A 59544-nucleotide genomic window follows, 5' to 3' on the forward strand; every position below is an offset into this window, starting at 1 on the left:
TGGTAAGAATTAGGGCCAAAAAAGCAAAGTGAAATTTACCTTTCTGCTGCCAGTGCCAGTATTTGCCTTTCTTGTGTTTCCAGAATTCAGGTGACAAACCTGTATATAAACAACCCTGCAAACCCCAGTGTTTATATACAACTTGTATATAAACAACCCTGCAAAGCCCAGTGGGGATTCCATGGTGAGGAACCACTTCTGTGCTCTGAACACCTGCTGAGATCTGGCTCTGCAGAGGACACAGGAGCAACTTCGGACAAGTACATACACAGCACATTCACCAAAGACAGTGCAGACAGGTTGTTCAGGCTAGCAAACCTGCCACTGAAATAAAATGCATTTTGCTCAGAAAGAACACATAGGCATAAAAAAGATCTTTTATTTTAAAAAAGATCACTAAAAAAAAAGTGAAATCTCGAAAATCTCGAAATCAAAAAATCTCGAGCAGAATGTAGAAGTGTCTTTTGTAAACAGTTGCCTCAAGTACATATGCTGCAGGAGCCCAAGTCAATACTCTCTCACAAGGTAAGTTTTTTTAACAATATTTAAATCACAATAGTCAGTTCTGCCTCACGAAATGAGCTTCTCTGAAGCCTGAGTTGACAGCATGTGACACAAGCCTAATATTGTCTCATTTATTACAATAACTTATTTTCAGAAATTATCCTGGAGACTGTTGAATCCCCAGCATTACACATCTGAGCATCTCCACAACCTGAGGAGAATTAAGAACAGGGGAAAAGAGTAAGATAAAAATAACCTAAAATATGGACTTGCAAAAATGGTATATTATGGGGAAGAAAAAAGTAGTAGATACACAAGAAAGCAAGGTGTTTTTTTTTTTCTTTTCCCAAATTTATCTTTCTTCAAAGAATGGCAGTTAAGTCCTCCCTAAAGAAAGCTTCGTGGAAAAAGGAGATATATAAAACTCACAGGAACTCAATTCCCATTCCAGTCTACTTCCTTTGAAAAATACATTCTTCTTTATATTTATTTTTGCCTATTGCCCTCGGTCATCCAGTCTCTAAAATGCATTTCCATCAGGCTTCTGTCTCTCCAGTCACCAACATTGACAGTGGGGATGATTTTCTGTGGCTTCAACCACTGAACAAAACGCTTCATTTCCAGGTAACTGCTGTGTTCACTGTAAGGAATCCCTGAAATGAAAACAAATCACAGCCATCTGTCAGGCCACTGAGCTTCCTCCAAGCCTTCCAGCTAAGAAATACTTCAGATAAAAGGGTTTTTTTCAATTCCTATTTGGGATCTAAAGTTTATAGCTAAGGTAAAACACCTCCCTCCCTCCAATTTTCCCTTCTAGGAAAATTACCTAGCATTAAGTCACCAAGTCATTCATCAGTGCAAGCTAAGCAACATCAGTGACCTGGTTAAAGGGATGTTAAGGGTTTTAGCTCCACCCACCAATAAAAACAGAGAGGAAAGGACATTCTCTCAGAAACAAGTAAGACACAGAATGAAATCTTGGCTCTGGAACTACACTGCCACCAGCATCAGTCAAGCCAAGACTCCATCCCTGAAGTCTGTACCTATATCAGGTGAAAGTTTTTATTTGCATGACAAGGATAGGGACAAAATGTATGTAAAAATCTGCATTTATGGTGTTCTCGATTACTCATTTCACAGATCCCTCCTGAAGAGATCTGTTCAGTTTCTCAATGAGTTACCAGAAAAAGCAGCAGTTACAAAATCAGTAGGAGTTTCCAGAATAAAAATAGGAAAAGCATCCACACAATGCCAATGTACTGAATCTTTGCCACTCTTATACCATATATAGTGACTTTTCCTCTTGTCTGGGGCTTGATATCCTCCAGAGAAAGGCATGAATCAGAGTAGGTCCACCCCGTAGGTTTGAAAGCCAGAATTTGATCAAAATTCTCAGAAAACTTACTCAAGTGATCTTGCAAGCCCTGTGGAAAAAAAAAGCATATATTTAATCCCATTAAATAGCTAATTAGACTAAAGGTTGGCCATTTCATGATGGAGAGGATTCAGACTACATTTTATTTTCATTTGCTGGTATTTTTTAATTTCAATGATCATCTACCTTGCAATTATTAATGACAAATATTGACATTTAAAAAACAACTTGTCCCTTAGGATCTCAGTTTCTTCATCTGAATTAATTCTTCATTAACATATGAACAGCTATGCACTACAGATCAGAACACATAAGGAATAATCACATCATCTTATAGACCTTGCTCCACAAACCATTCACCTCCTCCTCTAAACCAGAGGTCAGCAGCTGAGTGGAGATAGAAGATGGTGAAATGCTGCTTCAGGGCAAAATCATCACAGAGGTTTTGACACCTGCTTATGCCCACAAGTAACCAGATTTAATTAACCTACGCCAAAAAACTTACAGCAAGCCAGTGCACAAGCTAAGTATTGCTCTGAGCACTAAACCATGTTTTACCACCTCTCCAAGACAGGAAGGAAGTCACTTCTGATCTTCTCATTCTAAAAAGGAAATTACCTTGAAAAAATTTCCAAGTATGTACAATCCTATGCCTGCATAAAGTGAAGTCAGTATCGCTTCAAGTTAAAAATAGAAAATCAATTTCATGTGTCCTGTATAAAATCTTACAGGCAAATTCCTAATCTGAAAGCCCTACAAGGTTACAGAACTCAAAATCAAACTTTATATTAGCAGGAGAGAGAGGAATACAAAATAAAGTCTGATTAAAAAGGAGGGTAGAGGGGGATAGATGGGCTGTGACAGAAAATTATCTAACCTGTCAGACACTTGAGAACTCTAAAACAGGGCAGCAGAAAGCTGCCACATTTAACAACACCTTCAGTACAATGTCCCGTAGCAACATACAAAATCCATCAAACCAGGTACAAAAAAGAATTTTTAAAAGCCGTAACACAGAAGACATTTCATTCAGCAACAAGAATTATGGCTCACTGCTGTGACTTTCAACACACTGTGAATGTTCAGTCCTCATCTGATTAAAGGTATAATTGTAGCAGCCTAATTCTCCTTCACACTTCATTTTGGGAGCATTAACATAGATTAAGGTAATTGTTCACATATTTCCTCCCCTTGCTCTAATGAAATCTAAATATAGTACTTCAAATGCAATGATTATTATATTAACAATGCTAATCCACTTTTAAGTTTTGTTATAAATCAAGTGTGCAACAGTCACATTAAGGATGCAATTTCAAGCATATAAAAAAATTATTTTTGCATTTCAATCACTTTCACTTCTGAAAGTCTCACCTCAATGCCAGTACAAGACCTTGATGAGTTAAACAACATGAAAGATTCATAGACCCACAAAAGTCAGTTCCCTGGAAAGTTTCCACCACATAGTCAAGTTAGGCAAAAGCCTCAATTTTTGAGTTACAAAAAAATTGTTTGTTGCAAAAGAACCATGCATGCATTTTGGAAAAGATGGCCTCTTTCCCCAAAACAAATGACTGCTGTGTTTGCTCATAACAAGTCCATTTTAAATACACATTCAAATTTCTTCATTTATTGCTTTAGCCAGCACTGCTCCAAACCTTCACCCTTTTGAATGGAAAATGTATTTCACTGCTACACCAACCTCCTTCAATCACCATGACAGCCTGATATTCAGAGTGTCACTAAAGTCAGCAGTGTACACAAACAGATTCCACAAGATGGGAAAAGACTCAAACATGATTAAATATTTCATTTACCACCAGCCCTAACACCACTTAAACTCATCTGGCTTATTCAAGAACAGCCATTTGTCAGTACACACAGCAATCCCTGCATTTTACTGAGGTAAAACCAAATACTGCAGTCAAGTACCACATCTCCGGGTTGGGTTTTTTTTTTAAAATATTTTCTTAATGTATCTCAAATCCAAAAGTAAGATAAATGCTCATATGACCTCATCTTTAAGCATTTAAAATTCCTTTTCAGGGTCCAGGCATGGCTTTTGTCACACTGGAGATTGGTCTAGAGCCTCCTGATGTCAGAGGTGAGACCCTGCCTGACACAACTGCCTCCCTTGGGAAGTGAAGCTGCCCTTGAGGGTTCCTCCACCCCCTGAAAGTCCAGCTGTGTGAATATCCACACGTGCTGGGACATGGAGACTTAGCAACCCAGAAATCTGCAGAAGAAACTCAAATCAATTCCTGTTTAAGACAGCACAACACACTAAAAATAAATCCATACATATTTCCATTACTCATTTTCTGCTCCACCACAGAAAACATCACAAAACAAGGTTAAAGCATTAAGATACTAAGTTCCCTCTCCTGCAGCTCCATCCAAACCATATAGCCTTTTTTACTCCTTTTTAGGTCAATTCTGACCTTGACTAGTCCTGCAGCTAAATACCATCTTGGTCTGAAGGATTTGCTTGAGATGGCACAGCAGGCTTGAAGCAAAACAGGAAAATTAATCCAAGCCTGTAAGGTATAAACAGCCACGTTTTTTTTCCTCCTTACAGGTTACTTTAATCTAGAGCCTGCTGCTTTACCTTACTGCCCTTCAGTATTTTGTCTATTTAGAATAACCTAGGAATTAGTCATCTTTCCAAATAAAAAAAATTCCCAGAAAAAATGCTCAACAACAAAACTCAGTGTCTCAAATCTCAACCAAATGTGCATTTGAAATCAACTTAGATGAAATCATGTTTTAAAATTAACCAGTTAACTTGCTTTTGTGAAAAATATTAGAGAACTGGTAGTTGGCCATGTTCATAGGCTGCCTCAAAACAGAGGCTCACAGGCAGAAAATCCTTTTAGATTTTTCCTACACTGGACCAGGTAAAAGGCTGAAAACAGGAACTCCATTTCACAATATATTAATTGCTAAGAGGACAGATCAGGCAGTCATTACATAAACCCACTTCAAAAAGGACTGCAAAGAGCAGGTCTTTGAACAAGCCTCACCTTACCTTGTACAAGCACCACACCATGTTTGGAGAAGTTATTAATGTTTAATTGCTTTTCATTTTCAATGTATTGCTACATGTCAAAGCCCCACTAAATAAATATGATCTGACAAGAGGTTAAAAAGCACCAAACACAGCACTGGTTTGGAAGAGCCAAGAGAATTTTACTAGCACGTTCATCAACAGCCCATATTCTGAACTTACCTTAAAATTAATTTGCATCATGGGAAGAACATGAAGCAAAGTGCCCTTCCAGTCCACACTGATGAGGGAATTGACAGCTGCTGACTCCAAGCACTGCAGGGTTTTGTATTTGTCACGGGACATGCTTGCCTTTGAGCCCAGAACTTCAGCAATTGCTTCAGGATTCATTAGGAAGAAATCAGATAGAGAAATTTGTAAGAGTTCTTTTTTGGCTTGTTTTGGACATAGTCCTGATTATTGTACAAGATAATTTTTACTATTAGAAAAGAAATCCACATTCAACAGGATGTAGTGTTTTGTATTCTAACATTAAGAAGAGAATCCTATAATGGGTGTTAAAAACCTTTGTCCCCTACATTTTAGCAGCAGAATTTTGTATAACAATTGGAAAAAGAAGGAAAACTACCTTGATAAATTCTAAGTTACATTTCTTTGGTAGAATGTTATTGAGGTGAACTGGTATTTATTCCAAAGATACCAGAAACGTGCAGTTTTTGGAATATGTGACAAACAGCCCACACACACTGAAGACAGACTAAATTTCAGTGAGAGTAAGTTTTGTATTGATGATTTTAAATATGCACTATGGTGCACATCTGCCTGCTCTGAGGCAGACATTTGGGCAATCATGTTGGCTCCTGGTGCTGTAACTGACTGAAGCATAGCACACAAGATCTTCTCTTGCATAGCACACAAGATCTTCTCTTAGTCAGAACAGATATATAATATAAACTGGAAGGAAAAGCTCAAAATAGAAGTCTAAAAATAACATCCTTTTGCTGTTTCTTGAAATTATAAGGAACAAAAAAGTCATAAAGACCTCATTTATTTATTTTTTAATTGCTTTTAGCAATTTTCCCACCACAATCAAAGAGGTTCATACAATTAGTATATAAACTGGCCACATGTATATTCAGTGTGGGGGGGAAGGCTGCAAACATGGTAGAACACTATTTCTTTCAGAAAGCTAAAACTTATTGATTAGAAAACCTAAAAAATAGCAGGAGGATTATTAAATACATTCAATTTCTTTACACTATATCTGAACATTCAGACTAAACAAATACACTTCTTTTACATACCTAAGAAAACTTTTTCTTTTCCAATGGAGTAAGTGCCACAGACAACTAGAGTTCGTGGGTTTAAAGTCACAGTCTCAAAGGCAATGTTGACAGCAAACTGGATAACCTCTTGTTGGGTAGGAAAAGTGTACTCAGGGCTACAGTATCTGGGGCAGGGAAACAAAATAGATCACTTTGTTACAAAAGAAAAGACGTCTAAAATTGCCATGAAGGCCCTCAAAGCTCCATGTACTCAGGAAGTGAAAAAGACAATACTCTTCTATATAATAACACTATTAGAAACACTGAGGTGCCCAGAAATTGTTGCAACAAAAATCACACTGAGCATATATCATTGTTTTCTCTACAACTATTCACTCTCTGGTAATGAATTCTGTATTTTCTTCTTCATAAATACCAAGTGCCCTTGCAAGCTTGATATTTCTGTCACGTCCTGAATATATCCTTATATCTATTTTTTGTCACACACACAAACCATAATGTAAGTCATTACTCATTCACAGAAACACATGGAACAGAAATGAAAGTCTGCAGCTGGGCATTAGTCATCATTCACACAAAACCAATTTTATATAAATGAATCGGAGGAAGGTCTAATGAAAACTCCCAAAACTGATTCAGCCTTTTGGCATTCTTTCACCTTTGAATTCCTTCTTTTTGTAATACAGTTAATCCATTGAAAACTAGTCTTCCATAAACCTGAACATTTAATGTATGCGTTTTGATACCATAAATTTAATACCACTTATAAATAATATGGTGACCTGAGCAAATACTTCAGCCTCTTCTCCACCACCCACTTTCATTCTCTAATGTAACAGCATAACCAATGAACAAGCTACACATACACATACTTTTAATAAATCTCTGCTTTTATTCAACACTAAATAGAGCTAAAAAGTGTTACCACAGCAATGTCATTTAAAAGTACATTTATTTGGTTCATATTTGGTTCAAAGCCTTACGAAACTGAAAAGACTAAGAATAAAAACAACAAAAAAATCAATTTCCAGCCAACTCACGTGGTATCCAGGTAAAGGGTGTGGATTTTCTGGCCCATCAGAGCAGGGTAGCGCTCCATGGAAGGGTCTGCTCTGAAGTCCCCTGTGTGCAGAATAACAGCCCCACTTGGCAGGTAGAAAAGGATCATTGCTGCACCTGGACAGCTGAAACAAACAAACAAGCCCCACACAAATTATGTCAGCTCTCTATACTGATAAACTACTTTAAGAGATAGACCACCCTTCAGCAGTAGAAACATGGACAGAACAGAATTTTAAATCACAGCTGCTATACAGACTAATTTAGCTAGGATTTCTGATTTCTAAAGGAATTCTGCAGCTAATCCTATGGCCACACACAAGCTTGAGTTCTCACCTGAGATGGGAAGAAAAAACACAAAATCCACATCAACAGTAAAGATATCAAATATTACCTGCCTTTTTGGGGTGCCCCAACCTTGCAGGCATGGCACAGATCCTGCCTCAGCTTCAATCATTCTATCATTTGATTCAAAGAGGAAACAGCACACCAAAGAGAAGCAGCATTCTTGCTCAAGACAAACAGAATTATATTGTTGCAGATTCATCTCTCTTCCCACAAGACTTATTGGAGCATTTTGTTCTAAATTCTATTTGCAGATTTTAAATGTTGTTTTAGATCCAGAAGCCCCTGGTTATAAATACAACTCCCTTACTGGTGACAATGAATCCATTGTGCCTTCTGCAGCTGCTTGACAAAGCTTTCTGAAGGGGAAGACTGGAAAACCTGAGTGGGACTATTTTAGATATCAGTCACCTACAAAGGGTAAATGAAATCTCAAAAAAAGAAAAACTGGCATGAAATGAAGTTAAAAGGACAGAACTGGTGAACTCATCAAGAAGCTGAACTTTGTAGCTAAGGTATGCACAGCTTTTAAATTGGAGCAAAGAATCAGAGGGACAAAGAGGAAAAATGAGATTTATACAAATTACATAAGCAACAAGGCTTCCTTTGTTCCTAGAGATGGTTCTCAGAGGACTTAATGGAGTTTTATCTCTCCAAGTATAAACAAATCCTACACTAAGCAATGTTCAAACCAGCTGTGACAGTCCTGCATTTCAATAAATGCACTGCAGGGCAGGGAGTCTTCCTCTAGCCCATGGCCAAAAAAAAGTACCAAGAGGCAGAACAAGAGCACAGGACTGGAGGTCAGGTGCTACTGAACTTTAAATCCAGCATTACCACATAGTGCCAGTCTAACAGACAAAATCTCATCCTTTATCACCAAATTCAGTAGAAATCTTGTCCATGTTTCAACAGGCTTTTCTTCAAAGTCCAATTTTCATAATGTTACCTAGGTTATGTCTTTCACAGGATCCAAAGTACCACATTTTTCTTTAGCTAAGGATTTCCCTATCATCAGTTCAAGCTACAGAAACCTAATGTATCTGATAATCAAATCTACTAGGTTCCCAACTAGACACCAAAAACCAGAAGTGTTCAGACCACTAGGAAATCATTCAACCCTCAAACAAAAATTACGGAGCTACATGCGGTTAACACAACGTACACAAAAGAAATATTTAATTAAATTCAAAAAATCCCTGTTTCATTTTTGGAGATAACTCACCTATTTCAAAAGCTAACTACCTGTAAGAAATTCTCCACAGGGAATGCAGTGATACTTACTGATTGGCATCAAGCAACAGCACTTTGATCCCATTGACCACACACTGTGTGTCCATGGGCAGCACGTGGACATACTGCTCCTGCACCCGGAGCTTGCTCTTCACCAGATTGCCAGTTATCTGCAACACAGACAGGATTTAAAACAGGAACAAAGGCTGAAAAAAGCACTGTTCATTATAGAAACAACAGCTCTCAAAGCCAGACTGGCTTAGAGAGAAACTATAAGGCCCTGGGTATAGCCAAGCCTTTCAGCAGCATTTCACATCTCATAAAGCAAACTGAGAAAAGCTGTCTTCAGATACCCCTGTCAACAGGCTGTGGATTGGAATCAGAGAGGAGGCAAACAAGGGGGAAGAAGATCTGTTGCACACTGTCAAGTTAAGAGGAAGGGGTGGGTAAAACCTTCTTTAACCAAGTGAAGAAGTTGCCAGCTAACAGGCCCCTGGACCTTATCGAGGAGGGCAGCAGTCACTCCAACTGCAAAAGCAATACAGGACACAAGTATTCCAGGAAACTGCCAGAATGAACCATAAATAGGTTTTTTTGATGCAAGCTCTGGATGTGCTGGTTAGGCAAGGTGCCCTACCATGTTACAAGTAAAGAAGAGCTGGTTGGACCTACAACAGCTAATGGCAGTCGTGTCATTCAGCAGCCCAAAGTACAGGACACAAAGCATCAGTCTGAAATAATTCCACTTGCTTAATGTGGAAAAGAGATGGCTCATACAGAATCTATTTCAGACTTCCATCACTGAAATAGTTTAGAGACAATGCAGCCAGATTCTACATGATGCACGCATACAAAAAAAAAAAAAAACAAACTACAATGGCAAGTTGCAAAACGAGAAATTTCAAATGTATTATTAGGGAAGAAAAAAAAAACAAAAAAAAAAAAAAAAAAAAAAAAACAAAAAAAAAAAAAAAAAAAACACCAAAAAAACCAGAAGAAGTAAGCACTGCAACAGGTTGCAAGGAGATATAGTAAAATCTGGCCAACGTTCAAAATTTGACTGACAAAAGAATCCCTGCAGTCTGATCTAACTTTGAAGGTTCCACTGTGCAGGAAATTGGTCTATGTGACCTCTACAGGTCCTTTTAAAAGCTGATTTTTTTTCATGGTATCTAGGGAGGGAAGTTTCACTAATCCTCTTGATCAGTCAAATCAAGGTAAGGATTTCACACAAACAAAATGCACTTTCCCCTGTACATATCCACTGACCCAGTAAAGGACCCCAACCACTTGATCTTCTATTTACTTCCATCAGTACTTCCAAAAGTGATGGATATAAAAGGACAAAAGCATATGGATATAATGGTATCTAGTAATCTTGAAAAGCCTTACCTTATTACAGTAGATTGGAAACCTGAAGTTTTTTGTTAGTCCACTGTAGTGGTCAGAGTGAAAATGAGTAAGGAAATAAGCTGTGCAGCCTTCAATTTCTCCATACTGGAAGGCATCAACTGTAAAACCAGTTCCTACAGCAAAGAGGGAAGAGAATCCAGCCAGTAAACATGCAAAGTCCAGAACCAATTTCTAATCAGATATTGCTTTTGTTTTTTCCTTTCTTCCCAGTTAAAAGGTAATAGTTATTCTGCACACAACCGAAGGAGCCATTTAAAGATTAATGTGTTTTGTGTAGCAGTCAACAGTGGCAAAAGGAGATTTTCACAAACTAAAATAAAATTTTCACAAAGTGCTCACAAACAAATACTTTCAAAGGCCTCCCAAATATGTTGTTCAGCTGCTCTCTTATACAGATGGCAACCAGTTAAGCAAATAAGACACATTTAAGAAAGCAGTTATCAGGAGTAACAATACTGACGTCTAAAATTAGGACAAAAACACAACACTCCAGCCAAAATAAATTAACCTCTAAGAAAAACCAAGTTACCTCTCACCTGGTATTTTCTTGTAGAAGGGGCAGTGTTTTTTTCTTGGCTCTTCACCTGTAGTAGGTAATTCTTTAAATTTTTTTCTCCACCTTCGTTGGCCACCAGAAGGTACATCTGCAATGGCTTCATTTTTACTGGAACTTTCTGAAACTGCTTCCACATCTCCCACAGACCCCTCAGCCTTCCTTTTTTGCTGTCTGGGCCTCTTTCCATTAGGAGATACTGAAGCTGGTATCTGCTTCTTCTCCTTCAAACACGCCTCTCCTTTGCGTTCCTCCTTTGCTTTGGGTTTTAACCCAAAGAAAACACCAATGTCCATTTGTTTCAGTTCTTTGGCAGGACTGGATTTGGTGTTCACAGTTGCTAATGAAAGAGATGGCTCTGATTTAGAAGAGGTGGGGCTGGGAAAGCATACAGCAGCTGTACTAAGATTTCCTTTTTTCTCCTCTGCTGTCTGCAAACTCTCCTGGTGAGCTGTTTTATCAATTGCACTGGCAGTCTTTTTATTTGTACCACTTAAAATGTTACTTGGCTCCCTCAAAACATTACTCTTCTGTGTCAGAAGGGAGCCAGCATCTTCTCTGTCTAGCAGTGATGATGTACCAGTAAGACTCACATATGCAGAACCCAGAGCACAAGCACCAGCATCTTCTGACTCTGTGGCTCCTGCTTTGGCAGCAGAGGAAATCAATTCTGGCTGTTCAGGCTCCCTGTAACTACAAGCAGAAGAGGATCCACTGGTTACCACCCCTTGCTGAGGATCTAGATGGTCCAGTGTATTTTCTTCCTCACAGAGGGGTTTTTTGGTTATGAAATTTTCCATTTTTGCATGCTCATACTGAGGCTTCCTCTGTGAGAGAAGTTCATCAAATGTTTTAAATGTCACAGAATCGGAGTCTTCTTCTGAGTTCTGCACTTCGAATAATTTAGTCTGTGATACTTTTACTTTTTCCTCCTCTTCCTCTTCACTTTCCTCAAATGTACTTAGTGGTGAGTATGAAATTCCATAGTCATTGAAGTCCACTCCTGACTGTAGCAGACTTGGCTGACTTGCATCTTTCTCCACACACAGATGTTCTGCTGTCTCACTTTCTTGAGAGGATGCAAAATCAAAAAATTCAAATTTACAATGATTATCTGCTGTCTCTGGAAGCTGAAGTGTCTGCTGAGGTTTTTGAACACCTGCAGAAAAGGAAGTACTTCCACTAATTGTATTTAGAGACTTCATTTGTGGTGAATTCCGTACCATTGATGCACCATTGTCATTTGGGGCGTGCTTTATTTTAATAGAGAGTTTCTCCTCCCCTGAGGTTTCCTCTGCATAACTTGGGGAGCAGCTGGGCTTTGCAGCAGTAGCACATGTCATCTTCATGTCCACAGTGGTTCCCAAAGGGTTTACAAGGTACTCCCCTGCCCTGTTTGCTGCAAGCAGAAAATGGCTGTAACGCTTGTAGTGGGATGGGATGGTGGAGGTGCACTGCAGACCATCAGGACACTCTGTGGAAAGAGCCACACAAAAGTGAAATGTTAATACCTTTGCAAGTACAGTTGGCACAGTTAAAATAGAAATCTCATGTGACACAACATTTAGGAGCTTTTATTATAAACACAGCTGCTGGAAGTCAGAAGACACAAATAAAAAGTAATTTTCAAGCCACCACTGCTATGACCTGAGTAATGAGAAGCTTCCAGTCTAAAACCAAACAGCTGCTGCTCACACAGCACTATGCCTGAATTATACAGCCCATTAACAACTTGACCCTGTTTCAATGCTGAGCTCCTTCAATCACATGGCTTCTCGTCTAGAATTGTCTCATATTCAAGCAACAAGCTCAGAGAAGTGGCACCAGAAACAGCCAGTACACTTCAAACACAAATAACAAACAAAACCACCAAACCTCAACTCTGAATTGACCTGAAATTCCATTTTAAATTAACTGATATTACACACGAAGAAAAAAAAATAAAAAAGTTGTGCATTTACCTATATGAAGAACATTCAGTGTTGAGATGCTAGGAAAAAAAAAACATCCATAGCACTTTCCTAGACCTTTCCCAGTAACAATTTGCCAGCCCAACTTTTCAGGCTTTTAAAGTGAATGCATAAACCCACCAGAAAGATTTTGCACCTGTTAAGACAGAAATGAGGTGTTAAAACACCTGCCTTAAATTAAAAGCACTGCCAAAATCAGCATGAAAGGACTTACATGTCATTGCTCCAAAGAAGAAAACTCAAGGAATGTTATCAAAATAGAAAAAGCTGGTTCTATTACTTAAAACAGCCTTCACTCACATTTCCTGACTGTATGCTTTCTGTTTTACAAAAGTTGTGAGGTGTACTAAGGACATAAATTGGATACCTGAAAGTGTTTAGATTGGTATTTCCCCATGAAACTAGAATTTGGAATGTGTCAGTTTTATTCTTCTTGTACAGAGCTCAAAATAAAACAGTTTTTTTATGATACAGGAACGTTAGGCTCTATTTCTATACAATATTTCTAAATCATAGTGGGCCACAAGGTAACATTTTAAGTAAATTGGCATATTTCATCTTCCAAATGTCCATAGACAACTGAACAAATCACATATCAACATGAATACAAGATAATAAAATCTACACCTAAGGAGATAGAAGCTTCATGTCAAAAGTAGCACCCTTGTGCCTGAAGGTTCTTTTCTGACACTGTCATTGCAACAGGTTTCATTACTTTAAATATGCACCTTCAGTTTGTTGAATGAAGCACTAGAATTTGATAAACAGCCATGAAACTTTAGCAGAGTTTTGAGATTAGATTCTGAAATGAGATTTTCATGTCAGATTTCCATGTTTTTCACAAAGAAGCAAAAATTTTGTACAAAAATAGGACGGATCAATAACAACATAATAAAACATGATAAAAATCATACCAACTACCATTTCAGATCTTGAGCTGAATATAAAAACGAGGTTTACAGCAACATTTCATGAGAAGTCTGTAAGTTTTCTCTGAAGGCTTTTTTCTTACTCCGTTCATACCTTTTTCAATGGGTCCTGGAGTTTCCAAACATTCATAGACGTGCCACTGGGGTGTCTGGACCAACAGCAAAGAGAAGGGCATCTGGCAGCTGGGACAGAATCCATCGTGAACGGGCTTTGCATTCTGTGAGCTCTGCTCTGCCAGGCTGCCCACACTGTCCTGGGAGTGCACACTGCTGTCTTCTTTACATTCATCCCCATCCTGACCTGCCTGTGAGCTCTGCTTGGCTTTCTGAGGTGTACCAGTTTTTTCTGTCGATTTCTTTTTTCCATTTCTCTTTCTTTTTGGCCTGCCCTTGCCAACACTTACTTCCTGCACAGGCGTGGAGATGCTCTGTGAGTTACTCTGATGCTTTCGCTTCCTAATGGATTTGTACTCCCAAATGTCCTCTTCCAATAAAGCATCTTCAGACATGTCAACACATTAAATATTCCCTTTTCTTCTACACAACAGTTCACAAACCTGCCTTTCCTCCCACTAATATATTTACTCTTCCCTCCACTCTTCACTATCTGAGGAAAAGCTCCAGAAGCCCATGTTAAAAAAGCAACACTGGCCCACAAACCAAGCAGCAGTCCCTGATGGGACAGGAGCATGGTGGATCCTATCCCAAAAATAATTCAATGAGCCTCTCTTTGTAGATTTGCAATTCCTCCTGTTACACAGGGCCTGACTCTGCAAATCCTTCCAGGTTGAGCCATTTCCTTCAGCTTGCCCTCAGCATCGTCAGCTCCACCCGGCAATGCGGGGGCAGGAAGACTTTAAAAATTCCTCCCCGAGCAGGAAAAATTTTAAAACAAAACAAGCAAGAATTCAGCTACGGGATCATCGTCGGGGTGTCCCGGGATGCTCCTCCAGAGGGTCCCGGTGTTGCTCCACGGTGTGTCCCAGTACCTCCCGGCTCCCTGGGATGTCCCGGCGCCCCGGAGCGTCCGGGATGCCCGTAGGGATGTCCAGTGCTCCCGAATACCCCGGGATATTCCCTGGATCGTCCCGGTGCTCTGGAATATCCCGGGATGTTCGCAGGGATGTCCCGGTGCTCCTCAATATCCCGGGATACACCCTGGGATGTCCCGGCTCCCGCCGGTCCCGCGCCCGGCGCCTCCTCCGCCGTTTCCCGCCGTGGCCGCGCATTCGCTTCCGCAGGTTCGTCACCGCGGCTGTCGCTCATCTTCTCCGCTTCTCCCATATATGCGCCGCAGAAAGCCTCACATCCCACCGTTTAAATTACCAGAGCCTGATTTCGACTTTTTCCGGCGCTGCTCAATTTTTACGTCTTAAAAACGATAAAGCAGCCGGGCGGGAAACACTGGCTGTGTTGAATCTGCTGCGCGGGAATCTCCACCGCGGGCTCCCTCTGGGAATGTGCTGCTGTGGAAACCAAGGATACGTAAAAACACGGAATACGTGAGGAGTTCCGGCTTTAAGACAGACGAGTTATTACGTGTCTGTACTTTGTGCTTTATTTTCTTCTTGAGTCGCCGTTTTCCGCGCCGGCGCCGCGGGCGGTGCCGAATGTGCGGCGGTGAAGCGCCAGGCCGGTAAACAGCGCCCGGGTGCGGCGATGGCGGCGGGCGGGCTGGCGGGGCTCCTGCCCGCCCAGACACAGCTCGAGTACGCGCTGCTCGACGCCGACACCGCCCAGGAGAAGGAGAACCTGGTCTACCAGTACCTGAAGAAAATGGACAGCCGCGAGCGGGACCTGACGGTGCCCGAGCTCGGCGGAGGTGGGTGGCGCGGCCCGGGCGGGGCCGGGGGGCTCTCCCCGTGAGGGCTTTGCCTGGAGCTGCCGCTGCCTGCGAGGGCGGGCAGGGCCAGCCCCGGGAGCCGCTGGTTAAATGACACCTGAAATACAGGAGAGGGCACTCCTGGGAGCGCCAGGAGCGAAGGGCAAGGCAAAAGAGCCCCTTTAAACATCCTCTTCGTGGTACTGGCTGGAAAAAACACGTTTTGTAAAGGCGCTCTTCTAAATCTGTTTCCATCTGTGCTGTGAATTTCTATCTGTCGCCTGTGGTCACAGTGAGAGCCTTGCTAACTCTCCCTGCGTTCTGTGACCTCGCTTGGTTTCCCGGAGCATCCCTGAGGATGTTCCCCAGCTCTCTCTCTGCTCCATGACTTAGCCTTAGCGCTTGCCAATTTTCATGCCCCGGGTAATACAAACTGTGCTGGAGATGTCATTCTTCGGTGGTTTGCCCCTCTCACATTTCTGTCTCTCCCTGTGGCAAGGAGGAAATCCAAATGTAAGATCTTGCAGGTCCTGCTCAGGGTGTTTGTAACCTTTGAGAGGCTCCCTGCAGCTGTGGGAGCTCACATCACACTGCAAGACAGCTCAGGAGGTGAGCTTCAGGGTTAAAGTCACACAGATCATGGGAATGAATTACAGATTTTAACCTGTGGAGCAAAAAGGAATGCTCTCTCTGTCTAGATTTGGGGCCCTAAATTGAATTTTAGCTTTTGCCATTACTATTGTTTCAGTGTTCTGTCAAGGCTTATTTTCTCCTCTAAAAACAGCTCAAATAAGTACCCCATATCTATAAAAGGTATTTTAATTCTAGTGAAAAGGGGAGAAATTATGTAAAATATATAAACTACCCTTTTCTTTTGAAAAGTGAACAGCAAAGCTCCCACACTGTGGGAGTAATGCATATACTTGAATTATTCTCATGATTCTCACCAAAGCTAATCGTGTGTGCATCCATTTATGTTTATAAATATATAGAGAGAGAGAACAGTCCTCCTCTTAGTGAAACACAAAACAAGCCTCCTGCTGACTTGAGTAGGAATAGCTTCTGGAGCTGTAAGAGTTTATTTTCTGAAGCTGTCAAAGTGAAAGTTCAAAAACCAGTTAGCTTTGCATTTTATCATAACTGTCTTTTCCTTTTATAATTTTCAGAAAAGCTAAGAGATAGTACTGGCAGACCACATTCTAGATATTTATTCCTTATCTTGATACCTGTAATGGGATCAGAGGAGGAAAGAATGTTTTCATGTCTCATGTCAAGTGTTTAAAATAAATGACCAGGAGTACTGTTGCGTGAATCTGAAAAAGTTGTATTTCTTCCCATGTGACAGAATTAATTGATACCTTTGAAAATCAAGATCAAAATTATAAGCACAAGAATATTCCAATCTCTAAAATCAGTTCTTTACAGAACTGCTGGAAAAAATCATTAAGAGTTTAACACTTTTGAACTGTTAGTAGCTTTTTTGTGAGTTTTAAATAATTGATTGTTACCCAAATGGCATTGTTGGGGGTTGGATAATGTAGATCATGTTTTAAAATGTGTGAAATTTGTTCTGGGCTTACATGTTCTTTCAATTAAAAAGTGCCAATATAAAAATACAAACTACATTTTCATGTGACAGTGAATCTTATTGATAATATTTTCATTTACTAATTATGAAGAATTGCGGAACATAAGGATGAGGGATGTCACACTCTTTTTTTTCTTTCTTTTTTGTTTTTAATTTTGTGTTTAGGTTAAAAGTACCAGGAACATTGTGTGGTGTTGGTGCCTTTCCCTACCCTTCCCCTAACTGTCTGTCACTGTTCTCTGAATTCCAGATCTGCAATGGTTAAACACTGAAGGTCCTATTTCTCTCCACAAAGACCTTTGTGGAAAAGTTGTGGTGTTGGATTTCTTCACTTACTGCTGCATCAATTGCTTGCACCTGCTGCCTGACCTCCATGCCTTAGAGCACCAGTACTCTGATAAAGGTAAAAGTGCTTTGGCTGGCTCAGAACAGAATTTCCTGGCACTGTTGCAGGCTGAGGAGCTGAGTCACTTTGTTGCTGGTTGCTGAACTGCTGGCTGTATTTCAGGGGTGTCTAAAAATGTCTTCTAATCTTTTAAGTAGCCTAAAAAAGGTGACTGTGTGTACTTCCATCACATTTTTAAATGGGTTAAATAAAGTGTCTGTGTAGTTAGGCAAACAGGATATGTGCTTAAAGCCCAAATCTGATGCCTCTATAAATAAGGTGACTCTCAAAAAGCTACTCAAGAATGTGAAATACAGGCTCAAAGAAAGGTAACTTTCTTTCCTTCACTGAGAAACCAGCTCTGAGAAGAATATAGTGAAGGTGGTAGAGTGGATATAGACAGGTGGTGGAGTAGGATGTATAACACTTTTTTTTCCATTGGAACTGGAATAACAAAACTTGTAAGCTTAATGTAGAATTTTTTTGGTATTGGCATCATGTTGTATGCCATTAATAGCCCTTTATTCTAGAGAGGGAATTATGGTCTTTAAAGTCACATCTGAAATGAGATCAGTCTCTCACTCTGACTGAACAAAAATGAAGGGTAATTTCTGTTTGGAATGCAGTGTCTTGTCATGATGGCTTGTCAGAGATAAGCTGGAGTCTTACACAGAGTGTGTCAGCTGCTCACTTATCTGGGATATTTTAATTGGCTGAACAGGGAGATGAAGAACAGAGTTACCTTCAGTTCCGAAATATTGTATTAAATACAATATATATGTAATAAAGAGCATTAAAATGTTTGATTCTCCATTGGTGTTTCTGATTTGTTCAAATGCCCTTACATGGAGTATGTTGAAACTTCAGCTGGGTGATCACCAGAGGGAAGTTTAGGCACAGGAGGCTGTAATGTCAGCGTGATCTTAAATCATTATAAATGTTATAGCACATGTGCCATGGCTCTATTGTCTGGAAGTTCAGGAGATCTGTTTCAGAGTGAAGACTGCTTTCCATAGGATTGAATGTCTCTCAGCATCTTTATCTGATATGCTCTCACTGCTATCTTCACTGGTGCTATTTCTGTATTTCAAGTGGCATTCAGAAAGTTATTTTAAACCCCAGTGCATATTCAGTTCATGTTATCAGCAGTCCAGAAATTACTTCTATAAGAGGAAGTACTTTTTAATATTCAGAAATAGCTTGGCATAAATCCAGTGTTGTGCTCTGCTATAATCCTTCAAAGAAAGTGTTTTAAATGGAGTGTATATTGTTATTTCTGAGCATTGCATCCATCATTTCCACAGCAGTGTTCCTCATGAGAGGATGTTGTACCTTACTTGTGCTGCTCAGGTGTTGACTATAGAATTTTCTTTCTAGCTTAAATGATGTTTTTGAAGGACAGATACAAGCACTGGTGCTGATCCCTTCGCAGTTAAAATATTTGACCTGCTTTTTAGATTTCAGCAGATTGCACAACTTTAGCTGTCTGATACTGCAACATTCTGTTCCAATAGAGTTGATAAGACTGTATCAGTTATAGTGAATTTTTAATTTTTCATTGTGAAATTGTTATATTAAGCCTACCTTGTTTGTCATGAGTGTTGTTTGTCATTTTGTCATAGTTGTCAGTGCTGCCATTTTTATTTGAAACACTGAATACTGTATTGATTTTGGAGGCCTATTCATTATATCTTTAACTATTTGTCCAGAAGCAGATATGTCCAGGTAATTCTGGAATTCCAAGATTTGGTGTTATTTTTGTGGCTTCTAGTTAACTGTGAAGAAGAATTTTCTAAAACATTCCTGTTGTATACAGGAATTAGAAGACAAAGAGGTGTCCTAAGTATCTTAAAAAAAACCCTCAGTATCAGTTGAACAGCTACAACCTACCCACAATTATTTTGAAAGTATTTTCTAGCTTAGTATATAGAGGGTCAGGAACTGAAAACAATTCACATCAGCCAGCTGGGGAAATAATGGTCCTAAAATTTGGTAATTTTACCTAATAGTTATTTCTGAATTTCAGTATTTTCTGTACATAACTATCTATATTCCTATAATGTAATTGTGTTCTGTTTGTTCAAATCCTCTCTCCTTCTGGGAAGCAGTCAGATTATGACATAACTGTAGTTCATTTTTCCTTTTTCCTTTTTTTTTAAATTATTATATATATTTAAATACATTTCAGTGGCACAACTTCATTTTTCTCTGCAGATGGTCTTGTTATTGTTGGTGTCCATTCAGCAAAATTCCCAAATGAAAAAGTTGTGGATAACATTAAAAGTGCTGTTCTGAGGTACAATATTGTCCACCCTGTAGTAAATGATGCAGATGCAACACTGTGGCACGAGCTGGAAGTGTCCTGCTGGCCAACCCTGGTCATTCTTGGGCCTCGTGGGAATATGCTGTTCTCTCTTGTTGGAGAAGGACACAGAGAGAAATTGTTCTTATTTACTTCTATAACACTGAAATTCTACAAGGAAAGAGGACAAATCAAAGATAACAGCATTGGAATAAAGCTGTACAGAGACTCCCTTCCACCTTCTCCTCTGCTGTTTCCTGGCAAAGTGACTGTAGATGATTCAGGAGGAAGGTTGGTCATAGCAGACACTGGGCACCACAGGATTTTGGTTACTCGGAAAAATGGACAAATTCTGCACACTATTGGAGGTAAGGACATATCTGTAAGTTTATTATAGCAATTTCAGTTTAGGAGTAGAGGCTGTTTGCTGATTCTTTTCCTACAGGACCTGGCAGTTTGTAAGCATTGCCAGAATTTTGTTTTGTACTAAAATCACTTTGACTCCAGTTGGAGGGATGTGGTGTAAGACCATCAGTGGGAGACTGATAATGCAGTTGTCAGAGATGCCTAATTGTTTTTCATTGCTTCATTGACTAAAGTTCATGTTTTCATGTGATGTCCAATATGAATTACAGAAATGCACTTTGTATTCCTGTGAAGGAGTTGCAGATGGTTTTAGGTGTGCAGGATATACATCTGCATCAAGCAGCAAGGTTGGAAAAAGACCACAGATTGTAATGCCTCCCTTTCCAATAGAAGTTAATTTTGAGTTGTGGTGGTGGTGTGAAAAGAGGTTTTTCATGTGTGTTTTTTGTTTGGTTATTGAGTTTTTTCAATGGAAGAACATTCCTGTTTAGGATGTCCTCTGGTTTCAAAAGCAGAGGAGAATTACTGAGAACAGTGGCATTCCAGAAGTGCACAGGCACCTAAGAATGCAGTTGCCTTAGTACATATAAAAAGACCATCTCGTCAAATCTGAGATGATAATGTATAAATAAGTTATGAAAACAGTAAAAATATTTTAAATTTAGTTACATTTGTTACAGATTTTATAAATTACACCTCAGCTCTAGAAAACTAACATCCATAGTTGCTTTTGTGAAGTAACAATGTTCTTTACAATGCAAATGAAGACAATCTGCACACACTTTGTATGCTTTACTGTTTCACAAATGAAATTGTTCCTTTTTTAAACCTATTAAAATGGTCAGTTACATCTTAGTGCAGCAAGGATGTAACTGTTAGGACAACCAAAATAGACAGATTTAGGAAGCAGCTGAATCCTCAGATTATTGAAAACAATGGTTTGTTTATGTCTCAGGATCAGGACCTGTGTGCTGATGTGTCCTGTATTACTTAGTCTGGAATTGACTAATGCCTGCCCCAGGGCAGGATCCTACAAATCCTATAAAATACTCTTCTGTTTAAAGAAAGGAGGAAAAATTCTGTTGCTATTTGAAGTAACACTGCATTGTCTAGACAGGCTATTTATCCAAGTTAAACTGATTTATCATTAAGGCATTAGTCTAAATACCTTTCTCCTGTAGGATGTGCAAATAGAATTTCTTACAACAAATATGAGAGAATTTCTGCTTGATATGTGAGAATAAGTCTCTGCCTACAAGCTACCCTTTAGTGTTCTGGGGCAGTCATTAAACAGGAATTCAGGAGTGTCCTAAGCTCCAAACTGGTACCTTCCTTCCTGTGGCATTGTGTGCTGTTCCCTTCCCTGGGAATGTGCACCCTCACACTTAAAGGGGAGCTGCTGGAATCTGACAGGAATCTGACACAGCAGTGCTTCAGTCCTGTGTGTCTGATAAGGTCTGAATTGATTTCTGACAGGAGGTTGTAAAAGTTTGTGTGTTTCAGTGACTCAGTTAAATGATTCAGTGGGCAGAAAATAATGTAATGAAGTTGATAAAGCAGTAATAAATGTGGGCATGCACAAAGGTTGAAATTGTTATTTGAATCATAAATCATGGTACACACATAACTCATACCTAAATGTCTTCTGCTGACACATCCTGCTAATGCACTTTAACTGCTGCCTCCTGAAGTACAGTGCTTACCTTCAGGCTCTGTTCCTTTCTATTTCCTGGCTGTTGTGTGCAGAAGAATGCCACTCCATCATTCTTAGTGTTCTTTTGTGTAATTAATTCCATAGCATCTTTTCCCTAATTAGTTTACTTAATGAGAAAATGTTGCTAATCAAATACTAGTTTCATTTCTGATTACACCAAAATCTAAACCAATGATATGGAGTTGAGCTTTGGAATTTTTTTTCCTGTTGGCTTGCTTTGATGTAGTCAAGAATAAAAAAAAAAAAACTTTTTTTTTTTTTATTTCTGTCTTCCATTGTTGCTTTGCTTTTTAGTGCAATTTAGAGCCCTTTTAGGACTCCTCTAGAACAATTTAGAACCCTATTAAGACTTCTCTTTAAAATATGAGCTTAAAAAAGCAGAGGACTTGTGCAGAATGAGTTCAGAGCTTAATAGCACCACCAGGCTGTTTTGATTACATAGCACAGTGACTAAAATGAGACTACACCAAATAGTAATAATATAAAATGTATAAGTTGCTGCTGTGAAAGCAGCTCCTGGAATATGTAATTCTCCTAGAGGTTTAAATGTGTGCACTTTATTTTTAAAGTGACTTTTTTCAAAAATTACTTTTGAGTTTGCTGTGTTTTATTTATAGGTCCAAACAGTGGAAGGAGAGATGGAGGATTTTCAGAGGCAGCTTTCAACTCCCCACAAGGAATTGCTATAAAAAACAATGTTATTTATGTAGCTGATACAGAAAATCACCTAATTAGAAAGGTAAATTTTCCATAAGGAAATTAAAAGTTTAATCTCTTATACTGTATTCTGCTACACAGATGAAAATTTACACCATATGAATTACTCTCCAAATAACATCAGAAAGGAAATTTGGTTCACTATCTTATAAAGAAATGCTGTTGTGCAGGGTTTTTTAAGGGCTACATATATTTTTGTGCTTCCTTTCAAATGCAGATGAGGTGGTTTATTCCTTAGAGCATAACAGGGTTTTACTTTTAGTTTGTTTTTTTTTTCCTAGTCACTCTTACTTTCCTGTTTTGAGAAACATCTATTCTTAGTACTGGAAGCAAAAACTGGTTTTGTTTCACTTCCAGTAGTATCAGATTCTTATCTACAGTTATTGTAGTGCTATGGTGCAGTGAATATCCAAACTTCCCTTGGCTCTCCAATGCAGGTAAGTGCCCAGAACTGGCTGCAAGTGTTTTCTTTCTGATGAAACACTTGCAAAGTTTTAGCATGTAGGAATTGGATCTTACATTAGGTTAGATCAAATTCAGGATAATCAGAAGGTAAATTTGGTGATGCTATATAATATTGCCTTATTATTTAAAGTGTTGTGTGCATCTCAAAAGATCTTGGCCTTGGTTCCTCACCAATATCCCATTTGTGATCAGAGGAGGTGCACCCTTAATGCATCTCAGATGCCTTTGTACAGATTATTTTATATGGAAATGGGTAATACTGTTACAGTATGTGAGTTATGTCCTATTCCTATATGAACTTAAAATTTAAAAACCATATCCATTGTTTATCTAAGTATTTATCCAGAAATTTGTGATGATTTCTTCTACAGCTGTCAAGCAAATGCTGACAGAGCAGTGTTAATTTTTGTTGCACATGGAATAGAATTCCATGTACATGTTTTTCATCCTGCCTGCTGCTTCCCTACCTCCATACTCCCTATCCATCAGCAAGCATTGTGGTGAAATTAATTATTTCCCTGAAAAAACCCAAACAAATGCCTGATATTTGTTAGGATTTCTCTGGTTTTGACATGTATCTCAAGTTATCTGTAACTTTGGTCAAGTTAATTTCATACATTCATTTAATGTGTCAATTTGCTTCCCACAGATTGACCTGGAGTTGCAGGTGGTGACCACTGTAGCAGGCATTGGGGTACAAGGTGTTGATAAGGAAGGTGGAGCAAAAGGAGAAGAGCAGCCCATCAGCTCTCCATGGGATGTGACCTTTGGAAGTTCAAGTACTGTATCAGTTGAGCTTTAACATCTCATATTTACACTTGTGACTGTTTACTAAATGTTTTCCTGTTTTGGTATTAATTTGAGACAGAAGAAGTAAAGATTTACTGTAAAACTCAGTCTAAAACACAATAGTTTCTATTGCAAATGGTAACTGCAATTCTGCTTTGGATCCTGAAATGTTACTTGATGCAAGAAAAATTCTTTTGTGTCAAGTTATGTAGTTACTGGATCCAAACACAGAAGGAAATAATGATACTTGTGTTAGGCCAGTGCCTTAAGCCAGGATCACTTCAGAAGCAGGTACATTTTACAGGAAGTGAGTATTGTCTGAAAGTTCCTTTCCTTGACTACACAGACATGTCCGACCACCTGTAAATATTTGAGTTTAGGAAGTAAAAATAATTTTATTGAGGACCTCTGTTTATTCCTGTTTATAAAATCATTAGGCTCAAGATCACTATAGAGTCAGTCAGACAGGAGAGGAATACCTTAGCACAAACCATGCAAGCATCAGGAGGTAAAATAAATCTTTGTATAATAGGATGCAAGAATCAACTTCTGAGGACTTAAGTAGCTTTCTTTCCCAATTCACTTAACACACACCTGAGCCTGGCATCTCATAGCTGCCATGTTTTCAGTGTTACTGACTGGGAGTTGAAGCACAGTTTTCTCATGTTTGCATTTCAGTCTAATTTAGAAGTTGCAGATGCCAGTTTATGAACAATGACAGAACAATGCTTTGATGTGGCATAAAACCCTTAGGTGGGTATTTCAGACATGAAAAATTGACTTCCAGTATTGGAATTTCTTTTATCTGCAGAAGAATGGGGTGGGGAAGGAGCATGATTTATCTCTAATATCTTGATATTAGAGGTGCTTTTCAGGTTTAGTAACATTTTGCTGACGTGGAAGCATTTGTTAAAATCTTGTGTCAGATATGGGGGAGGAAAATACACTGAAGTGTGAGGGAACCTAGAATCACAGAATGGTTTGGGTTAGAGGGGACTTTAAAGACCATTTTTCCCGCCCTTCTGCCATCAGCAGGGACATCTTCCATTAGACCAGGTTGCTCAAAGTCTCATCCAGCCTGATCTTGAACAATTCCAGGGATGGGGCATCCACAGCTTTCCTGGGCAACCAGTGCCAATTCCTCACCATCCTCCCAGTCAAGAATTTCTTCCTAATTTCTAATGTAAATCTGCCCTTTGTCAGGTTGAAGCCATTTCCCCTTGTCCTATCACTGCATGCCCTTATCAAAAGTCCCTCTGCAGTTCTTGTTTGGCCCCTTTATGTACTGGAAGGTGCTCTAAGGTCTCTTCAGAGTCTTCTCCAAGTCTTCTCTGAACAACTCAACTCTTTCAGCCTGTCTCCATGGCAGAGGTGCTGCTCCAGCTCTCAAATCATCCTTGTGGCCTCCTCTGGCCTTGGTCCAACAGGTTCATGAAGCTGCTTCAGAAATGCTCATAGGGTAGAATCTTCTGATACAAATACATTATCAGTGTAGACAAAGTACAACCTGCAGCCTTGGGTACTTGAGCAACTGGGATGTGTTTCCAGATTTAACACTTCCATTAACATGTCTTGTACAAAAAAAAGCACTTTTTTTCAAAGGTCTGGTAAGCACCCTTATAGTCTGTGTTAAGCATATGGAATCCTACTTGGAAGGGCAAGGAGAAGCACCTGAAAGAGAATCTCACTACATGTGGGCTGCTGCTAATGCAGGCATGAGTTTTACTGAATTTTGTACAATCTGATTTTCCTTTTGTGAACCAGGAGACTTGTGTGGCTGGATGGTGTCATTTTCAAGAGATCTTGAACCAGAAAGCTGATCCCTGTGGGATGTTATTGCAGAGCTGTTTCACAGATCAGCAGAGGGGACTAATAACTGATCAGTGCTTCAGAAACTTGAGCTGGTTAACAGAACTATTCAAAGTATCCTATAATTTTACTTTTAATTTTTCATGATGCTGTCTTCTGCTTCTGTCAGTAGTTAAATATATGATGATATTTTTTTTAGCTTTGAGAGCTCTGCTTGTTAAATGTTAATTGATATGATAATTGTTATCAACATGAACATAGTATTTACTGAGTTAGTCACCTGTAGAGGATTAGTCATCTGTACTGTTCAACACTGCTGAATTTTAATGAGCATTTGCATAGAAATCAGATCTGAATGCACTTTATTCAGACCTATGCAGTTTTTTTCATATTCAATTAGAACCTACTAGTCAGCTTGCTATTTAGATTGCCACAAAATATAATATAAGCTGTCAGTTAAGCAGATATTAAATCAATTAATTTTTTTACAGGATAATAAGCCTAATAGATAAAATGGGGGAAAATATACATTACTGTAATAGCAGTAAATTCTAAAATTCTTTAGAAAACGACAGCTGGAGAGAGTTGTAAAAATGCAGAGTTATATTGAATGGAATGTTAACAGGAATCTGTCTCAGAGTATGAGGAACCAGGGCTGCAGTGCCTGTCTAGCAAGCTTTTTTACTGTCATAAGCTGCAGTGACTTATTAAAGTTTGTTACCAGACATCAAAGTAGTTTGTCAGAAATGCAGCAGGGTTTGCCAGGGTTGCATTGTTGAGTTGCAAATTGCAAAGTTGAGTTGCAGCTTGCTTGAGCATTGTGGGATCTTCTGCTGCCCTGCAGTATAGCATAGAGTGCATTTGTGCCTCTCTCAGTGCTGTCCTACAAGCTTATACCCTGCTGTCAGAACATGAAAACTGGTCTGCCAGGGTCTGTTCAGGCACTTGGATGGATGAAGTAATTTATGAGAGTTTCAAAAATTGCTCGTTTCCACCCACACAGCAGTGTCCTTTTTTTTTACATATGCTTATATCTTTCTGTGCAAGTTGTAGGAGTTAACATGCACTTCAACAAATGTAGGTTCATTATTAAAAATTTTAAAAGTTTGATTTTTGTGTTAACTGCTGTGTCATGTGGGAAATAACATACCTTCCCATATTCCTTAGTTCTATGCATCTTAAACTACAGTTTCAGAAGATAGATTTATAGTTGTTTATTTAAATATGGCTTGTATAGTTTTTAAACAAGTGATACTTCTGGGAGTTTCCTTTCAGTGTCCAAAGCTGTGCTATCCAGAACATGGAAAGGAGAAAAAGGAAGTTGAAATGTTTAAGCAAGTTATGTACAAAACTAGATAGTATTAAACAGCTTATGCTGACCTTTTTCAAAGTCTCCAAGGGGAAAGGTTTTTCCTCTATCACTGACAGTTCTTGAGTTTACTCCTACATACAGTTTAGAGTATGTACTGACCAACTGAAAAAAATATATTTTTTTTTAAAACCTTAATATGTAGGTGGTTGAGAAATGGAAAATACTGAGAGAAACTTTGAGGAGGTGGATAAGTTAATATTCAGAACTGATGCTATATAGCATTCTTTTAAGTAGCCACATAGTATTTTCCTAAGTAGGCTTTTGTTGCCGTGTTCTGTACAGATGCTGAAATCTGAGACAGAGATGAAGCGAGTGTGAAACGCCATTTAAACCAAATTTGGCACAAATCTCTCCCTTTGAGGCAGGGGAGTTAATGGAGACAAAACAGATGGTAGGATTCACAGTGTATTCTTCCTTGTCATCTTTTTTATTTCTTTAGTTGTGGCCACTGAGCTTGTGTTTTACCCTCCTGTTAAAATTCTTGAATGAACTTCATGGATTAAATTCTGGCTTTGCTGAGGTTGGTGCTGAAATTTGCATTGATATAGATTGTGTGGGAAGTAGAAGGGGAGGGACAGCAGCTTAAAAATACATTACAAAATTACTGTGTGCTTTTTTAGCTTTCTCTGTTGTGCCCTTCTATTTTTATTTAGTGGGTGTTGAAAGCAAGTGATACTTTAATGCACAGTTGATTTGAGCATGAAATGTTCTTGATAGCTGCATTCTTGCTGGAAGGAGCAGGACAATGACCTGTGCTTGGTGACATCCATGTGTTTCACATTCCAAAACCTGGTTTTAAACTTTATGATTGGAATCTATTTATAGAAACTCCCCAAGTACAGTATTGACCATGCTTTCAGTAAATTTATTGGAATTTTTTACATCATTTAAAGTATTATGTAGACAGGATTTAAATGAAAGTACAGTACCTTATCATACTGGTGCAATTTTTATAGCCCTTAAAAGGCAAAAGTATGTGGGACATTTTTCATCCTTCTCTGTGTTTCTGCTAGAGGGTTGTTTGGTACCACTGCATTCCAGAGCAAACACTTTTTTTTCCCCTGTGTTACTCATGGTGATTCTTTCATAATGTTAAAAAAAAAATAAAAATCACTTAAGCAGTAAGCAATTAGCATTTCCTGCTTGAGCTCAGATCATACCTGAAGTGTTTATGTCTGAACTGTCTGTATCTTGAAGGGATGTTTTCTTCTACATCTCACCATTTTTCCTTCTAATCTGGTCTCATTCTGTCATTGAGGCTGTGGCTGTCACTGTCCTGTGGAAGGAATTTTCCTGGGTAATAGCTGAAAATAAAAGAGCTGCTTTTGCTATCATCCGACTTTAATTTGGAATCATTTCCCTGGACAAAGCAAAGCTAGAATTCTTCCAAAGATATGTTATGTATGTGATATGACTTCATGATGTAGCAATGTGGATTTACTTTGAATGCAAAAGGCCTGCTCATCTCTTTAGCAGTTTCCTGTGCAAAGTACAAGCTCAAAGATTTCCCATTTGGCTTTGCCATTATACAAGTTTAGTTCCACAGAAAATCATGGTAAGAGACATCACTGACACAAAACTGCATTGTCTTTATTTTCTTGTTGAACTGCATCCTAAATTACTTGTAGGATTTAGCCATTATTTTTTATTTTAGATTCCTGGAATTTCAAACTGGATCCTAAATTACTTGTAAATAGCCATTATTTTTTTATTTTTGATTCTTGGAATTTCAAAGAAAACTTAACTTCATTAAAGAGAGAGGTGAAGTAAAGTGAAGGTTTTATTCCTGTGTAAGAACTGTTTTAGGTGAAAAAGTCTTTAGAGAAATAAGAAATTAGGAAGTTACAGGTCAGGATTGCACTGAAGCAAGACCTTACCCAGTCTTATTTTGAGTTTATGAGTATTGCTGAATAGTAATAGTAACAAAATTAATTAGTATTTTGCATGTTCATTACATAAACAACTTAAGAAATGAGGTACTTATGTCAATATTTTGGTACAAACATGCCTGTGACATACAGAGGCTGAAGTCTTGATGTAAGGATATAATGGGAGTAGTGACTGAATATTCAACAGTAATCTAACTCAATTTAGTTTGACAGACTATTTTTCCAAGTTGTACTTCTCCATGTCTTGACAAAATGCATAGTGACAGTGATTACTTTCTGCAGTAAAAAAGAAGCAGTTGGATTAGCTGAGTTGCCATCCTAGCTGGTGTCAAACTTGGAATTGTTTTGAAGTCCATGACTGGAAGCTGCCTTCTGTAAAAAAAGTATTGTATTTGTACATGGAGTGATGGATCTCATTCTCTTTGTTCCCCAGTCTATAGTCTGATTCTATTAATTAAATATATGTTCACAATAAGGAAGCTTAAACTACAAATCAGATTTCTAAAGAATACTTGGCATATTAGTTCTTAATTTCAGATGCAGAACTGCTGAAAATACACTTCTTAGCAAGTCTTAGAGAGGCTTTGCCAGGCATGCTGGGGTCAAGAGACACATTTTTTAGCTGTTACCATTTGAGGCTGGAAGTGCTTTTGCATATGGAATGCAGGTGTTGGAAGTAGAGGGAGACTGTGGTGCTGAGGTACCCTCAAGTGTGTGTGCTTGCTGTGCTTCATTAGGAATGAGTAAAACACATAACCGACTTAGCTCCTTCTGTAGTTACAATGATGTATCTCTTTCATGTTTGCAAATACTATCTCTTCTGCTTGGGATTTTTTGAAATATTTAATTAACTGCCATTACAGTTAAAAGGCCTAAGTTAGAAAACTGGGAAAGAAATAAAAAAGTACTTCATTACAGTCATAATTTTATGCTCCCTATTATCTCCACGGTATGAAACCCCCTTGGTATCTAAATCCAAGGATTTCCCTTAATGAGAGGGAAGGTATGTTAACTAAGGAGGAAAATTCCAGAAGCATTTTGTTTCATAAAGGGTCATACCATTTGTGTGATGCAACGCTATGTGAAAGAGTGCCAGGTAGCAAAAAAAAAAAGGAAGAAAATTGATTTTTAGTCATCCAAAAAGTCCAGGCTTCACTGATAAAGCATTCCTTTGGAGCTTTGCTGTTTGTGTCTCACTGACAAACACTGATTCTCTATTCTTCTGTCACATTTGCATTTAATTTGCTGAACTTCCACTGACTGAAGAGCAGGTGAGATGTGCATTCACTGTGCATGTGCCTATCTGTGAGCTGCAGGGTGTGTTGTGTAGCCTCTTTTGCTCCTTGAATTTGCAGAGGATGATTATACCAACAGACTTCTTCCTTGGTTCTTTTTATTTCTTCAAAGATAAAATTAGTAGACAGGAATAATATTTTCAGACTTTGGTCTATTTAGAAAATGTCAGTGGTGCCAGCCACAAAATGTAACTTTGATTCCCAGGCTTTTATTTCCCAGACTGGAAGAAAGCATGCAGTCCCAGATAGAGAGGCTGAAAGTGTGGGTAGTCCTGGGAATGGAATCCCTTCAAACAGACACTGCTCATGCCTGGTGCCAAACAAAGTCATTTCTGTGCATCAGATTGACTCACCAGTAATGGTCAGCAGTGTTCTGTGTTAGAAGATGTGCCTGTGTACAGCCAGCACTGTGAGTTCTTAACACAGGCACAGCAGAGGCAGATTGAGGAGCTGAACAGTGACTGAGGCATCATCTCCTGGGGAATGTTTGTGCACTCAGAGCTGTGGGTCACTAGTAGTGAATGTTTGTAGCACAAGGATCTCCCATTTGCAAGCCATACCTCACTTGGATACAGGCACAGCACTGATAAGAAAGCACATACCCTAATAAGGAGAAACTACTCTGCATTTTTAAAACAGCTCAAGATGAGTTGGAATGTGGTGCTTAATTGAATAAATGTAAGAGAATTGCTTTTTTCTCTTATGTTATTTTATAATAAATTCTTTAGAAATAAATACTTTCTATTCATGGATGATAAGGAATTATTATAATGATGGCATTACCATAATTTTAGCATTCTGGCTCTCCCTGGCCCCATTCTCCTCTGAGAACTGTACAAGGATAACAGTGGTGATGTCCTCAAACTGTTCTGTCATGAAAGAAAAAGTTTTTCTGCCTTTTGTGTCAGAACATAAAGTATTAAACCATGAGAGGACTATTGTGTGATAAAATACCTTAGCTGTGTAGCATTAGTTTTATTTTTCTAGGTTTGTGTAATTTTTTTTAATCAAAGCTCTAACATATTTTTCACCAGATCCCAAAGAGCCTGTGCTGTTTCCATGCTTGCATCCATTCTCTTTGTTCTAACAGCCATTCAGTAGAAAATACTTCTGTTAAAATTTATGACAGTTATGGAGCTCTTACTTATTTTTACTGCCTTATTCTTATAGTTGAAGAAGAGATCTTCTCTCTATCAATCTTACATATCCAGTAAAATTTGAATTTAATATTCATACGTTTTTCTCAGATTTCATTTGTCTTGCTGGGTGAAGAATTAGAGTAAGGAGTCTTTTCAATTTTTCAACATCTATCTGTCACAGGAGAGTTTTCAGTCTGGTGTTAGAGAACTGGATAGATGAATGGAACAGATTTTTCAACAGCACTCAGTTCAAGTCTTACTCCTTCAATTAATTGGTGGAAAAAGTGAATAGTAAATAATTAACAGAACTTTCTGAGATAACTCAGAATGAATTGCATAGCATAGCAAGATAAAAAAGCCCACTTTCTGAATAGACCAGTGATTTTAACAGTTTTTATTCTGTGGTACTTAGAATAGTAACATCTGAATGTGCAAGATATGCATAATGGAAATAGAAAATCCTGAATCTGAGCAGTTCCTGTATAGGAAGGAGTGAAATGATTTCATAATCTCTTTTCTCAATATAAATCTCTTAGAAATGACATCTAATCAAAAACTGATGGGGACAGGGAGGTGTTGTTTTTGTTTTTTATACTGGAGTGTTTTTGGCATTGTTGGAACTTTGGTGGCATTTCTGGTAATTTATAAAATGTGTGTTTTGCAACTCAATTTGCAAACCTTTTTTGATCCAGAAAAAGCTTTTAGGCACTTTGCAAGTTTGACTGTAGTTTTTAAAGCTCTAGTTTATGTAAAAACATGGAGCCACAGGGAGGTGCAGAAAAGAGTCACCAAAGTTACTTTGATAGCAGTCTTGGGAACTTGTATATTTATGCAAGGAACAGAAAATGCTGAAGAAAAACCCTGCTAAAATCATACCAGCAGTGTTCTGAAGAGAGCTCACAGTTTAAAGAAATGAATTCTGGAGAAAAAAGAAAGCCTTTTTTCCTCTCTTGTGGTTTGTAGTGTAGAAAAGATTTAGAATTAGAAGAAGAATGGCAGAATCTCAGTTGGAGGAATGGTGGTAATTTCATTTTTGGGACTGACTTGTCAGATGTAAAAATGCTTGCAGGCATTTTGCATAACATTGCTTTTATTTTGAAACTCCAAGCTATTTTGGCTGAGTGGGGGATTATCCATGAGATTGTTTTCAGGAACAGCTCTGAGATGCACAGTGCTTTACAAGTTCATGTGAATACAAAGCAATTGGAAGGTATTTTTCTGTTGAGTGACTGATGGTCATTCCAATGCCTAATATGTTTATTTAGAAAAAATGTGTTGATGTTGTCTATAACTACATGAGACAGTGTTAAAAAGATAATACTTCATTTTAATGCAGTTTTTGAATGTCAACTTTCTGTTCCTTAAGATTTTCAGGACAGACTAAGATAAGTAAATTTCTTTTGATTTTGGGTTGTTGGGAGTTTTTTCATTGTCTTCCACAACCTGCCTTGATGCATTTCTTACTGCTGTACTGTGATTACATTTAAAGCTGTAGAGTACAAATATATTCTTCAATTTCCACTTGTATAATTTTCTTTGTGAAGTCTTATCTGGGCAAGATTTGTGTCATTATTTATGGGTTTGGATTGCTGAATAGTAGTTTTATACTTCAAGTTGAAATAAAAAATAGATGCTTGACACATGCTTGAACACTTCTTGATCAGAAGGTCACTGTTCCACAGGTCTGCATCTTGCATTTGTGACACCACATTTACATGTGCTGAGGGAGAGCAACTTGGAAATTGGGTGGTTACTTAGGGGGAAATTGGGAAATGCCCAGGTCACATTCACTGTTTGAATAAACTGCAGTTGGTGCTCTCCAGGGCAAGCATCATTTACCCTTAGCTTAAAACATGATGTCCTTTGTGTATAATTGTACATGATACACATGATGTCATTTATGTATTATGTACAATGGTACTGCCACAGTTATTTCTTTCAAAACTTGTTAACAACTCCCTGAGGTTTTTTGGGAATATCTTATTTTGTCACTAGTGTAGTAAAAAAAAAAACAAAAACAAAAAACAAAAATCAAGATTGTATCCCCCAAAACCATACTGTCTTGTTTGGTACTTGTTTGGCTGGTATGAATCAAAAATAGCATGTGAAACAGAATAGTAGAATGTTGCAAAAAATAAATCTCACTTGAAACATTGCCTTTATCAGGTAGGGATATTAAAACCACAATGTTTAAACCCCTGGGAATAAAATAGCAAGAAGAAAAGAAGAAAAAGTAGCAAGTTTTGGTAGATGAAAAACATTCTCTCTCTCTCTCTTGCTCTGTTTTTTTGGTTGTGTTTTACTTTTTTCCCCTATGGGGAAGATGAGTAGGGGGACGGGGGGAGAATGGTTGATAATTTCAACCATTTAAAAAATGGTTGGTTTGATAATTTCTTTGTGTTATAAAATATTTCCAAAGTGTTTTTTTTTTTTTTTAAATCTGGTTTTGTGTCCCTTTCTAAAAGTTTCAGGGATGCAGGAAGATGATGTGTTATGGATAGCAATGGCAGGCATTCACCAGATATGGGTACTGATGTTGGAAGGGGGAAAACTACCAAAGGGAAGGTAAGCAACTGTACTAAGAGAAATGTGAAAATGCTGCTTGTCTTGATAAACAGCTTTCAAATCTCAAAGAGAGAGATAATCAAATTAAACTGAAATTAATTTAGTTTAAAGGCTTATGTGCTTCAAAGTCTGCCTCCTTTTCCCACATCTGTTAAATGAAATGAAAGATGCTACTCCAGCTATAGAGCTATGACTTGGTAAGGTCCATTCATGTAATTGAATGTTATTTTTCCTTGCATTTGCTGAGTTACCTAGTAATGAATGATGTGCTGAGGTGATAAAAAAGCCCAAAGGCATTGAGTAATTCCTCACTGCTGCATTTCAGCTGGTTTATAACTCACAAGTGCCTGTTCTGTAGCTTCTGTTTATGCATCTTGTCTGAGCTGTTTCAAACTCCTGACTGAAACCGGGTGCTCTTTGCCTGTAGTGACTTGAAGAAAGGAGTCTGCCTTCGCTTTGCTGGCAGTGGGAACGAGGAGAACAGGAACAATGCCTACCCCCACAAGGCAGGCTTTGCCCAGCCCTCGGGGCTCTGCCTGTCCCCAGAGGAGCCCTGGAGCTGCCTGTTCGTGGCCGACAGCGAGAGCAGCACCGTGAGAACCGTCTCGCTCAAGGACGGGGCGGTGAAGCACCTTGTAGGAGGAGAGAGAGACCCATTGGTAATCACCTCAAACTTCCCCACACTGCCCTACTAATATTCCTCAAGCCTGACCTGGAGGAACCACTTTTGGGGTGAGAGGGTAAATCAGTTTCCGTGGCCATCAATTTCTTAACTTCACTGCTTGGAATGCAAATGTGTGGCAGTTGTGATGCTCAGGTTGTAGTGCAGACTGTTGTTCCTTAGATAAGAAATTACTTCACTTATTCTTAAAACAGCCAATTTGATTCAGCATAGTGTGGTCATTAAATCAACTGGATTCATATTTATAACTTAGATGTGAGAGTTTGTATTTCTGTGGTTAGCACCCACACTTCCAGGTTTCAGTATCTTTGTTTTGAAATTGTCTTCATTTTTTTTTTAATTCAATAAATTTCCATTTAATTGCAGTCATTTAAATTCATGTCCACATTGAATAATCAAATCTATTAATTAAATAACATAATTTTTCAGAATTTGTTTGCTTTTGGTGATGTGGATGGAGCAGGCATAAATGCAAAGCTGCAGCATCCCTTGGGAGTAACATGGGACAAGAAAAGACAGCTGCTTTATGTGGCAGATTCCTATAATCACAAGGTAAGTGTGTAGTAATTTGTTATATACAGACTTGGAAATTTTTATTACTACAAAGAATTATTTTAGTAACATAGACAGATTTTACTTGGTCCAGTTAAGCTGAGGAAATGAATTACACAAGTTCCTTTGTGGGTTCTCTTTCTTTCCTTCCTTCCTTCCCTTCTGGGTCCTTCTCTTTACCATTGTTCTGCTGTCACATTCTTCTGTGCTGATATGATGGTCTCTTGAGGAAGGTGAATTTAAAGTTACAGTTCAGACTAAAGACTTTTGTGTGCCTTCCCAAAGATGCTGAACTACAATAAAAGAGCCTAGAAGGGCTTATTCAGGAATACTGCAGGTTTGATAAAACTGAGAGGACAAGAGGACTTGTTTTTCCCTTAAAAAAACCGCCTAAGTTGTGACAAGTATTGTGGGTTACCTCCATGGAGCTCTGGGTTCAGAGACATTGTTTTGCATGATTGTTCTTATGTGATGTTATGTAAGCATCCCTGTCTAGAAGGTTTTTAACTGTACACTGACTACATGCATTAAAAGAGAAGTAACCTGTTTCATTTGAAGAGTAAGGTGTATAATACTATATGGTTATGGAAATTTTAAGGCAAGTGATGGGGTTTTTTTCAGATCATGTATAAAACATAAAATTTTAAAAAAACCCCATCTATTTGTAGAAGAAAAATAATCTAGAAGTTAGCCTGCTAATTTTGTTATGCTCTCACTGTTTTACAAATGTTTCTAGAAGGGCAACAAACATTACAAAAACAAGTGATCCAGAATACTTTTATAGCTGAAGGTTAGGAACATGCAAAATCATGGAAGGGAACCCTGAATGAAGACCAAAGGAAGAAGTGAAGTCCATGAGGGAGTAGGGAGAGGAAAAGATGGGACATGTCACTTGGAAAAGAGTGATAACACAGCATCTAGGATGGACACCTGGTAGCTGAGGCACTCCAAAAGCCGTGCTTGCTACTGGAAATGTGGGACATGAGATAATCCAGAACATCTGAATCCTGCTGGGTTTTCTCAGAGAAGCTCTTTGTGTCTTTGTTGATCTTAGATTAAGGTTGTGGATCCCAAGATGAAGAACTGTGCTACCCTGGCAGGCACAGGAGAAGCAGGCAATGTTGTTGGCTCCAGCTTTACCCAGTCAGCTTTCAATGAACCTGGAGGTTTGTGTGTGGAACAAAATGGCCGCCTCCTGTATGTTGCAGACACAAATAATCATCAGATCAAAGTGCTGGATTTGGAAACAAAAATTCTTTCCATGGCAAGTAATACTTACTAAACAGAGTGGTAGTGGTGTTTCTTGTTATAAATTACTATTTCAGACTTCAGCAAGTGTGATAAAAATGCGACGACTAACTTTGGGTAGAGTGGCTGTATCTACAGGATGTTTTGTGATGATCAAGGAAATTAGCATTGCCTGTTAGCACAGTTGTTGAAAACCTCAGTCTGCAGAAAGACAACTTTTGCATGAAAACAGAAAGTGGCAACCCTCTAGAAAAGGTTAATACAGAAACATCCGTCATTAAAATGTACCACCCAGTTTTTCAGCATGGAGGGCATTTCATGAGCATTTTGTAAAAAAGGAAGTGAAATCAATTACCAAGCCATGAAATTACACTATAAGAAACAATTTTGGGAAGTCAGTGATTTAAAGCAAGATGTATAAAGGGCTTTCAAGTTGTCAAATCAAAACCACTGTCAAAATTGAATACAGCTTTATTTGATTGTAAGCAAACAAATCTGTGCTCATGTCCACCTTACAGTGCCACTGTATCTTAATGATTTTTTGAAATTAATATATACATATATTTATGACATAATGATCCTAATGTTTCCTTATATGTTTCTTAATAATACAGTCTCCAATGTGTGTTTAAATTGTCATATCATGTAACATGTTGGTGGCTTTTCTGGGAAGTTCTCTTCTATTTTACTGTGCAATGTGCATTAGTTAAAATCCTGGATTTTATTATTGAAGGGTACAGTTTATTACCAGAATTAGGAGGAAATACATTTACAGTTTATCTAAAGCAAAAAGGTAATCCAGCTGTAAAAAAATTAAATTAAGGGATACTATAAAGTAGTTGTGGTTTTTATGGCTTTAATAGTAAATATTGCTTTTATTTGGATTAATAAGGGGTTTTTTCATCTAAAGACAACATTTTGTTCTTTTTTTCTGTTTTGTCATAGTATTGTTGCACACTCAAAGTTTTAGGTCAATAGCCATGGTGTTACTTTGAAACTGTGATTGTGTTGTGAAAGCCCATTTGTTTTCAGTATAATAAAAATCAAAATAAGTATTTTGTTTGATTTCTACTGATAGTTGCCTATCCTGAAGCCAGAAGCATGTGATGTTCCAGATAACCTGCCTGTGCAAAAGGATAAAATAAACCTGCCAAGACTGCCTAAATCTGCACCAAATATTGAACTTCCTTCCCTGACTGTAGCTCCTGGCCAGACAATTCAGTTTTTATTAAAGTTGACTCTGCCTCTGGATTCCAAACTGAATGAGGAAGCTCCCAGTGCCTGGTTTATCACAGCAGAAGGTAAAGTCCTGGTTAGGGTGGGAAGTGGGATGGGTTAGGATGGGAAGTGTCAGCACATCCTGCAGTGCAGGGGAGCTCAGTCTGATGAGTCAAGACATCCCTCCCCATCCTGTGTTCCTGTTTGACCTTGTGATGCAATAAGTGATATTTAGAGTTGATGCATTTAACAGCTGGAGTGCAAAGACTGAAAGGAGCCAAATACCTGGTAGAGTGCTTTTTGCTTGGATTAATACATGCTGCATTATTTTGTGGCTCAATGCAATGAGTTAGGTGTATGTAGTGTACAGTGGTTTTTAGTTCACATACTCTCAGATATTTAAACAAAATGAAAATCAAGTTTCATTCTAACAATCTGCCTGAGCATTGCTAAATTGCACCAACCCAGCTACAAGACCAACACTGCTGTTTGGAAATGCCATCATTTTACCTGCAGTTTAATGCATTTATGGCAGGTATCTTACCTGGTTTATTAGATCTCTGATGCAATTGTATGGTAGCTATTAATTTAAGAATTTTTGCTTATGCATATCAGAATAAATTGTAATACCCTTTAAAGAGTGTATAGGAGAAACTGCAATTCCATTGTTTTTAAATAAGATGTACTGTATATATATACACCTATAGTGCTGATGCAGAGTCATGGATCTCTCCATCTTTAAATGACTGATAAAGCATTTGTAAATTACTTTAATTACTTTCCTTTTTTTTTTTTTTTTTTTTTTTTAATTCACAACTGGAATAATTAGGAAGGAAATTTCCTGCAATGTTTCATGTGGAAAGTCCTTGTTGTCCTATAGATAGAATTAGTGTTTTCTGCAGCTTTCAGACATGGTGCTAAATACCCTAATGATAAAATCTGTTCTTCCTTTGCAGATAACACCTGGTTGCTGCAAGGACAGTGTCTGACAGGAGAAATAAAGGATGTTTCCTGTCAAACTGTCATTCCCTTCCAGTTGCCTGGGAGCTGTGTGTCAGCTGAAGCCACCCTGGCCATCAAAGTGTGCCTCTACTACTGCAGCAAAGGTAGCAGTGCCTGTATGATGGCAGGAGTGTCCTTCAGCCAGCCCTTGCAGCTCACTGGCACTGACCAAGGCAGCTCAGCCCAAGTGGAACTGATTCACACCTTTGTAACCAACTAACACAAAGCCAGCTGGTTTCACACTTTGTTTTGCTATCCATCATTTCTGTGGGAGAAAGTACAGATAGATAACTTGGCTCTGTTTTTTTCCTGGAGCTTATGACAAAGCTAAGAAATAATTTGCTTGGTAAAATGAAGTAGTTTTTCCTACAGCTTAACAGGAAAATTTATCATCACAACCTCATTTCTTTACATTACAGTAGCAGCAATAACTTTGTAATACTGTGGACTCTTTTGCCAATTGTGAGCATACTGGATGTCTGCCAGTCTTAAGAAATGAGTAACAATTTTTAGAGTCCATTTGAAAGAGCTGGTGTTACTTTGTCATGTTACTGTAAGATCTTTGCACTGTAAATTGTGTTAGAGTAGATCATTTTGGACTAACACTTCAAAATTCCTTTTATGCCCTAATTGCATTTAATAGAATGTCAAAAGGAAGATTCTTTTTCCAGTCTATCAAAGAAGTATCTTGCTTATTCTTCTGTAATGACACTTGTGACGTGTATTTTGAAAATACACCTTAAACTAGGTGCAGCTCTAGTTTTATGGAAACTGAGCTTTTTGCTTTAACTCAACATCACCGCCTTACATGAGGAATGAAGGTTCATGGGGAATTTTCTGTGCAAGGAAACCTTCAAGCTCCTGCAGAAGAATTTCATGCTGATTTTTAACAAAGAGTGTGCCTCTCTGCAATGTGCATATGTATATAAAATAACCTCCACAAAGCCATGCTGGAGCTTTTCTGATACATACTAATTTACATGTTATAGAAAGGGGTAGGTAATGGTTGGATATCTACACTGCAGAAATTAAATGTCATCCATTTCAAGCAGAGTGATTCACTCCCATTTTTATGATTTCTCTGCAAAGACTGTTCTGAAGACTTCTATGTTGCAGAGATGTAATATTATGAAGAATATTGCACTCTTGAAGTCTGATTCAGAGTCTCTTGAAGTCACTGTTAGTCCTGGGATTTGTTATAGTGGCCACTGAACCAGAATTGCATACTTGATAATGGATTATTTACATTCATGTTTAGAGCTTCTGATCTTTTGCTAGAACACTGGTAACCTAATCTTTGAGTAAGATGCTTTAAAACTCTATTGCAAAACTCTGCCCTTGGTGGTTAAATGTTTTGCAAATAAAATTCCCTCAATTTGCCATAATAAGAAGGGGCAGGGTGATAGTGGTGGTGTAAGTTTATTACTTGAACTGGAAGAGTTTCCATCATGCTTAAGTGGTAAGTGGGTTAGGCCCTGTGCTCTGTTCATAATAATCTATTCTGAGAAGATGATTTTGTTTTAAGTTGAAAGGTAGTACTGTCACACATATTATAAAGTGCAGTAGTGAAAGAATTTTTTATATAGTCTTTTCTAAAACAATTACTCCTGACACCTGTCAGTAAATCCCCACTATCAGTTGTTGTTGCTTTTTCTTACTTAAAGGCTGACTGAAATGTTGGTCATGAACCCAGAGGCTTTTGTTTTAAGGGAGTGGTGTGGTTCTTCCTTCCATTGAAATGCCAGTCTGTCTGGGAGTTCTTTGTGGCACCAGAAATGGTTGTTATCTCACCTGTCAGCAAAGCAAGGGCTGAAATGTTATTATTCTTATGTTTGGTTTTTAAGGAACTTTCCTAATTCACTGTTTCAGCTCCTTTGGGTAAGCCTCTCCATTCTCACATGCCATTTTGAAGAGTGAAAAAGCTTTGCTACTTTGTTCACAGATGGCAAATGCTTTTGGAAGGATGGAGATAAAGAAACTGATTTGGGCATTTATTATTTTTTACACTTTAGAAAAACTCAGTCTTTCACAATTCCTTGTTTGTCTGTTTACCTTTGGATAGTAGCCAGGAAACCTTCAATCAGCTTCTAGATAGCCTGCAAATTTTCTGTTGCTCTCTGAAAAAAACAAGCATTAGTTTCAGAAGTTCAGAATAATGAACCAAACTGTCACAGTTACCCTGAACATGGAATTCATCGGATGGATCCTTTGTCTTTCACTTTGTCCCATCATAGAATGGTTTGGGTTGGAAGGGGACTGAGAGATCTTGTTCCACCCCCTGCCATGGACAGGGACACCTTCCACTAGAGCAGCTTCCTCAGAGCTGCACCCAGCCTGATTGTGAACACCTTCAGGGATCTGGGCAGCCTGTGCCAGTGTCTGACCACCCTCACAGTCAAGAATTCCTTCCCAATATTCAGTCCAAATCTGCCTTTTTCAGTTTGAATTCATTCCCCAATCCTATCCCTACATGCCCTTGTCAAAAGTCTCTGTGCAGCTCTTGTAGCTCCTTCAGGTATTGGAAGGGGCTAGAAGGTCTCTCCAGTCTTCTCCAGGCTGAACAACCCCAGCTGAAATTTTCAGCTAGAATGACTTTATATTTTACTATTTCTCACTTTATCAAATTCTGCCTGTACTCCAATATTGTAAAAAAGAAAATCAAAAATCTGACACTTTCAATTAATGTATTGCTGTAGGAGAAAGACTGTATTCTCACTTTATTTATCTATAGTGTATAATTTCTAATAGCAATATTGTAGTTATATTTTCTATCTAAATGTTCTCTCCTTGCTCAGTGTTTGTGTTCACTGTGATTGGCCTTTAATCCTACAGTCAAACATAAAGTTTTGTTTGTCCAAGGGATAAGGATGCACATTCCCAGAGTCACTTCTTCTGTTTCACTTGTAGTGTACAGATATTCAAATATTCTGTGATTAGAAAAGCACAGATTTTTTTACAGCTTATGATATTTAGGGATACTATTTCCATTTATTCCTCCAGGGTTTACAAAGCTGCTCTTACACTTAATAACAAGTGCCATAAATTTCACCAGACAGGCAAACTGACTAGCATATACAAGCTACAAGAAATTAATTTAAGTACCTGAAAGTATCTTCCAAATATGATGCAGACAAATAGGAAATGTTACTGTTCTGTAAAAAAAGAATCAGATATATTGATGCTACCTCTTTGTATGAGAACTAAGTTTTTTGATGTTCCCTGATATAAAAATTCTAAGCAGATTGGAATTGCTCAGCACTCCCAGATTTGTTTCTCACAGTAAAAGTTTGTAAATCAAGGCCTTTTCCAAACTTGACTTTCTGCTGGCTTTAACAGGTTTTGCAGCAGACCTTAAGGAAGCATTAAGACTATAGCAAGTCTCTAAAGGGTATGGTCGTGGTTGACTTGTATAATGGAAACAAGGTCAGTGGCATTTTCAGTTTTTAGTTGTAGTGTTTGCATTTCTGGGACAGCTTTTGGTTTTGAATGTATGTATTAATAGTTCCATGAGATGTTTTTAGTAATTTTATTCAGTTGCAGTATAATATTTTTATTAGACTAGAAAAAAAGATGAAGTGGTTTCAAAGAGGGAAGATAATTTGTTTTAATAGCTCTTTCATGTTGTTTGAATTCAGTAATATCTTTGTGTAGTTGAAGGAAGGGTAGTGATGATGACTGTGTAAATCTATTGATGGGCACATATTTTATGCATATATTTTTAGTTGATTTCTTTTTGTGTTAGATTCTTACATCATTTTTAGCTTTTCTGTTGGATGCAGTTCTTCACAGTTTGTGTTTGGCCTCTCATATCTTCCACCTGTAGAGCATTATAATGTTTGTACATGCTGTGGTAGTGTGGTACCAAGCAAGAGAAAGTAGTTTTATAGCATCAGGGAAATGCCTTATGAGCTTATCCTGAAAAAAGTGCATATGGCTTCCAGTATATTGAATATATTCTTAATGCACTGATTTTATTTTGGTAGGAAAATATTGTAGCTGAAACCATGGGTAAAACTGTTTAGTTGAGAGAGCATCAAGAAGAATTTATTCCTTACATCTTTTCTCAGAGGAGGGAGAGGATGAAAATGAAGAGACTTTCCTTATAATGTAGGATCATGTCCTTTTTTCCTTGAATTATTGACTATTTATTTTAGCAAAGCTAGAGGCATTATTGACCATGAATTGTCTTGAATTTTATTACTAACAAGGTTTTCTATGTACATGGAAGCTTTAAATGTCTGACTTTGTAGAGATATGAGTGATGGATCTTGTTTTAAATGGTTTTAGTTTAGCAGAAGATAGCAGAGATTTATGTACATTTTTAAGGTTTGTAATTTTTTAAAGATCACTGACATTAATTGACTTACCTCAGAGACACACTGAGGCTACACTCTCACAAAGTGTGAACTCAAAATTAAGTTTTCTTGTTGTAGAATGTGTGAGATGTGCTGTGTTCCCCAGGCTGCACTTGTGCTACCTAAGGAGAATTTTCCACATGCTGCAGCTCATCAGTCACCACCAATAATTCTGCACTGAAATCTGCCAGGTCACTTGCTCATGTAATCAATTAATATTACTGATTTAGGCTAGCAAACATGTAGCACTTAGAATTTATCATTACATTTTTTATTGAATTTGGTTTGTCAGGTATTAAAGGAGTTCTCTGTCCCAAGCAAACAAAGTATATGAATGGTGGCAAAGTAATTGGAGATAATTTTTGAAAATGTGAGACCCGGGTTTTTTTAAATTAAATCACATCATCTGTTTTTGCATTCAACAAGAGGTCATTAATTTAGAAACAATATTCTAATATTCTACAACACTCTAATATTTCACATTCCATTATGTTCATGTAACCAAATTCAACCACTGTCTTCTAGTAGAAGCAGCAGATCTCTATTTTATAGTTTTGTACTCTTATGGATAAAGTCACTGCTCTCATTTAGGATTAGAATTCATTCCTGTTCAGGACTCACCACACCTATGATTGAGTTTCCAAGTTTATCTCAGTTTCTTTGTCCCCCCATTTTGGGGGATTTGGGTTAGGTTTTTGGGTCTGTCCTTGCCTCCTGTAGTTTCCACAGTGAAATGCAGCCCATATCATGTTATGTGGAGGGATCCAAGTAGGAAGGATAATTCCCTCCACCAGCTCCTTGCCCCTGCCCTGCTTCAGGGATGGGGATGTAAACAGCAGGCAATTTTAGATAGCATTAGAATAAGATGATGTCCTCAGGTCTCAGCTTCATCAAGCTTTGCACTCCTGCAGCTGCTGGCAGAAGTTTTCCCTTTACCTCTGGCCCTGTCCATTGAGGTGCTGCAGTTGTGTGCAGCTGTCCCAGAGCATCCCATCAAACTTGAGTAGCCTGTGCAGGGATTCTGATGGCTCTTGCTTTCAGGAAACTTTGATCAAATAGACATTACATATTTTAGTTTAAATATTTTACTTCTTAAATAATTTGCTGTCCTGTTGCAGGTTATTTAATTATTGTCAGGTAATGCACTCCTGCTGCAGATGAGAAGATGGAAGTTTGGGTGTGAGTTGAGGAATGTTTGTATAGCTATAATTAAATATTGCTTAGTTTACCTCTTTGGTGGTCCTTTGCTTTCAAGCATACCAGGGAACTCTGTCCAATTGCAGGCTCTAGGGCTAAACAAAAGAATTGCAAGTATTTTTAAGTCTTGCCAGTTCCTTTGAAACATTGACAATTTTGAGCTAAAGAAATCCTGTTTGAAGAAAACCTGTTCATACATCTGCCTTAACTTAATGCTCTGTACTCAACATGCCTCAGAAGAGAGATATTCCACACTGTATTCTTTCCCATTTTGACTAAGGATTGAGAAATTCAACCCATCTGGCCATTGTCAGACTTCATAGAAAGCAAAACAACAAATCCCAATTTGATTTTACATCCATCTAAAAAAAAAAAAAAAAAAAAAAAGAGCCTATTTTCCAAGCTTTTGTTTAAACTGAAATACTGGGTTTGAACCATATGTTCAAGGAATCTGTCCTGAGAGTTGCATGAATCATATTTCCAAATCTGGGTTCCAGATTTTAAAAATTAATTGATAGTAAAGTGGAGAAACAAATTGCTAAATGTTTTATCTATTGAATACTTAACTTCATAAGTCTCCAATTTCACTTTTAAAATAGAATTAGAACAACTAAAATGTTCTACTCTCTGTCATTACCATTAATTTACCATTAATCATTGTATCATTAAAACCTGTGATGGATCTATGTGATTTTGTAAGAAAATCAATAAAGAAAAAGAAGGTGGTTTTAAAACAGTGACTGGGTGAAATCCAGGTGCTCTAAGGTTAGTGGCAAATACCTTTAGGGCCAGGAGTTTGGCGCAATGTGACAGAAATTCTGTTTTTTTATTACATCTTGATGGCTGAAGGAAAAAATCAGTGCCTTTTGTAACAATACTTGAAAGTGTTTCTTTACAGAAATACTGGAGTACTGATTGAAATAAGCTGTTTGACCTTCATGGTTTGCAAGCTTCAGAGGGATTTAATTCTACTAATTCTGAAACTGTGAAGAATTTTCCTTCTCCATCATGTTACTGAATTAATTTGAAATTAAGGTGCTTATTTGTCAAACTCCTTACAAAATACTTCAAAATGAGGATGTTTCTCTATCTTGTGAGCTTAGTTCTGAAATTATTGTTACCTCTTTTGTACACTCCAGATCAAACATGGCAGGGGGACTTCAATCACCTTGCTGAAATTGTGATTTGAGTGAAATGGAAGGCAAAATATGCACTGATAAATGGGCAAAGGTAACAATTCTTGGTATTTGAGGGATGGAGAGTTGCTCTTTGTTTTGGAGTTGTTTTTATCTCTTCTACAGATCAGCAAAGATACTTGACACAGCAGAGGGTTGTGTGTAGGGGCAGTGATGAAGGGTCAGGTTATGTCACTGTGAAAATGTGTAACTTCATTTAGGTTCTGCTGCTGAGTTACCTAAAAATCCCAGCAGTGTAATGCTGGTGAGGGAAGTCACATTTGAGCACTTAACACCTTAATAAATGTCTCCAGGTGGTTTAAGGGGAAAGCCAGGAATTGTATTTTCTTCCTTGAGAATTTCAGTGTTGCTTTGTAGGCATTGGAAAATTTTGTCTGTTCTCTGAGATACTAAACCTTTGTTTCTGCACTACATTTGATGCAAAGCCTTTCACATATCTGAATATTTTAAAAATGTGGTTTACATTGGTTGTTACAAAATATGAGAAGAACTAAAATGAAAGCACTTCATCTACAGCTGATCTAGGTCATGTAAATTCTTCACTGATGGTGTTGCCTAACTGTTCTTAACAATATTCATAGATGATGGTCCTTTTTAAATAAAGGGTAAATGTCTTGTAATATTATGAGAACAAATAAATACACTGTAGAAGAAATGTCAGCCTTGGCTATCAAACCAACAGATAAACAGTGATTAAAGAATGTATGCTTTCTCCTGTGCAGCCTCTTTCTCCTTTTAAAGCTTTTTCATGAAAAAATAAAAACTAAAAAATTTTATGTTTTGTTTCTTGCCTGAGTTTTTCTGTCAATCTTTGTGTGAACATAGATCTAGAAGTTATGAAATGTGTCTGCTGTGAGGGGTTGCAGCTTGAATGAAAGGCTTTAATTAAGAAGTTCTGTTTGTTTCCCACTCCCTTTGCCACAGGCTCTGCAGCCGTGGGTGTCAGTCGGCCCTTCAGTCACCAAGGGTCTGTAAAACTGTGAGTTGTGAGGCCACCCCCTCCAGGGCTCACAAGTAATCTGCTTTTATTTTCATTTCTGCACGTAAGAGACATTAGAAATGGTGCACTGCATGAGTCACAGGCTGCCTGATTGTGTCCTTCACTGCAGAGATCCCAGAGCAAATTTAGCTACGGGATGAGATCCCTCTGCATGGAGCTCCACTTGACTCAGTGTTTGTTACTGTGGATAGACTGAGCCACACTTTGCAGCATGTGGGTGCCTGTTTAATTATAATTATGGCCGAACTGTATTTTAGCAGCAGCATCTAAAAAGCATAGTTGTTTTACTCAGGTAACAGTTTTGCAGCTTTGAGCCAGAACCTGTGAGTACAGGGCAATATTGCAGGCTCTCATGTGCTCCAGTAGAAGTGGAGGTGGACACCAACATGCCTGCAGAGATGATCTATTATTTGTGCTGCTCATCGTGGTTTTATTGATGCAGTGATTTCTCATTAGTGAAAGCATTGTGTGACAGAAATTCTGGAATGTCTACTGTAGGTCAGCCTCATAAACTGTAGTGTAACTATGCTGAATTTGTGTAATTCCCACCACCCCACTAAAGATTATTCCTTGTGTTTATTCATCTATTCAAATATTTAAAATATTTCTACACATTGCTTATGAAACTCAGCTAACTTTCTTTGATTTCCATGCAGATGCAATATATTCAGCTTAGTGTGATGCAACAAGCCTAGATTTGACAGACACTCAAATTCTATTGTAATTTCTCTGTTTTACTAAAAAGTTAATCAAAAGCTTCTGCCAAGCTAAACTCAGCAAGTTTAGGTCACACAGTCTCTCAGCACACAGGTGACAAAGTCTGTGGCACACAGTCTTTGTGCCACAGGTCACAAAGCTGAGCCTTGACTGGCTTTCAGTCATCCTCTCTGAAATGACACCTTTACCCCCGAGTTCTGAGTGTTCTCAGAACAGAAATCCTGTGTGAGCCCAGGCCTGCACATCCTAGATGCAAACCAGACTGATGTTTTCTTGGCTAATGGCATTTGTGGGACTGAGCTGGGCTGGTGCATTTGGCCAGAGCCCCGGGAGGCACTGCCTGGTGCAGATTTCTGTGGTCACTGCTCTAGGAAGCTATCAATTAGCTTGTTTCTAAAAGCATGGAAAGGAGCCTTTCATGTTAAAATCACTGACAGCGCCAAGATACTTTCTTGTTATTGCAAGGGATTCTGCCATCTCCTGCCAAGAGCAGTTTATCTGGAGATTGGGTAAATGGGGCTTTAAACAGGGCTCCTCTCCCTGCCCTGTCCTTCCCATCTGAAGTAGTTTCCTGTGGCTGCTCAAACTCAGGACTCTGCTGCCCCATCTGAGTTTTATCTTTTCTGCCTGTCACCCTGGAATTTTGTGCACACAGTCCCACCAGGAGCTGGAAACAATACCTGCTGGCTATTTTACACGCCAGTGAGGGTGGCAAAGTTCCACCCTTGCTGTGACTGAGCTTTGCAGAGGTGAGGATTTCAGCCTTTGTGTGTAAAGGAGTAGCTTTCTGAAGTGTTGCTAGAGCAGCACATACTGTTTCTTTTTTTGGAAAAGCATTAGCAAGTTATAGCCCTCAGTTAAATCTCTCCATAATTTTACTATCTCAGACATTCCCTTAAGCAAAGTATGTGGGAATGCCAGTGCTCAGAGCTCCTAGCTCAGGCTGTAAATTCTGTAAATTTTCCAAACACTGAACAAAGCTGTAATTTTAAGTAGTTAGGTATTAATGAATATTTTGTTTCACTAAAACCAAATACTTAGTCAAACTTACCCTGGTGCTGCATAACTTTTGAAATCTATTCACCATGGAACTGCAATGTTATTTTTGAAGCTATCATTGCAATGACTGTCCTTGAGAACTAAATAGTTGTTCTAACACCATCTTTATTTTCCAGCAAGAAGGCAGCACATCAGGTTTAATATCCACTTTAGACTGCAGGGCTTGGGTGAGTGCATTGCTTCTGGAGTGAATGAAGCCTGTGTCTGAGATGACAGCACATAAAGTGTGAGGTGTTTTAATCAGAGCAAAGCAGACTCAGCAGTTGAATGGTGTTTTTATTGATACAGTGATTTATCATTGATGGGAGCATTGATGTGTGTCAGCAGCAGGCGTAAGCACTCCTTCCATCAAGGTCTGTGCGCCTTCCCTGCTCCCCCTTGTGCACACTGACACACTAGACTAAAGCTGTGACGTTTTCCAAGTTATCTGGGGTTGATACTGAGACACAGAGATCACCAAGAATGAGAGATAGAATCGTTTTCTCAAAACCTTAAGACATTCAGCAAGTGGAACCACAGGATAAAATATAACATTGAAATGCACCAAGCAGTGGGTAGGTGCATCAATGCCTAAGTGGCAGCTAAATCCAAAGGAAACTTGCTGGGGGCTACTGAGAAAGCCACCATTTAAATTTTTCTTTCCTTTATGCAGTTGAGTGAAAAAGATGGATTTAATTTGCATTTTTGCCATGCTCTTAGCAGTGGAAGTGCTATAAAGTGCTGTTGTTATCATAGACTCAAATCAGACGTGCATGTGGCAGAACTTCTGAGAGCTTATGAGGAAGATGCAGAGGGTGTAATGGAGTCTCTAGCAGACAGTGACAAAAATTTGCCTCACAAATTCACTGCTAAGTGTAAAATGAAACATTTACTGAATCATAACTGGATTAGTTATGAATTTAAACTATCAGGGGATTAAAATTCTTATTTACTTGAGGCTGCTGAACAGAACAATTCTCTTTACAGGAGATTACATGGAAGTACATGAAATAGAGAAGTGAAACAGGATGAATGGTATATTTTATATAGAAGTGTGTCTTTTTTCCAATAAATAGCAAGTTTGCTGAATTTTAAACAATACCTTTGTTCAAATGTTAGTGCATGGAGGTCTCAGCACCTTTGAGACTCATTTCTGGTCTGTGTGAGTGCATCACCTGTAATCACAAGATTGTATGTTTTTCTTACACACTTGGTACAGGGTCTTTCACATTCAGGGGTGGCCTGATCACCCTGACACCCTCTGGGGCCCTGCATTTCACAGCTTTTTCTTGGTAGCATAAGAGGGACTACCTTGCCACAGGCACCTGAGAGCAGGCACACATCTGTGTTCCAAGAGCAGCCTAGCTCAGGTGAACCCGTCAGAGTGACTGTTTTCCACCTTCTCCTAACATGCAGAAAGGTTATGGACTGTCTTGTACAGTGACAAGCAAAAAAATTACCAGAATTTAATTCATGCTCAACTTCTCACAGTCTCACAGGAAGCTGTATTTACAATTAAAGTGCTCCCAGGAAAGAAATAATTTGCTGTTTGCAAAAAAACCCTACAACTGACCTAGAAAACTTGTATGTTTTAGACTCAGAAATGTTTGCAGTCAAGCAAAGAAATTTTCAGGAGGAGGAATCAAGTTATCCCAAAGCAATTCTGACTTGCTGCTTTAACATTGTGAGAACTACAGGAAACAATGACACATCCTGGTGGAAAGTGTCCCTGCCCATAGCAGGGGCTGGAATGAGACAATTTTTAAAGTCTTCCTACCCAAGTCATCCCATGATTCTGTAATCCCATATTTCTGTTTTTTGTTGTTGCTGGGGCTTTGTTTTGGGTTTTTTGGTTTTGTCAGCTAAGGAAATTAGTGAGGAAAATCCCCTAGAATTACCTTCCAGCAGAGCACTTCAACAGCACATCTCAGCATTAAAGCCTACTGAGTTCCCCTCAGTTTGGGGAGACTCAATTCACTGCTAGGTTTGACTCTGATGTAAACCACATAAAGGCTGAACCCTCAGGTGGAATAAATTTTCCTGCTTCTAAGTGGGCAGTGGAGTTTATGCATTTCTCTCAGGCAGCAAATAGATGCATTTATCCCTGCATTGCTGTGCTTCTCTTGTTGATCTCTGCTGAGTTTTTTCTGAATGACCACCATGTGACCCTTTCACTCTCCATTCATCTCTGTAATTAGTTCTCCCAAGCCTTGCAGCCCAGTAACTCTCCACTTGTAGCTCCTTTCTCTCGAAAGAAAAGCAATTTAATTTCTCCTGTATTGGAAAAACAATGCTACTACCATGTACATCCCTTTCCCTTTTCTTTTTACTCTCATGAGATGTGTTATTTGCAAGAGGTTCTGCTTTCTCTATTTCACCTCCATACCACATCCCACTAATGTGGCTGTCTCCATGCTGACCACTGAAATTGTTCCCAGCAAGGTTTCTAATTATCCATTGCCAACCATCCTCAGTCTCCTTGGCCTGCCAGTTGCCTTCAATGTCCACAAACAGGTTTTTAGTTTTGAAATTTTCATTTTGTTTGCCTCTGTACTTCTCTTTATTCCAACTCTTTACATACTTTGGACACTGCTCCTTGATCGTGTCCTTGGTTGATAGTCCTCCTTCCCATTTCCAGTTTTTGGTGGAAATTCCTGTGGCCTGCTACCCTTCTTTCCCAGCTGCCTTTGCACATTTTGTCTCTGGAAGGTACAAAATTCCTCAACCATCCAAGCTGAGGAGTCAAAGCTCTCCTCTCTCCTCCAGAATGGTCTCTTTCTGCTAAAGAAGTCTCACCATTTATCTTCTTTGACTTAATAAAATGTAATATACCTGAAAACGAATCATTTCTTCATTATTTATTCATATTACACCTTTCCTTTTGCAAGCAATCTTTTGCTAGATTACAATTAATCTGGTTACAGATTATTTATAATTCTGATTACAGACAAGCCTTAGAAGTTCAGTGTTCATTCAGTTTAAACAGCTCACTGCATCCTTGCATTTGGACAGTCTCTGAATGTTTGCAGAATTTTTTTTTTCCACTTTTTCTCTGCTCTCTCTAATCTGAACATTTGTTTGAGGTTTTCTACCTCATGTCTCAATTTCTGTGTTAGCTCCAGAATATTGGCCTGCTCTCAGCTATCCAAAATGTGGCTCTGTCAGGTGTTGATTTCCCACTCCAAAGGCTGACTGAAACATGACTTTCTAGAACCCAGCTGCCAGCTCTCCCTGCTAGTATTGGTCACCTGCTGACCCTTCCATATTTCAGCCTGCGCATTTCCTATTTGTGAGATTCTATTGATTTTCAAGATACCAGCTCCAGCCTCTGGGGTTGTTTTTTAATCTTTCTGCACCATTATTTACTATTATTCTTGCAAATATTGCACAGCTAAGCTCTGAGGCTTCCCTTAATTTTTCCAAAGGATTTCCTCATCAACACTGGCAAAGCCTTCCTTACAACACTGAAATGTCATCAACTTTTAGGCTGTGCTGGACTAAGATCACTCACTCCTACACCAAAAATATCTCATTGTTTGCTGTCAGACTCTGGCTCTTGGCTGAGCTGTGCCATTTGGTGCTTGGTGTTGTCCATCAGTTGTAAAATCTCAGTGTAAGCTCTCCATGGACATGGGACTCCTCATGTGTTTACACTGTGCCATGGAATTTTTCCTGAGAACTGTGGTAATATAAAGGGTAATAACAGTTGGTATGACAGGTTTATTTCCCTGGCAGTGCTTAATCTTAGCAAAACAGCTTTTAAAATCTATTTGGGAGCCAGAAAAATAAAATAGGTGACTTGTACAAAATTTTAATTTCTGCTTCCATCATTCCAATGTCTTGATTTTGCCTACTTGTTTGTAGATAAATCTCATATTGCTTGTCCCACTGATGCTTAAGCAATGTATAGGAAAATAAATTTTAAAAAACCTTCCTGAGCTGTGGGAATTTTGTCCTTAGTCCAGGAATTCCAGAAGGCCACATGGAGTTCAGCTGAGCTGGATGTCTGTCCTGGTTCAAATCCTAAAGGATCCAAAGATTTTATCACGCTTTTTATAGGGATGTTTAATCACATACTGAAAAAAATGTTGAAGTTGGCTAGAGACGCATCTGTCTTCACTATGTTTGTTGGCTTTTTTTCTCCTCTAGTGGATGAGGAGACGATTGAAACAGATAAAAAACACAAGAGCATCGCACTTGGGGTTTGATCTGTGATGTGACCTCTGCCTTCCTCCAAAACACAGCAGATCCTACACATGAGGGAAGGGATGAGCCTTCCCACTGCGCATCTGCAGAGTCTTTGGGAAGGAAGCTTTGTGCCTGTGTTCAGTTCACAGAGAACCACAGTCCATGGTTTTGGAAAAGCCAGCAGGCTGTCCCTGCCCTGCTGGTTGTTACCCTGATCTGGGGGTCTGAGTGACTGACAAAGGTTTGCTCTCAACACCTCCCTGACTTTTTGGCACTGAACATCTGGAAGTTCACAAACAGTTTCTGGATTTAATTTGAAGGATTAAGATTGGGGCAGAGGGACTCATCCTCCTCAGCCACAGACCTCCTGTTCTGTATAAGCTGCTCCTTCCACACTTCTCCACACTCAGCATCAGAGGCTGCCTCCCATCATTCCCATAACTGCTCCTGCAGAGGGGCTCAGGCTCTCAGCTCCCTCTGGCAGGGAGAGGCCCTTGGCACTCTGGAGCACAGGTTTGTTCTGAGAAAAGGCAGCAGTGAAAGCCCTGTGAGCCCCAGGGAGAGGGCACTGTTCCCTGGGAAGCCTTTCCCAGCAGGGAAGGGAGATGTGCTGAGCTCTCCTTTGCTGCTGTCGCTGCCAGGACCTTGCTGCAGTTCAGGGAGCAAGGGATGGTTTCACCTTCAGGCTGCAGAAAACAGAGGCATTCCTAACTGAGAGCAGCAATCTGCCAGGTTTGGTGTCTCTGGTCAGTGAGGGAGGTGGAAGCCTTGCCCTGAGATGGAGCTGTGTGGTCCCTCCCTGTCAGTGAGGAATCACGGAGCATTCCAGCTGCACCACCAGCGCAACCACCCTGACAGATGGATGGTCAAAAGCCCTTTCTCTGGGGATGTTCTGCAATGATACATAAATCTTCTCTCCTCGTCTGGTTTATTTTTACCTTTAATCCTGAAGAATTCTTGTGTGATACGCTAACCTTGTTTTCTGATGTTTTATTAGAACTAACTTGCAAAGCCTATTTCCAGTATGTGTGGAATCCTGAGCTCAGCTCTTCAATGAAAGCTGCCTTTTTAACTCTTTCACACCTTCCCCTAGTTCATTTTTCTATTAAGGTCATAGAGTATCTAAGGAAAATATTGGAAGGAACAATGTGCTGTTTTTCCTTTTCTGTAAAATGGAGAGCTTGAAGTATAAAGCACTGAATACATGACATTAATTTGGGAAAGAGGCATCTAAGACCCATGCAATTTAGCAACAAAATTTAAGATATTATCTTAAGATCTTAACTTTTTTTCCAGATTCCCTAACTTTGGTTTATTTCTTTTACAATCTGAAGACCTGTAATATATATATATATATATATATATACAAAATATACCATACACATATATACCTTTCAATATTAAAAAGTAAACAACCTATATTTAATGCAACTAATATTCTAGTCAAGAATGTAAGGCTACATAACCAAAGTTGTCATAAAACACAACAGAGCCCAGGTCTTGTCCTTTATGGCAGTGGGAGAAGAGAGTTCTCAGTGATTATGTACCAGTTTCCTACCCTCTCAACCATAAATAAGTACTCTCCTTGTTGGTACTGGCTTAATAATGTACTCCTGTCTAGTCTACTTGTCTTTCCCCTGCCCCGGAATATTTATATTCTTTCTTGGATGCCCATTATAGAAGTTTTAAAAATTCTGCACTGCCTCATTTCAAACCTTTGACTGCAGATCCCCCCTCTCCAAGAGAACTGACAGCCTGTTATAAGCAGGCCTGTACGATGACAGATATGTGATTATATTTAAATGGCTCTGTCATAAAAAGCATTTTCTAGATTTTTTTTTCCTTAGGCTGGTATTTAAGAGGTTGCACTACATTTTCTGTGCTGTTAATGGAAACTCTCTGCAGTGTGAAAAAGGAATTAAAAGCCCTGAATTAGCATGTAGGTACCACTTATCCTACAAAATAAACAGTGAAAAAATGGGGAGGGAAAAAATCTGTAATGTGTCTACAAGAGCTTCTCATTGTGGCAAAAAAGTCCTGCTCAAAGAACAGATGAATTTGGATCTCACTTCCAAAGAAAGGCTCCTGCTGCTAATCTCTGTGTCCTGCTGCTTGAACTCATCAGCTTCAGAGGTGATAAGAATATGTTGTTATGCAAACTATCAAAGTTTATTTACACAACTTCTTAAAACAGATTCTTTCAGTGGTATGGCCAGGTGGTTAATGCTGATTATCAGATTTTTGGTAGTACACATCCTCCACCCTGTAAGCAAGATATTTTCTGCTATACAATGCTCTGTCATCCTAAATCTCAGGGGTTAACACACTCTTATCTTTAATCTCCTGGAATTCTTCTTTTCCTTTGATTTTAAAATATATGAGAATTTTCACAGAGCAAATCCTCAATAAACACAATGAAAAAAAATCAAATAACCTAAGCGGCTTTAAGTTCCAAATTAAAAGATGTATCAAGCAGGAATCTGGCAATGCAGTGCTGGTCTACCATAAAGTCTTTCATCCATGCAAATCCTGTGAGCACTTTGCTGCTCCCAAATTGTCAGGTGAGCTCTCTGTTCTAAATATTTTTAAGTGGCTTAAGCACTTAAGCACTCAACTCTGGGATTCCCGACTTCATGTTTCCCCAAAGGAGCTAATTTACAAAGGATGGCTGTTCATCTTCTGCTGTCTATAAAATGAGGCAACAATTTAACTGCAAACCCTTTAGAACAGCTGGGAATTGTCAGGTCTTCTATATTTTAAAAAGCTTTCCTTCTGCATGGGATATAAATCACAGAATAAAATGTATGAGGGGAAAATGGGAAATGGAGACACCACCTCAGAGGCAGAGGAAATACTGAAGATTTATTGTCAGTGATTTTCTTAAATCTGCTTATACAGCCAGGACAAGAGTTTCCAGAATGGATATGGCTGTAGTTTTTCACATCCATAGGTCAGCAGTTTGGGGGGATCTCTGGAGAGCTCAAACTCCAACTAAAGGCACTGACAGTGATGAAATGTGAGCACCAAACCCCAGGGGCTGCTGGAAACCCCCACAGTGAGGGTTTAGTGTCACCCTACCCCTGCCCAAAGTGCTGAATGTGGCAGTGGGAGCTTGGTGAGCACTGAGAGCATCCCTCAATCAGAGTCACAGGGATCAAGCTTTAACTGGAGCCCTCAGCACATCAGGGCAGCATCTTGGAAACAAAAAATAAAAAATTCTTATGCCTAAGTCAAGTCAGAGTGACTTAAAAAGATCAGCTGGACATTTTGCTGCCTGTGTCACCAGCAGGGTTATCTGAGCAAAGGCCACAGTAACTCAGATTACTTTATGTTTGCTGTGAACTAGAAAACCACAGCCTCGAGGGGCAGGAATGACAGAAACAGAGCCACCTGAATGGATTTGTGAATTCTAGGCACCTTGGAATACAAATATTATTTTCACTTCACTGTCTTTTTTGATATTACTTCCCCTAATAATGACAAGTGCCTCAAAAACTGGATTGCTTTCCAGCTAAAGCTTGACCTTTGCTGCTTTTCTCCTTCAACAAGTGACACCAATAAAATTACACAGCAGACAAAAAAAGCAAATAAATAATCCAACTGTGAAAGACTTATATTGGAGCTGTGGGAAAATATATATTGGATATGACATTCAGGAAATTATTAAATCACCACACTTGCAATTCTTGAGTGAAAGACTACAAGCAAAGTTTGCAGAGAGTTTGCAGCAGGTATGCAGAATATCCATGAACAGCCAAACCAAAATTCTGAGTGTGGTGGCATTTGGGAGCATTGAAACTCCCACAGAATATTAGATTATTTTGAGTTGGAAGGGATAATATTGTGAGTTTTATTCCTATAGATATCATTCTCTCTCAGTTTACATCTACCAAAACTCTGCTTGTTCAGAAAACAGAAATTTGTTGGCCAGAAGGTTCCTAAGTAGGGAGCAAACAAGAATTGTCCCCTTCACAGCCATATAATACCCTTTATAGGTAGTGCCAGTCTGTTCTCAGTGGCCATGCAGCCAGGCCCCTGATATAAGTCATCCAACCTGACTGGCATTTGTCTGAGTGCAGAAAGCAGAAATACTGAGGAAATTGGGAAGGGAAATGCCTTCTAGCAGGTATTTCCAGAAATGATTTAAAATATAATGCTGGAAAGACAATAACAGACATTTTTATGCAGTGCATTTCACCCCCAGATTTTGTTAAACTTGAATAGCTGCTCTCACAACTGGGGCTATTCTGCGGATGAGAGGACTGTCCCCCTCTATTCAGAACCAGGAAGAATGTGCAGAAAGCAGAGATACACAAATTAAATCCAGCCAACATTGTCATTATTTATGTTGGGAAGGTGAAAGACAGAGCAGACTTTCTAGGCTATTTTGGTAAGTGGAATGATTTAAAAACGTGGCTAGGCAACAGTGTGTACAGACCTTAGGCTGTTCTGCCAGCTCAGTCATCATCTGCAGCATCATTTGCTCTTTGGTTACTAGAAATCCTCGGGGCTGAGCACTCCAGTCATGCTGCAGCATTCCAAGTCGTTTCAGCTGGGTTTTTCTGTTTATCACAAGGACATATGCCCTCAGAGAATATCCCTGGATGAGCAGCTTCATTTGCCTTTGTGCTCTGCTCTTGGGGCAGACTGAGGACGCAATGCCCAACCTGGATGCACATCAGCTGCAGAGAGGAGTCCCTGGAGCTGCAGCTCGTCATGGCTTGGGTGTGGCACTGAAAATCTTGGCTGCTGTGACAAGGGAATGAGAGCAGAGAGGCAAGAGCTGGGGTTCCTGCTTCCCAAATCCCCATACACTTTGGGAAAGGATAGTGGTACCCAAGTGGGGCCCTCTCCTTGAGCAGGGCTGGGCTGCTGCCCCAGGAGGAGGGGAGCTCCATCATCTCAGTGCTGTGAGCACAAACACAGGTGGGTGCCTAAACATCAGTGTAGACATTTCTGCAGCCAAATCTGGACATGGGATTTGGATTTCTCTGGGCTGGGCACTTGGTTGCTCTCCAAGGCCAGACTTGCACAGCACCAGGGTCACACTCTGAATATCACCCTTAAACACAAATCCTCATTTCAGTGTTCACTGAAGTCCTCCTTGAGCTTTTAAACCTCTACCCTCAAGAGATATTCTCTTGATAAAATACATGGTTTAATAACCCTTTAAAAAATAATAAGGAAGAAAAAAAATTGAGAACCCAAGTTGTGCACAGTAAGGTCAAACACTCAGCTCCTCCTCCAAACTGAGCTCATCACACTTGGAAAATTCAGGACATAGCTGTGTTGGTCCAGCTTTCCCTTGAAGCATTTTAACCTGATGTCCAAAACAAAGCAGTAAATTAGATGAACCAGTCAGCTGAAATTCGATGTCTTCAGCTGAAACTCGGCATGTAGTTTTGCCGGCTCAGTTATAGATTTTTTGGGGTTTATGACTATTTGGCTTTTTTATTTCTGTCTCTCCCTTTTTTTTTTATCTCCTTCTTTTCTTCCAAAAAATATTACAAGGACTCCATTACAAGGAGCCCAGGAAAGCACCACCTTACTAAATTCTATAATGCAGCCAGGTGATTTAAATATTCTAGACCCTAGAGACATTTTCTATTAAACTTACAGGTTTCTTTCTTTCTGCCATTGGAACATGGTTTTAAATGTAAAAGTATTTTGTTTCTGAGGTGTATGGAAATGAGTGTAATGTGGAAATTCACTTTGCTCAAATGAAGCTAAACAAAGCATTAGAAAAGATACAAAAGAATTGATCAATGCAGGGACATCCACTTAATTTCCATTGCTGAGTTTTGGCACCAGAGAAAGAGTTTTTCTCCATGTAGGTCTTACTTCTAACAGTGAATAATACAGTATATTCTGAAGATTCAGGTTTTACCAGTGCACGTTTTAGGAGTCACTTCACATCAAAGTTAGCAGTGCATTGCTTAGGATTACCAAGGAAGGTTTGATACAGCTGGTTTGTTACCTTTCTTTTTTCACCTGGGCCCTGTAGTGATGATACCAGCACTTTAGAAAGCTCTGTGTGCTGTTTCTCATAACATTTGGGATATTAGACCTTCACTTTGCTTGTGGGCCATTGCCACCTTGAGAGGAATGGCATGGCCAAAGGTTCTTGGGCTGTCACTCCGTTCTCCATCCTCAGCTGGTCTGAGAGCACTGCTGGCTGCCAGGGACAGTCAGAGCTGCTCAGAAATTGTAAAACTGCTGCTCCTTCCCTGGCTTCTGGATTTGCTGGCTTCTTGCTAGCAATTCCAAAGAATCCATGGTTCTCCAGTCCAGACAGAAATATTTGCCTCTCTTCTTGAACTCGCCATGATTTCAGCTCAGATTTCCTTCAATGTCAGTAAGGGAAGCAGAAACAAATAAACGAAAAATATGAACTTTTCTTGGGAGGAAAAATCAGCTAAGGCAGCTTTCTAAGGAAGCAGAAACCAACTTTAAATTGGCTTTCTTAAATTCAGCCTTAAGGCTTTGCCTTCAGTTCTTTAGGTCACATGAACACCAACAACATTTCTATAGAAATGGTTGGTTCCAAATAAAACCCCAAAAGAATAACAGCATACAAAGGAATCATCATGTGGCTACAAAGGAAGGTTTGATTTTCCCAGAACCATGCATTTGAAAGGTTTCCTGGGAGTGATGTTATTCTATTCTTTTATCTCTATACCAAGCGAGTGAGAATTAGATGTATCCTTTCATTCTTACAGTCATTTCTTAATCAAGATGGAATCTCAATCTTATTTATTACAGTGAAAATACAGAATACCCCCACTTAAAAAAATAGTACAAATACTATTCCTTTTGCGTACAAAACACAATAATCAATGCACTAATGGTGTGTATATGTCTTAGCTTATATACAGATGTGTCCTTCACATCTCCTTAAATATTTCTTCAAATATTAGTGCATCAACTCCAGCTGTATCCTGGGTATGGCTCTCTCAGAGGGGTGTACCTCAGGCACTGAGCTGTGGAGGGAGAAAATAACAGCCTCACAAAAAGAAAGGTTTTAACAGAATTCAGAGTGGAATCCTTATCTCCTTCCCAGCCCTTCCTTTTATTGTTGCGCTTTTTTCTTTCCCTGACTCATGGAACAAAAGAAATATAGCTTGATGCAGATCTTATCTTCTGCAGAGTATCTGTGAGACAGCAGCTCCACAAAGCCACTGTCCTTTACACAGCCAGAGTGACTCACTAGCTGTGTCAAGGGCTGTTTGCTCTTCTGATCTGCTCCTCCACGGAGCTGCATCC

At 38.9% G+C, this 59544-nt stretch overlaps 2 protein-coding genes across 3 annotated transcripts; one reads left to right on the forward strand and one right to left on the reverse strand.

The window, feature by feature from the left end:
* Window positions 1-359: 359 nt before the first annotated feature.
* On the reverse strand, window positions 360-14803 carry DCLRE1A (DNA cross-link repair 1A). 2 transcript variants are annotated; one of them, XM_058810601.1, is made up of 9 exons: window positions 13766-14803; window positions 10756-12246; window positions 10199-10332; window positions 8858-8976; window positions 7210-7353; window positions 6188-6333; window positions 5106-5260; window positions 1910-1928; window positions 360-1157 (listed from the first exon to the last, which is right to left on the reverse strand). In XM_058810601.1, the coding sequence occupies exons 1-9, from the start codon at window positions 14178-14180 to the stop codon at window positions 991-993; spliced, it is 2790 nt and encodes a 929-aa protein (XP_058666584.1). In that variant the 5' UTR covers window positions 14181-14803; the 3' UTR covers window positions 360-990. The 2 variants fall into 2 exon arrangements, with proteins under 2 accessions (XP_058666584.1, XP_058666583.1); XM_058810600.1 differs by having other exon boundaries at window positions 1787-1928.
* Window positions 14804-15330: 527 nt separating this feature from the next.
* Window positions 15331-46058, forward strand: NHLRC2 (NHL repeat containing 2). Its single transcript, XM_058810605.1, has 11 exons — window positions 15331-15493; window positions 17332-17484; window positions 19681-20136; window positions 22466-22587; window positions 23680-23809; window positions 33789-33888; window positions 34316-34547; window positions 35000-35122; window positions 36177-36386; window positions 37449-37671; window positions 38545-46058. Exons 1-11 carry the CDS (start codon window positions 15331-15333, stop codon window positions 38808-38810), a joined length of 2178 nt encoding a protein of 725 aa, XP_058666588.1. The 3' UTR covers window positions 38811-46058.
* The last annotated feature ends 13486 nt before the right edge of the window (window positions 46059-59544 follow it).

This window comes from Ammospiza caudacuta, chromosome 9 (assembly GCF_027887145.1).
Source record: "Ammospiza caudacuta isolate bAmmCau1 chromosome 9, bAmmCau1.pri, whole genome shotgun sequence".
Lineage (NCBI taxonomy): Eukaryota > Metazoa > Chordata > Aves > Passeriformes > Passerellidae > Ammospiza > Ammospiza caudacuta.

Excerpts from the sequence above, each read along its gene's own strand:
- NHLRC2 (XM_058810605.1), top strand. The coding sequence starts at position 15,331 with ATGGCGGCGGGCGGGCTGGCGGGGCTCCTGCCCGCCCAGACACAGCTC. Across the intron at positions 20,137-22,465 it reads AATTCTGCACACTATTGGAG|GTCCAAACAGTGGAAGGAGA; the intron begins GTAAGGACATAT and ends TTTTATTTATAG. Across the intron at positions 23,810-33,788 it reads TGTGACCTTTGGAAGTTCAA|TTTCAGGGATGCAGGAAGAT; the intron begins GTACTGTATCAG and ends CCTTTCTAAAAG.
- DCLRE1A (XM_058810600.1), bottom strand. The coding sequence starts at position 14,180 with ATGTCTGAAGATGCTTTATTGGAAGAGGACATTTGGGAGTACAAATCC. Across the intron at positions 7,354-8,857 it reads CTGTTGCTTGATGCCAATCA|CTGTCCAGGTGCAGCAATGA; the intron begins GTAAGTATCACT and ends TGTTTGTTTCAG. Across the intron at positions 1,929-5,105 it reads TGATGCAAATTAATTTTAAG|GGCTTGCAAGATCACTTGAG; the intron begins GTAAGTTCAGAA and ends TTTTTTCCACAG.